Raw genomic sequence first — 64,929 nt, forward strand, 5'->3', positions numbered from 1 at the left:
TAAACCTCAACCTCATCCACCTCATGTAAGTCCTCTTCAACTTCAGCATCAGCCTCTTACACATCGTCGTTATCTATCTCTTTTTCTCCATTTACTTCACCATCACCCAACTCCTTTTCAATTCAGCATCAGTCTCCTTCACATCATGGTTATCTATCTCTTCTTCTCCATTTACTTCACCATCATCCAAGTCCTTTTCAATTTCACCATCACACTCCACTTCTTTATGCACTTCCTTATCAACCACAACCCCTTCGATCATGTTAATAACCTCAGGTTCAGTCATCCTGTGCACCACATAAAGATGAACAACACCATTTATCATAGATATGGTGGCCATATGCATAACCCCTTTGTCATCAACCAGCAACACCAACCTATCTTCCAACACTGACTCACCTCCAACAGAGTACCACAACTCTTTCGGATTAACATGTCCCAACTCTCTTAGTCCATGAAGAAGAATCTTGAAATAGCTGCACGTATCAGGATCACAAAACCATGATACCCTTTCCCCATCGTCAGTGTGGAGAAGTCGTCGTCGTTGACAATGGAGAACGGAGGATTCACATGCCGCTTGAAGGGGTTCAAAATACACTCTTTGCATGAAAAAAATCAATGAAAATAAAAAAGAATCACGTTCAAGGCGACCAAGCAACGTGCATTTGCGTTAAATGAACCACAACATACCTTAGGTGGTGGTCGCACAAGTCATCGCAGCAGTGGTAATAGGAATCCAATTTGGTGGATCCATTATGGGATCATATCAAGTGGGGTCTGGAAGAGAAAACGCAGAGAAACAATGTAAGGAATTGGTATTCGCGTTGTGTTATGGTTATATTTTAAAGCAATTTGACGTCGAATATGTGGGGAGCTAATGTCCTTTAATGGCGGATCTAAAGGACTTTGACGTCCTTTGATGACAGTTGTTAGGGGTTCGACATCCTTTGACGGCGAAGGCTGAGGGCATCAATGTCAAACCACAATTAGACGTCTGTCTCGTGAGGGGTCAACGTTAACTTTAACATTTTAATTATAAAAGTTTCACCTGACATTTTTTATGTTGGTTGTTTTGTAGACTAACATTAAAATGGTGACGTTAAAAACCTATTTTACAATGGTGTTTTATTGATTTTATTTTTTTTAGCATCACAATTTTTCATATGTATGAAAAAATTTCTTCACTAAATTAGATTGAAAATGATGTCACTATCGTAGCTCACACATAATCATCGGAAAAATGTATGCCCACACACCATCCAAAAGGTTCATATCAATACCATTTATTATTAGAGATCATACATTCCTTTTGTCAACACAAATAAATATATTATAAGAGATCATATCTATTGTTTTAATAAACTTTATTTATAGAAAAATTGTTATTCTATATATTAATAATACTAAAACACCAGCTTGCAGTATGCATATGCATAAACATATATTACAATACCCTCCTTAAATCTTACATTTTAAATTACTATCATTTTCATCTACTTGCATATCTTTATTATAAAGATAGTATCTGGTTCATAAATTTAAAACCTAAACTTCATGAAACCTTCTTATTTAAATATGATATTGATATCCATAAAATTTAAAACTCTGCATCTAAATAAAAACTTAAGATCCAGTAATAAAAAGAGTATTTTTTTTCACATACCAATAATCAAACAACATATAATTATGAAGAACTTTCATTAAAGTAAAAATAACAAAGTTTTTAAGAGTGATGTGATACATTTGATTCGGCAACAAAAAATTAAAGTAAAATCTCATAATATATTTCTTCAAATGGGATCCTCTTACACACTATAAAAATAAAGATCTTGCTATTACTTTATAACTGAAGATCTTGTTTTAATTTTAAAAAAATTGATATACTATTTTATTTTGATGAAAACTTCACTTTTTATTATTTTTCAGGTGAAACTTAGATAGATAAAAAGGATAGAGTGAAGTTGTTCAATAAATATTTTCATAAATTTCATCCAATAATAATTATACAAAAAAAAAATATTAAGAGCACTTATTTTACTTAGCGGAAATGATTCAAGTTAGTTGAATGTAAGAGCAAGACTGTTTGCCATGGCATTCTATTCAACGTCGTCGTTACGTTGCAGTTTCGCGCTCCGCAATCCGAAGCTGCAACCTCTCTTTTCAATGTCACTCTCTTCGAGGCTGCCGTTGCACTTTTCCGGCAACGCTCGATTCAATCGCAACCATGTCCACCACCACCCAACCGCTCTCAGAATTCGTGCTTCAAACGCAAATTCATCGGGAAGTGGGACCAGCGTCGTCTTATTGAGCTCCGCTGTCACCGTTACAACAGCGGTAGCCAATCGCGTGCTTTACAAATTGGCCCTTGTTCCAATGAAAGAATACCCTTTTTTTCTCGCTCAGTTCATAACTTTTGGGTAAACCTCATTGTTGCTGCTTGTAATTGCATTTGTTTGCTGTCTTAACTCTAGGAGAATTGTTTGTTTCATTTTGGGGATTTCTTAGTGCGTTGAACAATTGTGGTTTTGTGTGACGTAGGTACGTTGTTATATATTTCTCCATCTTGTATATTCGATACCGGGCAAGAATAGTAACCGATGAGATGATGGCAATTCCGAAATCGCGCTTTGTCGCCATTGGATTTCTGGAAGCTTTGGGATTGGTTGCCGGAATGTCTGCTGGAGGTACTCACTGACTTTGCTTGTGTTTTAGTCTTTAACCGTGTTTTATTTCCATGCTACAAAGATTTTTATACTTTCAATCAAGCAGAGATCATCTTAGAATAGTTATTATAAAGCTCAACAAATTTTCTATACTTGACTGTAGATGACAACGTAAATATTTTTATATGTCACTTTGTGAATGAAATTAAACTCCTTCTAGCGGTTTTTTAAGTGATTAAAAACATTTAATGGTGTCTACTGAGTGTTCAGTGTCCTTAAGGCACTCCTATTTGTAAGACCTTTTTTTTATAATGCTGAGGGTGTGCGTGTAGACAACTACTGTACTCCTTCCTTTCCAATATAACTGCAGTTTTATCCACATAAAAAGAAGTTATAAATTAACTTATGTTCTCACATTTCAATGAACTATTAATTCTTTTCTTCGTGATATGTCCTCAAATTAATCGAGTTCTATTTCTTAATAAAAGTAATATACTTACGGATAGAGCGAAACTATTCCAGTAAAATTGTTTCAAAAAGTGATATAGCTATTGTTGCTCTTAATACTTGTGTAATATCTTAAACTGTAGCCAATGTGGAACAGAGGGAGTACCATGGTTGCACATCCCATTGGAGTTGTTGAATTGCGTATCTAAATAAATAATATGTGAGGTTTTATAGTGTTAATAGTAATAGAGGAGTGTGAAATGAAAAAAGTGACTGTGACGTTTGAAATGTTTCTAGAGGAAAGAACGAAAGCAGAGGTTGCAATTTTTTTTTAAGAGTACTTTGAAAATGAGTTTCCACCTTCTGCCAAGCTACAATGAATTAAAATCAAGATCTTCCTGTTTTAACTCTGCTCTCAATTTTCTACCGAACATACCCTTCTTGTATGCTTTCAATGTTTCTGAAATGAATGTTGATTACCCTCTGCAGCCTTACTTCCTGGACCAGTCATACCCATATTGAATCAGGTATCTGAAATATTTTGAGCAGCCCTTTCCATCAAAGGATGAGAGGGGGTGACAAACAAAAATATGTTTTTCTTTCTTTAAAACAGTATACATTTGCCGTTTATTTTATATAGCTGTGGAGTTTACTTTCTTCTTTGATTTGCTTTTGGCATATATTCGGTAAGGTCTTATTTGAGAAAATTTGCTTTCGTTTTACATGACGAGATGTCAGGCTACACAGCAGCAGTTGAGATTTGAGAATTTGATTGAAATGCTGTGGCATTGATTCAGTGTAGTCAACGGTTTCTGAGAAGCATGGTGTATTTTTGTAATATATTCAGAATAGGGGACCTTATAGCACTGATTAATGATTTAAACCGGCAAATTTATTGGTAATAACGATAAATCATAGGGTTTTGACTTTTATTAACTTGTAGCATCATAGAAACTAAGACTGTATTTTCTTCTCACTACTGACCTAAGGTGTTCTAAGACTCATCATTCTCATCTTCTGTCTTTCAAAATTATTTTGATACAACCAGCATCATCCATTTTACTTTTTCAAGGACAGTGTAGTCCATTCTTGTTCATGGATTGAGCTGCCTTGTCTCTCACACTGATGGCATCGCAAGTAGGGCATTTCATTGTCATATTTATTGTATCATGTAGCAATCACTTCTAAAGTGTTGGGGGCTTGTCATTTTAAAACTTATTCAGTATGTTCTGATGGCACGGCTACATTTGTGGTTTGTGCTCTGGGCCTGTCCTTTTATTCCAACTAAGAAGGAAGAGAATGATAGCATTGCTGTAAAATCTGTAGTATCTTCTCCCATTCATCAGTGATGGCTATTCATGACTTATGCATTGGCTGAGATTTTATTATTACTTATGTTGTTTTAATGCATCATTATGTGTAATATTGATTTCTCAAAGTACTGTTTATGAATTCTTCTTTTGCAGACATTTTTGGTTTGGCAGCTAATGTTTACCGCCCTTCTCTTGAAAAGAAAGTACACAATCAATCAATTGGTTGGGTGCTTACTTGTAGCTTCCGGTGTCATAGTGGCTATTACAAGGTAATTTGACTTTATAATATGGAGAAATTCAACATTTCCTATCTGTACTCTCCAATATTCAGTTTCTCATGTCAAGATCATTAATCAGGTCAGATTCCCGTGTGAATCAAGTATTCCCGAAAATGTGCGGTGATGAACTTTGATAAAAGATATTGACTTGAAAATATCGGACTTAACTTATAATCTTCCTTTCCAATTGAAAAAGAAAAAATGAGGGAACCGTCATTGTATTCCCTAGATATATGTGTGACATCAATTTGGTCCTCTGCAAGCACTGTAGCGTCATTTTAGCTCTGCAATCATAAAATGTGACATCAGCGTTGTCCTTTGGTAAATGGATGACATTAACATTGTTAATGAACTTTACAATTTGATGATCATCTTGACGTCACTTTTTTATTGTTCAAAGACCGGGAACGGATTCAGTGACTTTTTGGAGGAAAAAGTTACATAAATTTAGTTCATTTTCATCTATTTTTTATTATTATTTCTTTTTTGAGAAATGAAAATTGAAAAGTCAGGTAACTTTTCCCTCCAAAAAGTCACCGAATCTGCTCCCTTCAAGGACTATATTGATGATAGCTTTCTTTGAATGACCAATTGATGTCTCATTTTTTGTTGAGCTAAAATCGTTTACTTTTTAAAAGATACACTAATTACTTGTGATCAGTTAATAATTGTTGTAAACAGAAAAGATTTTACTATGTACATGATCCCCTTTGGTGTAAAATATTGTACTTTTATTCTCCTTTTTTTGGTCTGAAGGGGTACATAATTTTGGGAAAGTTACCATAAAAAATTTCTTAGCAAAATATTTCCATTTTAGGAATGATTAACCACTCGTTGAATTGATTAACCACCAAAATAATTTATTTAAATTCGAAATATTTATATCAAAGCTTCATTGCTTCTAACCTTCTGAGTAATATTGTTGTACGTAAAAGTTTAAGCATGCTTTCATTAAAATGTTAAGCAGCCCACGGCAGTAGCTGCTTGTAATAGTCTGTAGAAGCTCAAAATGTGATATTTGTCATACGTTTTTTGTTGTGCTTGTTGGGGTAAAGTTCTCAGGCTAGATTGATAGGAAATTTCTTTTTTCACTTCAAATGGTGTGGGTCTCATCTAATAATTTGTTTCCCATCATTGCAGTGGCTCAAATGCTGGTCAGATGCTCTCTGAAGTTCAGTTCTTTTGGCCAGCGTTGATGATAATTTCATGTTCTTTTCAAGCTTGGGCTTCTGTAATCAAGGTTAGCCAATAACAGATGTTGACTTTTAGTTAATCCTTCGTGTGAAACATTATAATCAATGTTTTCTTGTATGTCAGGAGCATATTTTCATTGACTCGGCTACTCGATTAAAGGTATGCTTTCTTTTACTCTTTTTTTGGGGGGGTGGGGGGAAGGTGGTATACAAGGTCACTGGACTACATATTCCATTGACATTTCATTCATGGGCATGATTTGGAGTCCCTTACATGTTCCTTTGCAGCACAAGTCTCTGGACATATTTGTGGTCAATTCGTTTGGATCTGGGTTTCAGGTAGATCTTGCAACATAAATTGCAATGAATTAAGTTTCAAATTCTGTAAATAGCGTTTATTTCCAGTGTTTTGTTAGTTTTTGCTTTCTTTATCGGTGATTTCTTATTGGTTGTTTTGCTTCATCTCGTAATTGAAGAATGACTGTGAAATGACTTACGCGAGTTCAAATTATTTACTTGCTTTCTATCTTTTTATATGATTTCAAAATGTGTTACTCTTTTTTGTCCCCTAACAAACGGCAAACGGTAAGTGTTAGAATACTTGGTTTGTTGTAGAGTTATGAATCTTATTATATTAGAGTATTGTAAGGCTATTTTTGTACTGGTTGTAGTACATGTGAACTTGCCCTAAAATGTTAGTATCAGTTTATATTTTATATTATAACATCACAAGAATTTTCAGGGCCCTGTTACTTAAATATTCTTTTTCCTTCTTCATCCAAAACAAAACATATAATGGTAAAAGAACATGAAGGAAAGGTTATCTAAAATTTGTCTTATAGGTAAGAATTATATTGCTAATTCTAGAGATTTGAATTCAAAAACATTGAATATCTTTCATACAAAAGATATAGTATACAATAATCCCAAAGTTCCATTCTTCAGTTCCCAATACTACTAACAATGCACCATTAGTTACATTAAAGCATAAGTTGCTGCTATTTGCTTCTATCCGTGATGAAATAGACATGAATGAATAAGTATGCTTATTCATTTATTTTAAAGTTCTGGGACTCTGCTTGACCTGCCTTTTTTTCATCTATTTTCTGTACATTAGTCATATACATTTTCACCGAGGGTTTATGCGGATTGTATTAAATCAGAACAAAAGTCATTTGATTCTATCCAAAGTTTGCTTCGTTTTAGTTAAAGTGGTTTGGATCAGATTGGGATCAAGCTTTGGTATTATTAGGAGGCAGTAAATAAATCCGCAGAATACCCAGTAGATTTTGTAAAAATAATTCAATGTGTTAGTCACATTCGTCATATTATATAAATTTTTAGATTCAGATTATAAATCATTAGTCAAATCAATATTAAAATTTCTATATATGGTAATTTAACGATTAAATAAATAAACGTAAATAGATGCACAAGTTAAAATTGGAACAGAATACCTGTCCAATCTAAATGAAAAAGCTCAATTTTTTATTCATTTTACTGTTTGTATTCAGTTGGATTGGTATATGAACATCTCTACTCTAACCTTAATCAAAATAGAGACTTTATCTAATCCGAAGGAAAAGTTGGCTTTCTTTCTTTTAGTTCAATTTTTACTGTGTGTGATTGGATTGGTATATATGCACACCTCTAACTTCAATAAAGAAAAAAAAAAAAAGAGTTTATCCAATCCAATGGAAAAGTTGGTTTTCTTTTTTGAGTTCAATTTTTTCTGTTTGAATTCATTTGGATTAGTTTGTGCACGTCTCCAATTTTGATCAAAACGGAGATGTATATTCTGTCAGTTTTCGATGCTAGGCAGTGTGTTTTTCGTGTGAAGAAGTTTTCATAAGCAATCCTCCTTCATTTTAGGGTGGAAGAGCTAATATGAAACTTTTTTGGGTATATCATTTATATAGGTGTTAGTGATATGTTCATAAGCTGTTTTTCAACTTATGACAACAAATTTTCTAGAATAGCTCCTGAAAACGGGTTATTCCTATTTCTTCTTCAATTGTAAGTACAACTTATACCTGAATATTTACGTTATAAATACTTATTTATTAGGTCCTTAATTAAGTTGTTTACTCAATTATTGGCAAGGCATTTTTTCTAATGGTTGCAGTATATTGCCGCAAGTTCCAGACAGTCTCTTGTTTATGTTTATTAGTTGATTAATTGTTGAAAGGTACACTTATGATTTACGTGATATTTGTTGTAGGCTCTTTTCGTATTTTTGTCTCTGCCTTTACTTTCAAACTTGAGAGGCATACCGTTTGCTGAACTTCCTTCATATTTTAAAAGCGGTGCCGGTTGTTTCCTAAACCTTGGAGCTGGTAAACCAGGTAAGCTCTAATAAATTGGTAGCAATGCAATTATATATATCCTCACGTGGTTTTCTAGCTCTTGTCTGCGTTTCTTTTTACACCTTTTGCTGTTAAAACACTATCAAGATTAGTTACTATGTATATGATTATTTTCCTGGGTTTATGACCTTGAATTTTCAAACCACAAGGGCAAGTTTTAAATAATAGTATGGAATTTGAAGTGGGTCTATATGTCCTTGGGGTTTCTTATCTCGATGGGTAGATCTTTTGGCTATCACAAGGTTCATGTCATATTCGATACCTTACCCTTTATGTACTAGGATTATAGATGCTTTTAGTTCTTCTGGTAAAAGGCCGAATAGTATATAAGCAATGATTTATGACTAGATAACTTGGACTTTAGTTATTTCTATCCTTTTTGAATAAAACAATTAAAACTCATATTTATATATAGGTTTTGTCTTGTACCCATTAGATGATTTTGAACCATGGTTTAAATTTGTGTCCAACTTTTAATATAATAGGTATTCGTCTTCAATTTCTGTCTCAGGTTGTGATGGCGCTCCCCTACTTCCACTGCTTTACATAATTACCAATTTGGCATTCAACATATCCCTCCTTAATGTAGTAAAAACTTCTTCTGCAGTTGTAGCTTCTCTTCTAGTAATGTTGTCAGGTACTCGTTATCATTGCATCTCACTTGAATTTTTTTGTTGCATTCTAATTCTAGCGAAACTATGAATCGTAAGGTCTTTTGTACAGGTTTTCTTATTAGTTTTTTAGCTCACGTGTGCTTATGATTTTTGCAGTGCCCATATCTGTTTATATTCTTTCTCTTCCATTACCATATCTTCCCGAGGGAACAAGCTTGAGCCCATTTTTTTTGCTTGGCTGTGGAATTCTTCTTTGTGGTCTCTTACTGTACAACACATCCCGACCTGTGAGGAACAGCTCTGAAGTGGACTGAAACGGTGAAATATATTTTCTCTGACGTGCTTGAATTATACATACTATCATTGTGATTATTCTTTTGAGCGGAAAATTTGTTCGGTTTCCACTTTTGAGTGTCACTTAGTTTCTTTATGATGCCTCACTTCCTCGTTCTTCCACTGGATCATAGTATAACTTAAGATTGTGCATATATCTCTGATCACTTGTTCTGGTATATTTCCATGTACATTAATAAATATCAGAACAATGAGAAATGCAAGGTGCGAACATTTTTAAGTGATCTTTTAAATTCGCTTTTTAACACAATATTTAGAGTTGAGGCATGTTTAGATAAATTTCTCTACAATCTTCTTCTTGGAGAGAAATATAAAAAGAAAAGTTGAAATTAGTTTTTTTATAAATTAAAATTAGCTTGTAGTAAGTTAAATTATAAATTTTATAACTTTTTCCATATAGTTTTTCTAATTCTTTTACTTGTAACTTGTGTATAAGTTAATTTTAGTTGAAGAGAAATTAAATTTATTTTTATTTTTCTTATTTTTCCATTAAGAAATGTATAGAAAAACTTGTCCGAACAGGTATTTCAATGAAAAGCCACCCTGTTAATCATATATGCATTCCAAGCAAAAGTTTTGTTAGCTGCCATGGTAAACAATGCAATATTTTAGGTCCAGATAGAATATGATAGGATAATAATCACCTTATCCAATTAATTGTCTTGTTATTTATTTTGCACGGTAGTTTGTCATTTCATGTATAATCTTAACTATCACTGTTACCATGTTCCCTCTGTCACTATACCATGGCCACAAGCATATCACTAATATGATCATAAGAACCATCACATCTATCAATATTACTATACTCATTCTCACCCCTTTTTTCTCATTATCTCCACAATTATTCTTACCCTCGTCATTATCATTAGTATTTTCACTATTTTTTGTAGCATCTCATTATTATATTAATTTCACATAAATAGGAGAATTTTCAATTTAAGTCCGATTTATTATTTGATCAAATTTTTGTATATATTTTTAAATTGAATGTTAAGTTTTTAGTTAATTAGGTAACGGGGTTGTTATATTGTTTCGTTTTTTTTCTTACTCATATCCACGTGTTAAGAAATATAAGTTATTATAATTAATTATCGTAATTAATTTAAAATAGTATTATAATTAATATAAAATACAAATAACTTACATTTTCATTAAAATATGATAAATAACGAAGTTATCATATTCTCTAATGATTTTCATCTTATCACCTACAAGGAACTGTAATCAAACAAGATGAAAAAATTAAATAACAATCAAGTCACCCATTTGGAAAAATAAAAGTAGAAATTAAAAATTTAATCGAAAAATATAAAAGTTTAAATACTCAAAAACTTTTTTTTTTAATAAACAGTTAAAAGTATTCAAATTAAAAGAAAAATTTGAAACTTAATTAAACTTTATATTTATCATTATAACCATTATTATTATTGCCACCCATCCTGCAACATATTTTTGTCTCAATTATAATATACAATAAATATTAAATGTTTATGAAAATCTTATTATATCGTGTTATCTTCTCATGAGTGTCAAACCAACTCTTAAGATTTGATTATCATCTAGCACAGTACGAGAAACTCCTGGTCATGTAAAACAACCAACAAACCCGTGAAATAACAATATATATATATAACAATATATATATATATATATATATATATATATATATATATATATATATTATCCATGCATTTTTCCACTCGGACATAAAGTGAACCAAAAAAGACGTACAAAAAACCTATCATTTTCGTGGAAAATGATAGTTTTTTTAACAAATTTTGCAAGTTACTTACTCGGAACAAAAATTCTACTTTACTATTTCCTTTTATTAAAAAATAAAAATTAATCTATTTTAATTCTATTTATGAAAATTTTGTCAAATTTATCCAAAAAAATATTCCGTAATAATAAACCAAAAAACACTTTCATCTCTTCCAAAATCTCCGATCCACGTTCCTCATTGGGACCAGCCGATTAGGATGGCAATAAAGTACAAAAATAAATCTACAAACACGAAGGAATTCCCCAATACCCAACACTAGCTTTTACATTTCCTTTGCATTCAACCTAATATTACTACTTCCTCCAACACCATGTGGTGGTCAGCCTCCCAGAACCTTTAGGTCAAACCCCTAAATCTCCTCTTTTCAGTGTTTCCTCTGCAAAGAAGCTAAAATTGTTAGTTCCCTGTAACAGTACAATGCAACCATGTCGGTTGATAATGCATACACTAAAAAGTCCTTTTTCAAATTAAAAGACAAGCATAAGGGAAGGGAAAATGTGTATCTGTTGAAGGATAAAACTCAAATTTTCAATTACATGCAAAATTTGTGTTGGTGAGCAAATTACCTCAAGGGGCATTTTAACTTTATTTCGTGTTGTGCGGATATCATAGTATCATTTTTATTACTGTGTTCAGCACACAACTCAGAACTATCAGTAAACAACTGTACATATAGTATAAACTCTCCATGACCAGAAATTGGTTCGAAAATTACAAAACTATTCGACAAACAACCAACTCTACACGCTTACTCCAGAGGAATAAGACATTAGTTTATTTAAATAACTTTTTATTACACAAAATGGACAAAAGAGCAATCAAATAATTTGGTTAGTCATATGCAATGCAGATGCAACAGTACATAAACCCCATCCACATAATTCGACTTAAACAAAATTTCGTATATGAAGTTCGAAAAAGAAGTCTACAATTTCCACATAATAATTTCAAAGAATAAAAGAATAAAATGTCATACCTTTCGCTTATGTACTCGGCTCTTTCTGCTGCTACCATTACCAGATCCCATTACTTGCTCTTCGGTTCTATCTTCAAAGGGTAATGTTTTGATTTCATCATAGAAACTTTCTGTTAGACCTTGCAACCTGAAATAGAAAAAAGCACAAAAGCTGAGAGAGAAAAAGGTATTTAAACAAAAATGTTATCACACATTTAATTCGTTTTACTTGTTACGAATGGAGAATAAAAGGAAAATATTCCAAACACTTCCCATACCCATTTCTTGATTTCTTCAAGTATTTTTCTCGCTTCCTCTCCTGTTTCGTAAGAGGAACACGAGTGAACATCTCCTCCTCTTGCTGAGCACGTTTCTCCATCTTGGAGACAAATCTATCAACTTCTTTGCTAGCTCCCTCAAAATCCCTCACCTGAGTAGAGTAGTGAGCAGCCAAAACAAACCATTACGTAAAATCATTAAATGCAAGTTCAGATAATTGTTTAAAAAATATTTTACTCTCTTGATTCTGAAAATACTTTTGAAAGGAGTTTAACTGAAACCCAAGCATACTATAAGTCATAATGATTCAACACTAAAAATAACTTTACCTCTTCAGGTCTTTCCTCCATATCATTCATCAATGTCCTGATATAATCACTCTGCTTAGCTTGTTTCAGAATTTCTTTTTCTCTTCGCAAGGCATTTCTTTCATGCTTAGAAGGTTTTTCTATATCCATAGAAGTTGGGGCAAACTTTACAGGTTGATATGTATCATGTCCATCCTGCATCATATAATAAAAGTTAGATAAGACGAGGAAAACACCTTTTTCAAGATATTACCACCATGCAATACACAAAATTTTACACTATTTATAATATCACATATATACACACTGACTGACCTGCGAAGTTAAGTCTACTTTGCTAATAAGCATATCAGGATTGGGACGATACTTTGATGCATCCTCACTCTTATTGGACGCAACTGGGTCCTTACTTTGAATATCACTTTTGGCTGCATTTTCGCTGGCCTGCACTAGTTTCTGGATTTGGTATTGTTGTTTTTTGTCAATTGGCCGAATCTGCAATGGAAACCAGGAAGTCAAATGTTTAACACATAACACAATGTAAATATACACGTGAAGCCCTTGAAGATCAACACACAGAAGGATAAAACTATACCTTTTCCAAAAATAATCTTATCTCTACAACACTTCGAACAACAGGGTGATCTTCTATTGATAACCCTTTAGCCTTCCGCAATAAATAATAAACGAGGGATTGACAATAATTCAAAAGCAGCAAATTCTTAGCTTCAAGGTAGCTAAATCCATCTGCTGTAGGATACTCACCTTCTTTCACCTGATATAAGAAACATAGACAGACACAATGATAATAATAATAATAATAATCATATCATTCATTGATATAAGGGTATATTTACTTAGAACAGAAAACTTAATAGAATCCCCAGAATGGCCCAAATAGCGAAACTTCATATTCAAACAACAGAAAAACTTTTCTTAAAATTGTAACGAATTTGAAATTACGTTAACGGAGTCATTCAAAAAAATTGCTTGAATTGAAAAAAGGGACACTCACTTTGGCAGTTAAAGATTGAACTTTACGCCTCACAGTATCGAGTCCTTCCTTCATTTCTTTCAACAACGCCGCAAGCTGAGGTGATTCTCTGCGAAAAACGACAAAATTTTGAACGAAGATAAAGGCTCCAATTTATTATTTGCGTATCAGAAAATTTGAAGCAAACACAAATTGATGCCTGTTGAAGGAAGAGGAATAAATAAAGAAACCTACTCTTTCTTGCTAACGTCCTCGTCTAAATGATTCGCACTGTTTTCCATGACTTGGGACGATTTTCAATAATCTCCAATCCTGAACCTTCTGTTTTGTATGAATGTAAGTGATTAATATTTGATAGCAACAGATGTTGAATGATGATGAAGAAAGGTTAAGGGAAAAAAAAGGCGCAGAGAGAGTGAGAAAGATGCAACAACCAAAGACAGAGAGCAGGTGAGTGGCGGCTTCTTGGCGGTGGATGGTGTTGAGAGTGAGATACTGCGGCGGAGGAAGGGATTTGCGAAACTGAGAACGGAGCAAGAATGAAGCCCAAAGAAACCTTTTTTTATTAAAAGAAAAACTAAATCAGTATGTTACTATTTGCACCCCCGTTCTATTTAGTAATATTTCCATTTTACTTTATTTTTCCTAGTAAATGACCAAAATAGGTTTGGTTTAATAAAGCTCCTTACATAGTCTACGAAATAGAAAAACTGATTTTAAGACAATAGTAACTTATACTCTGACTCAATTCTTTTCAAATCTTATTAAAAAATAAATGAAATATTTTGACCAATTCTTTTAACATATCATTCTAATTATCTTATTTATTTCTTTTAGTGGTATGTTTAAATGAATAAAAAAATTAGATTAAAATATCATTATTTAAATAATAATTATGTTTTTTTTAAATTACAAAAATACTGTTATTTTATTATATACATATTTATGCTCTACATTTCAACTTGTTATACCTGCAAAGTAAGTAATATTAAATTATTTATGTGACTTAAGTTTTCAAATATTTTTTTAAAAATATTAAATATTTATGTATTTATTTACTTGTTTTTTTATTTGAAGGTTTTATTGAATCTTACTTACTGTTATTTATATTGTTTTGGAGATATGTTTTCATATATATATATATATATATATATATATATATATATATATATATATATATATATATATATATATATTATTTGTATAGGATAAATATATTATTCTTTATTCACTATAATTGTTTTTTTAATTAGTTTTAAGCGATAAGATATAATTTAAGAGAGTTTAAAACATTATCCATCTCATTTTTCTTTGAGGTAGGTCCAATTCTACCTATCATATATTTTTGGGTTAAATATGTTTTTGGTCCCTCAAGTTTCAATAAATTTTGGAATTAGTCCATCATCAAAACTTTAACTAATTTAGTCCTTCATCTTTCAAAATGCGTGAATTTAGTATTTTTAACCAAATTTTGTTAAGTTTATCTGACATTTCAAACACATCTCATGATAGTATTTAAATTAACATTGAAGCAAAAATGTGTCAAACAGTGTAAATAATTTAAATATTATCATGAAATGCGCTTGAAACGTCAGATAAACTTAACAAAATTTGGTTAAAATGACTAAATTCATGCATTTTAAAAGATGAATGACTAAATTGGTCAAAATTTTTGTTGAGGAATTGATTCCAAATTTCGTTGAAACTCGAGGGACCAAAAACATATTTAACCCTATATTTTTTCAAGATAGGTTGGAGTCTTACCTAGTATTACACTAGTCTCAAGCAATAAGACATATATTTCTTCAAAGATAGGTTGGAGTTTTACCTAGTATTACACTAGTCTCAAGCGATAAGACATATATTTCTTCAAAGATAGGTTGGAGTCTTACCTAGTATTACACAAGTCTCAAGCAATAAGACATATATTTCTTTAAGATAGGTTGGAGTCTTACCTAATATTACACAGTCTCTAGTGATAAGACATTTAGGCTCTGATTGCTTCAAAAAATGGATTTCATGGATATTTAATGAATGAGATTTTCGAGTAAAGAAACAAAAATAATGTTGTTTGTTTTTAGGGACGAAAAGATTTGAAGAAAAAATATCATCAAATTTTGTAAATGATTTTATAAACATGATAGATAAAATAAATATTTTAATAGATTAAAATGTAATATGATGTTTTTGCCCTTATAGTTAAAATTAATAAAAAAATGTATTTAGTTTGAATAAAAATTTAATAGGTATACAATTTTCAGACAAATTATATGACCATAAGTAGAGAGACCTAATATAATATAAATATATATATATATATATATATATATATATATATATATATATATATATATATATATATATATATACCAAAAAGTTAATATGAAACTTTTCAGAGTTTTAATGATTTAAGAATGAGATAATATCATATTTTTTTAAAAAATAATATTTTATTTTATTTTTTCATCCATATATATTTTTAAAAGTTTAAAAATAAACAATAATTTATCAAATCTAATCAAAGATTAAGAAATGTATACACTAAACACAACCAAATAATAATCAAATCACAATCGAAGAAAATTATGAGAAAACATATAGTATTAACTTATTCTTCTATATTCATAAAATAAATAAATATACATAAATTTGCACCTAAAACACATAGTTTGTTTCTCCCAAGCATTTTGTGTAGAGTATTTTTAACAAATTGTGCCTTCAGCTATTGAATTCGAGCTTGATAATATAATCATTATTATCTAACATATTCTAGTGTAGGTACATAGGTCTAAACTAATTTTGCTATAACATAGATTAATAATGAAGAAATTAAATATATTGTACCAACACTTGGACATATACTTTAGACTATAGAAAGATTTGTCCGATATACACTAATGCAGAATTCTCATTTTACCTCGCCTTATATGTCTTGATTGGCCAGGAACCAAAACATATAATGACGAGGTGACATTTTTGCAATTAGAATCAAGTTTTAGGCCTCGGTTCTCCAAATACCCGAAGCCAAAGAGGGGTATAGGTCCCGGTTCGCTCAAAACCGGTGCCAAAAGGGGGTCAATGGCTTCGGTTCCTCAAACAACCGAAGCCATAGGGTTTATTTAGGGTTTGAAATTCGTGAATCCTTCTTTCTTAGTTGGTGTTGTTGTTGTTGGTGTAGGTGTTAGTATTCAGATGATGCGTCTCAGAGGTAACAGTGATGCAACGTCCTGCACTCAAGGTCTCAATCTTGATGCCGAAAGCAAGTTTCTGGAGATAATCGATGGTGAAGAGGCCGAGAACGATGTGTTCGCGGAGGAGGTTCGGGACGGAGCAAGAAATGCAGGTGCGGAGAGAGGCATCGGAGGGAGCAAAGATTGTGGAAGGAACATTCCAGGCCGAGGAAGCGGTGGTTGCTGCGTCAGACAGCGACGGTGCCGCCGTTGCCAGCTCGTGGAAGCCAAGGTGAGATAAGATCGGAGGGAGAAGCGCGGTGTGAGAAAAGAACGAGTGTTCTTGGATATTGTGTGGAGTTTGTGGAGGATTGGATGGCGGGAAGGGAGCTTCGAATCCTTGGTTGGTGGCAATTGTGGCCGTGGCCTTGGTGCCGTAGAGTATGGCAGCAGTGGCTAAATTTTGAACCATTAGTCCCAGGGCATCACCGACAAGGGCACGCACTAGCAGAACGTTGTGTATATGACACCGGTTTCAAAACAACCGAGACATAAAACTGGGTCTATGGCTTCGAGTGATAACCGAGGCCAAAAGGTGTACCTTTTGGCCTCGCCCCAATATGCCTCGGTTTCAGACCCGAGGCAAAATGTGAAAAATAATCGTGGCAGAAAGCCCTTACTGCACTGGTGATACAAACCAAATTGTCTTATTTTATATACTATTATGGTTTTGAGATATATATTTCACATTTAAGTTTTTCATGAAGAAAATAATTTGTACATCTAATTGCTCAAATGTTTTTTTGGTAAAACTACGTTTTTCTCCATAACAACTTGTGGGTATATTTATTTAGATATTGGATTCAACCTTTTTGTAGAAGTTGAACATCATGTACAAAATAATTAAATACACGTAAAAACAACCAAAATCATCTACACACTTAGTTTTTTCTCGAGAGTTGTACACCATATACATATGACAAAATGAGCATGTCTGTAATGTCACACCATCATTTATTTTTGATTTTTTTTTTCAATTGTTGAATATATTTCTTATGACTCGTTTGCAATGTCAAGACACATGTTTGTAATAGATTCTAAACATATAATATTATAATTAAATACAATAAATAATTTTTGTTTGTATTTTTTATTTTAAATATGAGATTTAAATCAAACGGCTTGTTTTAAGAAAAAAAGTAGATAAGTCTTCGAAAAATAAGTTTTATCTATTTATATTTGGTCCACTAATTTGTTGGTTTGATTCATTTTGGTTTCCTTATTTTTTTGGTTCAATTTAGTCCTTTAAATTTTTTAAAAGGCTAAATTTGATCTCTGTAGTTAAGTTAATATTAACATCGTTTTCATACATGTCACGTGTCATTTTGTGAAATTTTCAATTTTTTCTTATTTTTTTTTCAATTTTTTTTTATAAAAAAATTAAACATGTGTCACTTTATGGTGATAACATGTGTCAATTTGAGAATTTTTTATTTAAAAAAAAATATTGCCACATGGCATGTTACAATTGTGTCACGTGTCAAGCTAATATTGGTTGTTTTCAATTTAATCCCTCTATTTATAATTTTGATTGAATTTAGTCCCCTAACTTTTAAAAATAATTCAATTTTGACTTCTCTAATTTGAGACCAAATTAGTAATTAACCTTAATTACAACTTATATAATTTTTTTAATATATTTATAGATCAAATCACTCCACTTAACTATTCAAATTATTATTTTTTTACATGTGTATAAAATTTCAAGTGTAAAAAAATACAAGAAATAAAATAACATGTATATATAAGTTGTAATTAAGCTTAATTACTAATTTGATCTCAAATCAGAACAAAATTGAACAATTTAAAAAATTGAAAACTAAATTAAATCAAAATTGTAATTAAAGAAACTAAATTGAAAACAACTAAGGTTAGCTTGACATGTGTGACACTTTTCTTCAATTAAAAAAAATACTCAAGTTTGACACGTAGCACAACTGACATGTGACAGTTTAATTTTTTTAAAAAATTAAAAATTAAGAAAAAATTAAAAATTAAAAATTCTAAAAAATAATACTACCGAAACAATGTTAACATCAACTTAACGACAATGACCAAATTAAACATTTAAAAAAATTTAAAAAAATAATAAGAGAAATAAAATAATAATTAAACCTTTTACTTTTTTTTTTCGATCAACTCTTTAATATTTTTTTTTTGACATGTTTAATCTTGAACATGTTTAATCAATACATGACCACTCCTATTTTTTATATATAATTATCGGAAGATGTGATCGAGAGTTAAAAAGTTTTTCCAGCATCTATTGATTACCAAGAAAATGTCAATGTGAAAACGCGTTGTCAAAAGCTAATCTTTTTCCCGGTAAACAACGGAATATGTTAATTTTTTAAAAGATCTATATGGAGTATTTTTTTTTTTTGAAAAAAATAAGAGAAAATTTTCTGTTACACTTATCCTAATTCTATTTGAAATTTTGTTGTGTCTTTTTCCTAAGTAAAATAAAAAGAATCTCAAAACATATATAAATTAATACCATGTCATTCCCAATTTTAACGTAAAAGATATTAACATTATTCATTGTTAAATTGTAAAATAAAAGAAATATAAAATTTAACTTAAAACATAAAACATATTTAACCTTGTATCTTAAAACAAATAACATTATATGATAAAATATTACTCATTAAATATTTTGATCATATCATAGACTCATTAAATAAATATATTTAAGAAAACGAAATACTAAATCAGATCCAAATAATTTAAGGTGTAACGTCACCCAACAACTCATTGAATTTATTTTCAAATTCCAAACATCTTTTGATTAAACCATGAGTAAATTGAACAAGGATGTATCTTGGGCGGCCAAAAAAAGAAATTTATATTAATAATAATTTTTTTTACAGTATAACAAACATAAAATATTTTTTATTCGATGCAATAAAGAATTTAGATTTTACATAAACATGTAATAAGCTAAAAAGAAAAAAAAATTGTTAAGAAGCATCGCATCGTGCTCAGTAAGTGGCCAATCAAATGAAAATCCAAACTATTATTTTTATTTGGTGAATTATTGTTTTTGTAAGACGCATCGCATCATGCTCAGTAAGTGGCCCAATGAAATGAAATCAGAAGTATAAAAAATAGAATTTGATAAAATTATAATTGAGGTGATTAAAGATAGAAATAAAAAATGAAGTCTGAAATGGTACTTGTTTGTTGTGGTAGAGCACGAAGCACTTAAAAAATGTGGTAGCGTGGCCCTGGTCCTAAAATTGAACCATAATTATTAGTGGAAGGAAAAAAAAAATTAATAGAAAAGTAAAATACTGACATGGTAGTACTAAGTAGTAGGAAGTCCAAGAAGTGACATAAAGATACCTTGAAGCACTCAACTACAGCAGAGATGATGAGGAAAGTGCGCGGGCAAAGAAAGAAGCTTAGCGTAGCCTCGCAGCGAGTAACCGCCATCACCACGCAACGGAGCGTTGCAAAAAAAGTGACCCTTTGCTTTGGTTTAGTTTTACCAGCGAGCCACGTCATAGTTTCGCTGTTATAAATCGTTGCAGCTTCTCCTGCACCGCGTCGCACCCGATCACTCCCCCCACTTTCTCACAGACCCAACCCAACCCAACTCGCCCTGGATCACCGAGCATCTCACGGATCGGATCTGAGCAATCAACTATAAAGCATCACTCAGCAACGCTTCCGATCACGACGCTCTCAACCACCAAACCAAACCCTTCGTCACTCTCTTTTCTTCCTCTAGGGTTCTTCACTTGTCGCTTCCTTTTCTCTCTGATTCTTCTTCTTCTTCTTCTTGTCGTCTTCTCTTTGATGGAATCTCGCGACAGAACCGCTTACGTGTTTCTGCTCGCGGAATTCTTAGAGTTCGATTGAAATTGACTCGTTTTCCTCGAACCACTCGTTTCTCCCTTCTTAAATGGCGGCTTCTCCGGTCAATTTCCTCTTCGGATTCTTGCTACTCTCGATTACATTGTGGCTCGTCTTCATGTAAGTTCTTCAGTTATTTTTGTACTTTTTTTTTCTCTGCAGTCGGTAACTTGAGTTTCGTAAGTCGCTTACTGATATATTGTTAGTTGGAATAGAGAGAAGTGTGTTTTGAACTACTTGTCTGATGACACTTGAAATGGTTGCTGATGATTTAGTAGGCCTGTTTGCCTGTTGAAAGTGTTGTTGAACTATTGTTAGGAGTGTTTACTGAAGACAGTTGGTGTAGTAAGAGGCAACGCAACTGGTTAGGTGTGTAGTCAAAATGGGAGAGTGCTCTAGTACTAGTGCCGCATCATTCTTTTTCGATGGTTATGAAGGAGTTAAGTGGTCTTGTAAGCAGTATTTTGGAGAAATGTAGTGGACCTAGTGTTTTCTATGTCTAAGGGGAGGAAGTTACTACTGCCTTTGGAACTGTTGAACAATTACATGGACACGGTGAAAGTGGAATATTTAATCTGACATTGAAATTTTGAGATTTTTGTTATCAATATTTCTCATTGGGTTCATTGAAGTGCAAGGCGTTGGACTAAAAGACGATTACTTTTGGAAACTAGGATGCTTGGGAAATAATGGAAAATCTACTCAGTTTATCTTTAGAGTATCAAGAAACGACTCTTCTGGTCCTTTAATTGATCTGGATCTCTCACCTGATTGCATGTTTACACCACTGTTTGGAACCTATATAGTAAAATTGTTGTTCTAAATGTAGCCTTGTCTTCAAAGGTCAAAGTTCCCTCCAAAGTAAAAATTTAATTTGCACTTGTAGTTTTGAATCGACTTCAAAAAACCTCGGAAGCTGGTTTGCTGGACAGACTTTGCATCCCATTTGAATGGTCAACACCACGAATAGAGATGATTAGCATTAAAAAATGGTTACCTACTAATCTTAGAATTATAAAAAACATATAGCTCAGACATTAGGAGAAAGTGCTTTTAATGAGCTGTGAAATCACTCTTAATAGCTTAGCAAGTTTGGACAACTTAATGAAAAAGGGGAAATGCGGTGCTCAAGGTTTTTACTTTTGTGGAATTTGGAGAGAATTATGTCTTTAACATAACTTTGTAAGCGGATAGGATGTTTCTGTAGCTCGATGGATCACACAACGTCTTCGTCTTTGTTGAAGACCAAAGTTTTAGCGATATTATTTACCATGAGATCTCTCCTGACCAATTCCTCCAATGTCCTTCTTGATCACTCTCTTCTCTTAACCAGATTAAAAATCATTTAATTTACTCTTCTCATTGGTGTACTTTCTGGGGGCCTTCTTTGTACATGTCTGAACCACCTTAATTGGTTTTCTATCATCTTTTGCTCAAACAGCATACTGATTTCTTCTTGTATACAATCATGTTTTATCATGTCTATTTTTGTATGACCACACATCCATTTTTACATCTTTATTTTGCCACTTTGACCTTTTTTTCTTGTTGTTCCTTCAAAACCCAGCATTCACTACCAATGAGTACAACCAGACAAATGACACAGCGGTAAAACTTGCTGTTAAGTTTGATAGGTATTTTTCACAAATAACTTCCAATGGCTTTCTTCATTTTAGCCACCCCTTATAATCCCATTTTTGACATTCTCATTAATTTCCCTCATCAATTTGTAGTGTTGTGCCCTTATCTTTTAACTTAGAAACCTGTGGTATAACATCTCCTCCCCCATTTTAACTTCCACATCAGATTTTTCTTGTCTCTTGCTTTAAACTACATTGCGTATATTTTCCTTATTCTCAAGAATAAACCCGTTATTTCCGAAGTGTATTTCAAAAGTCCAAAGTCTATTTTCAAAGTTAAGTGCTTGATTCCTCAACCAAAATTATATCATTCACAAAAAAGCAATCAATTATACGTAAAATTGAAGTTAAAGAACCAAAAGCCTTAGTTTTAATTATGCTTTCATTGTGTAGTTTATGTTTTAAAAAACATCTTATTCTTGATAACTTTAGAAATAAATAATGATGCTTTATTTGAATGTAAATGTGTCTATTGCCATTAGTTTTGATCTAAAATATTATTGTTCCTCTTTGTCAGTCGTACACATAGTTTAGATAAATTATGAGTTAACTGAATAGGAGTGGCGGTAGGCTCTCATATTGTTATTTGATGAGGATCTAGAGCAATTGAAATTTGATTACATGTTTCTAATTTTTGGTGTGTGGTGGTGTTGACAATCCTGCTGTCGAGGGAAGACAACTCAATAGGGGTGATGATCCTTGTGGAGATGCCATGGAGGAATACACAAACTTTTATGATCAAATTATGTAACATTGATGTTTTTTGGCCAAGTTGCCGTAAATTTTCTGTTTTATCCCTAGTGCAATTGACAAGTACATAGTATTTTGTGTTTTAAGATTGAGTATTATGTTCCGATACTTTTGTTTTTTGTTCTGCAAAAAATTCTTTGGAGACTTTGAACCACCATGTTCATTAATTTTTATTACAGATTCGCTTCTGGGCTGGTGGCTTGGATTTTAAGCCGGATTTTGGGAGCATCTGTTGGATTTCGTGTTGGTGGTTGGAAATGTTTAAGGGACGTGGTAGTGAAGTTTAAAAAGGTTTGTCTTTGCCTATACTCACATGCCTTATTTCGATTTTGGAAATTTGAAGGGCATTGAGGGACTGGGGTGAATATTAGACTACAGACTAGAGAGTAGAGAGACTAAAATGTACTTTGTGCTTGGAATTTGTTGTAATAAATGATGTAAATATTGAATAGTTAAATTGTTACATCCCGTACCTTTTGAGTAAGTTTCCTCTTCAACAATTTTTCCCTAAGTTTTTTCTTAGCTTCTGAATCTGCTATCAATTTTCTTCAGCTGATTGCCATACTCTGTATTTATTCCATTAAGAGTTTTGATGATTATTTCTGTTATCAGACCCCTATCTATGGTGATATAATCTATTGATTTATAATATGCACAGGGTGCTGTTGAATCTGTTTCTGTTGGTGAAATTAAACTCAGCTTACGCCAGTCCCTGGTTAAACTTGGTGTGGGTTTCATGTCTCGGGATCCCAAGCTACAAGTGTTAATATGTGACCTAGAAGTTGTTTTGAGGCCTCCAGATAAAACCCCAGGGAAGAAGAAAACTAGGAAATCCCGTGCTTCAGGCAGGGGGAAGTGGATGATTGTGGGCAATATTGCAAGATATTTGTCAGTTTGTGTGACTGATCTGGTTCTGAAGGTGTTCATCTCCATAAAGTTGTATTGTTCTGCTTGTATGGTCAAACACATACTGACTTTTAATTTCATAACCTTTGGAGTGCATGCAAAGCACATAATACATTTAAAAATAGACCATCAAATGTAATGATTATTATATTATTATTATTATATTTATAAATAAAATAAGTTTCACACTGTCTACTTTTAAGTTTAAACTTGATTCTTTTATTGTTTCCATTTGAATCTTATTATAACTTTTTTGTTCACTGGGAATCTCTATTGAACATTGCAGACTCCAAAGTCTACGGTTGAGATCAAGGAATTGAATCTAGATATATCTAAAGATGGTGGATCCAAGTCAAATTTATTAGTTAGACTGCATATATTTCCTATTTTTGTTCACATTGGTGAGCCACGGGTCAGCTGTGACCTAATATCTAATTTAAGTGGTGAAGGATGTAGTTCTTCTGGCCAGGCATCCATTACTGCTATAGAAAGGTCTTCAGCTCCTTTTTTCTGCGAAATGTTCTCTGTCTCGTGTGAATTTGATCATGATAGGTATATCTTTTCTCTATGTTCATTTTTTTTTAAATTAATGTTGCACTTGTCTGGATGCTGGTTGGGTAAGATGTAGGTGTTTGTTAGATGATCTGTAAGCTGTCTGGCATGTAATCCGTACAGTTGGAACACAATGGGTCTTTTCAAGCCATAAGCGAGCTTTTAATATACAATGGTAGAACACTCAGTTATGATCTAAAATAACAGAACTAGACATTTAGGAAGTGTTTCGGCCCTTATTTTAAAATATATTTGAAAATTAAAGCTCTAAACAAGAATTTTTAAAGTGAAGTAGAAGCTGGGCATGGGGAGGCTACCAACCTAGTGCTTCTGAAAATGCAAGATATCCAAAATAACATGCCTATCTGATTGTGCAAGGTTAGGCACCAAGACCCAGCTGAAAAGCAAGTCAACCATGTGATGGAAAGGAGGTGAAAGCCCTCAGGAACTAAAGTGATATCATAGTAATAATGACCAGATGCCTATGCAACAAACATAAGGTGGGTGAAGGGAGGACATGGTGGTGGGGGTGGGTGGCAGTGAGGTGAGGCAAGGGGTTGTTTTTGGAATCATCCTTGGGGAGAGCTGCAGAAAGAAATGCAGCAAGTTGCTGATGTTAGTGTTGGTCTCGTATAACCGCATTTCATTGCTCACTGTATAACCATTCCCCAAAGAGTAATGAGAAGCTTTGTAGCTTTATTCTAAAAGTCCTTTTATCTCATTTTTTTTAAACTGTTTTCACCTTTTCTTCTCTATAAATTAAGCTGCCTAAGCTTTTAGGGATTTCCAGAAAAAGTTGTGGCCCAATTTCTCCTTTTAAGGAGAACAGAAGCCCAGAAAAAGATGGGCCAAATACAACCTTAATTTGACAAATATAGCAGGGTAGAAATCATATTTCAAAATGTCAAATCATCTGTCAAGTTTTTTTTGGTTTGTTTCAAAGGTTTGGTGGCGTGCCATGTGTATAAATTTCTCTAATATTGATTTTATCAAATGGAACTTCCTTCTTTATATATATATATATATATATATATATATATATATATATATATATATATGTTTGTCTCTGTTCATCTATTGTTTTGCTCTGTTGAGGGAACTCTTAAACTAACGCTTGGTTTGCTGTGTCAATTTATTCACTAAACTTGTTTTTGTATCTTGTACTGTTGTTGCAGGCTAAGATTAACTTGGATTCTGTCCTTATTTTATTTTATTTTTATTTGTTGTTTCTGTGGTCATACAAATTCTACAATTAGTTTTGTCTTTTTTTTTGGCCACAGGGAAGTGGGTATAGTTATTAAGAGTATGGACATTTCTAGTGGAGAGGTCAATGTAAATTTGAATGAGGAGTTGCTTTTGAAGAGAAAGAGTTCATCAGAGTTTTCTTTGGGGCCTGGCAGCAAAGTAGGGCATCATGCTGATTCTGTGGGTGCAAAAGGGCCATCAAAGAAGATGCAAACACTTGTCGCTTTCTCCAAGTACAGCTCTATGTTTCCTGAAAAGGTTGTGAATTTAACCTACTTCCTGTCTGTTTCTAACCCTCACTTTTATTTTATTGACGGAGCAATAGAAGGCAAATGCAAGGGATAAGTAATCGGCACAAACAATCATTTTAAAAACTGCAAAGCATATAAAAAACACTGGGAGTACACCAATACAATAACCAGTTTAAAAAATTCTCTTCATTTTCATTCATTTCATTTTCTAAGAGAAACCATTTGTTTTGGCTGGATATCAAAAGTTTGCATATTACTATCTTTAGGACATGTATCACTTGGTGAATATTACTTGAATCTATTTCTTGCATCTCTTTCTTTTTGTTGGAGATCTCACATCTACCAGTAATGTATGGCCTAATTAAAGTATCTAATGTAAGTTGATTTTGTATGGTTAAGTAAGGTCCAAACCCAAATTTTAATATGGTATCGGAGACCTTCTTAGTGATACTCACGCTTTTACCAGATGATAAACAAACTAGTCACAAAATCTGTACACATATGACATAGTTTTTGACATGAGGGGTGTGTATTTGAGATTTCACATCAACTATAAACATGACCAAATTAAAGTATGTAAGTTTGCAATCCTTGTCTTATAGCTAGTTTGTAAGGTTGAGTTAGATCTAAATTTTAATATGTTCAAATTTGTCTTTCAGTTTCTCTTGATGTTCCCTATAAACAAACAATCTCTTAGTTGATGTTCCCTTGACAGTATTTTAATATTTTGCTATTAACTGAAAAATATTTGCAGAACCTCTTTTCTCTTTGAGAACAAGTTGGGGCCAGAATAAATAAAAATAATGTAGTTCTGATCTGATAATATTGAAACAATTGGCTGCCTTTATCAAATCTGTAGGTTTATCCTATAGGCTTTCCAATCTTATTCTTGATTTATTTTGGGAGCATATTCATCTACAATATTTTGCCTAGACAGTCTGGCGTCTAGACATTTTGTTTTTCTCTAATATGGTCCACTGACATACAATCCTGGAAGCTAGTGTAGCACTTTTAGGTCTAGTATCTGCTCTCTTTTTGATAAATAATGAGCAATACAACAGATAAAGTTTTGTACTTTTGTCTTTCTGTTCTCTAAATGTTTCCTTCTCTTGTGAACTAAAATGATGTGTTGGTGGCAACTTTATTTTGTATGAACTTTTAGTGCATCGATTTTGCTTAGTTCAATGTAGTTGAATTTCCCCACCCCCATCAAACTATGATTGTGTAATGGTTTCCTATCTATCCTAGTTATTTCTGTTACGAGTTAGTGTCTTGCTAATTTTGAATGTTGTATATTTTTCTTGTGTCGTGTAGAATATTGATCTACCTAATCAGAAAGATTTATTATATCATCAGTTTATCTTTTTAGTTGATTGTGTGGTGTAATGATGCGTCTTTGTGCCACTTTCCCCAACTTTATGTTCTTAATGTGGTGCTTTGGTTATGGGTTTCCTTGTTGTGGATAGCTCTAGTTTTTCAAGCAACTTTCATTTTTTTTCAGAAATATGAAGGGTAGAGAAACTGCGTAAGTTATGATCTTGTTGCTTCAAAGTCTTGATTCTGTTACTGTTTATGGCTTGCTGGACCCTAGAATTTGGCTTTTGGGCAAAATGTGGTTCCTTCACTTGTAAGTCTCTCTGCGTATGTGTTCCAGTGTTTGTGTTCTTGGTGAATTTTGGCTTCCTTTGAGTACATTTTATTCAGAAATCTGGGTCTCATTGAAATTGAAAGTGTTTATACACATATAATGTTTAAATTGATGATCAACTTTGGTTATATTTGTTGGTTTGATCTGTTAAAAGTAGTTATGAAAATGGTTTTAAAGTTTTTTAATTGTTTTAATGTCAACTGTGTAAGTAAATTTTTATTGATAGGTCAGCTTCAATCTTCCAAAGCTGGATGTGAGTTTTGTGCATCGTGAACATAATCTTTTCCTTGAAAACAACATCATGGGCATCCAATTGAAAAGCACCAAATTACGATCCACAGAGGATCTTGGGGAAAGTACACGCCTTGATTTCCAACTGGAGTTTAGTGAAATACATGTATGGAGTTTGTTGATTTTGGCAGATCTTGTGATATGGTTCTTATTTTTCACTGTTTTGTTTCTTGCTGACAAGTTTTGTTTTTGTTTAATTATAAAGCTTCTGAGAGAAGCAGGTTCTTCCATCCTGGAGATATTGAAGGTGGATTTGGCCTCTTTTGTATATATCCCAGTACAGGTAAGTGGTTTGCAGTCCATTACTGTAGCTTTTGCATCTTTGTGAAACTGTACTCCTTTTGGTTTGCTCCACTGGGCAAAATATACTCAAATTGAAGAATGAAAAAATAAAATTGTAAACTTACACATGCTTACACACACACGCACATGTATATATGTGTGTGTGCACGCCTGTTGCAAAGCTAACTGGCCCCTGGGAAGTCTTGTCATTTTTACTTCAAGAGCTCTCATGATGCAACAATCGGTTTTATGTGTGAGATTATTGTGCAAACAAAATACATTTTGTTATACAAAAATTTGCTTATGTATAAGTGGCCAGATGTAAATGTCTGGTAATAAGATGGAAAAAATGTTGATATATACTTGGACTCTTAGAAATTTGCCTATATGCATTGCAGAAACTGTTAACTTCTTTTTTCTATATGAAAGGCAAGTATCACTATACTTGAGATATATGAATTATGATTTCAGAATGACATACTGTGTTGTACTTGTACTAATAATTAGGTTAAGTACTGGTGTCATTAGTTGGTGCATAAATCCACAAACAATTGTCCCTAACATTGTTCTAGAAGAACTTGAAAAATAAATATATAAATCTATCCTGTTTAGAAGTGAAAACAAGAATGGAAATAAATCTTTCAAGAAAATAGGTAAGTGTTTTTCTCAGGGTAGATTAAGCTGTAACTTTATATGTGCTAATTGGTTGTCACATGCTCCACTCAATCCCTCCCCACCTTCCCCCGACCACCCCCACCCCTTTGTTTTTAACCTCAGATTTGTTTATCCTTTTGTTTTTATTTGTTCATGGAGTTTGAATATTTCTTTCTTTATTTGCTGCGGTAACTTATTGCTATTATTATTGGGGATGCTTCCTCTGCATCAGCCAATATCACCTGTTAGAGCTGAAACTGATATCAAGTTAGGAGGTACTCAGTGCAACATCATAATGAGCAGGTTAAAGCCTTGGTTGTTTCTCCACTCGTCTAAGAAGAAAAGGATGGTACTTCGAGAAGAAGCATCTGTTGATGCAAAGCCTCAATCAACTGATGGCAAGACAATCATGTGGACATGCAATGTCTCAGCTCCTGAGATGACAATAGTGCTTTTCAATATGGCTGGTTCTCCTGTTTATCATGTAAGTAGCATGATTATATCTACTTCTCATTATTCTAAAAAAATATCAATTGTTAAAATGTTGAAGCATTTCTAGAAATTGTTTCATGTAGATGTAGTTGTTAGATGTAAAGAGTCAAAGTGTCTGGTAGCACAATGCTAACCAGGCTGAGGTCAGGTATAGTTATGAAGCCTTGCTTTCACTATTTGTTGTGACTGTTTTTGTTGAATGGTGTCTAGGTTATGATTTATACTGTTATGGAAGAGAAAACAAAGACATTAGACTGAAACCGTGTGTTTGAACACACAATGGTTTGTTTTTGTAGGCTTATTTTCAATTATACATAAATGGAGATATTATATGTACTCTATATCACATGGCTATATAGTTAGAATGGATAAAGAATATATTATTTTGATTTTCAGCATGCACATTGGAAATATATTGGGTTGGTTTTCTTTTTTGCAATTTATATTCCTTTCTACTAAGTCTATTGATTTTTTTTTTTCGGAAGTTATTATGCTTATGCCCTCCAAGTTTACTCATACAAGTTGTATAATTAAGTTAACGTTTGTTTTAATGCTTCCAAATTTAGGGTTGCTCTCAATCATCGCATTTGTTCGCAAACAACATTTCAAATATGGGGACTACAGTACACACTGAACTTGGAGAGTTAAATCTTCACCTAGCTGATGAATATCAAGAATGCTTGAAAGAAAGTGTTTTTGGTGTGGAATCAAATTGTGGCTCCGTTATGCACATTGCGAAGGTTAATTTGGATTGGGGGAAAAAGGATGTGGAATCATCTGAAGGAGATGGTCCTAAGTGTAGACTAGGTTTGTTAGTTGATGTGACTGGTATGACACTATGTCTAACTTTCAAGCGTATAGAATCACTTGTGTCAACAGCCGTATCTTTTCAAGCTCTTTTGAAAAGCTTATCTGCTTCAAAGAAAAAGTTGACTCATAGTCAAGGTCGTTTAACAAAATCTTCTGGTAAAGGAACTCAGTTTTTGAAATTCAATCTTGAGAGGTGTTCAGTACATGTATGGGGTGAGACAGGTTTGGAAACTACATTTGTTCCAGATCCCAAGCGAGTTAATTATGGCTCACAAGGGGGTAGAGTTTTGATAAATGTGTCAGCAGATGGTACCCCACGCAATGCAAATATATTCTCCACTATTTCTAATGAAAACCAGAAGCTGAAGTACTCTGTCTCTCTTGAAATATTTCGATTTAGTTTGTGTGTGAACAAAGAGAAACAGTCCACACAGATGGAACTTGAGAGAGCCAAATCTGCCTATCAGGAATACAGGGAGGAAAATAGGGAAGTAACAAATGTGGCGTTGTTTGATATGCAAAATGCTAAATTTGTACAGCGTTCAGGTGGTCTCAAAGACATTGCTGTCTGTTCTCTTTTTAGTGCTACCGATATCACTGTAAGGTGGGAGCCTGATGTACATCTATCACTAATTGAACTTGTTTTTCAGCTGAAGCTACTTGTACACAATAGTAAGCTTCAGGAGCATGGCAATGAACACATGGAAGATTTGTCTCATGTTCAAGATGCTAATTGGAAAAAAGAATCTGCCATTGGATCAGGGTACCTTGAAAAGCAGAAAAAGAAAGAATCTATTTTTGCTGTCGATGTAGAAACATTAAGTATTTCGGCTGGGCTAGGAGATGGAGTTGAGGCCATGGTTCAGGTGCAATCAATTTTCTCTGAGAATGCTCGTATAGGAGTACTCCTTGAAGGACTTATGCTTAGTTTGAATGGAGCTAGAGTCTTCAAGAGTAGTAGAATGCAAATTTCCCGGATTCCTAGTGTTTCTGCAAATGCATCTGATGTAAAAGGACATGTGACAACATGGGATTTTGTAGTCCAAGGTCTTGATTTTCACATTATCATGCCATACAGATTGCAATTGCGTGCCATTGATGATGTCATCGAAGATATGTTGCGAGGTTTGAAGCTCATAATTGCTGCCAAGAAAAAAATGATTTTTCCCGTAAAGAAAGAGATCTCTAAAGTTAAGAAACCTAGCTCCGTACAATTTGGATGCATAAAATTTTGCATACGTAAGCTAACTGCTGATATTGAAGAGGAACCAATCCAGGGATGGTTTGATGAGCACTATCAGCTTCTGAAGAAGGAGGCTGCTGAGTTAGCCATTCGGTTGAACTTTCTAGATGAATTTATATCGAAGGCAAAACAAGGTTCCAAATCAACTGACACCGTTAGTTCTTCTCAAGAAAGAAAAGTTTCTTTTAATAATGTGGAGGCTAATGTAAAAGATTCTTCTACTATTGAATCCATGAGGGAAGAAATTTATAAACGATCATTTCGATCATATTACCAGGCGTGCCAGAATCTTGTGTTGTCGGAAGGGTCTGGTGCTTGTGTGGATGATTTTCAATCTGGTTTCAGACCTAGTACATCAAGGACATCTCTTCTTTCAATATCTGCCTCAGATTTAGATGTAAGCTTGAAAAAAATTGATGGTGGAGAGGTTGGTATAATTGAGGTTCTGAAGAAGCTTGATCCTGTCTGTCTTGAGAAAGATATACCATTTTCCCGACTTTATGGGACAAATATTCTCTTAAATACAGGTTCTCTTGTAGTTAAGCTTCGGAATTACACATTTCCTCTTTTCTCTGGAAGTTCCGGTAAATGTGAAGGCCATCTTGTATTGGCTCAGCAGGTAAGTTTAAGAAATCTCATTGTCTACCATCCTTCTAAATACACAATTTTTTTTTTCATGTTTATGTTGATTGCATGTTCTGATTATTCTTTCGTTAATAAGGTCCTGTTATTGTACAGAAGGGGCGTATAAATAGTTGATACAGACCCACTCCTTAAAAGTTTAGAAAAAATAAACAAGGAAGGAAAAAACACACTGATGTATTTATTATACTGTAAATTGAAAACGTGAAATAGAAGGATAACAAATCCCACCCAGAACTACGCTCCTCTCTAGAGCAACACCAATGGTTCCTCTCCTCTCTCAGCCAGAAAACACCTCTGTCCCCACACTTTGCAAAACTGAATATCAAATAGAATCTTCCTTATTCCCCTCCTGATTTCTCTCTCCTCTATCTACCTGCCACCTCAACCCTTGGATCCTTCTTTCTCACATATACTTCTCCCCACTGTGCCTTGGTACCATCGTGGGCTTGAGGTTGAGGGAGCCCACTCATTCTTTGGGCCTTATCAATAGTTCAGTGAATGTGGGATACATGTTTTCTGTTACTCAAGCATGGCAGAACATTTTGTTTCCTGTACCTTAATAGGACCTTATTATAGTTGTTTTTTTCAAACCTGTGGGCATACATGTATTATTTGGTTATTCTTTGCTTACATGTATTTCAATAATAGTTTTTAAGGGTTCTGTTAATTTATTTTTGCTGTTACTCAAACTAAATTCTTTTACCCTTCTTTGGGGGATCATTCTCATGCTATAATAAACATGATAGTATTTCCATTTCGTTTTCATTTATTTATTCATTTGTTTCAACTAGGCAACTAGCTTTCAGCCTCAAATATATCAAGATGTCTATGTTGGGAGATGGAGAAAAGTTCGTATGCTACGATCAGCTAGTGGTACTACTCCACCATTGAAGACATACTCTGATTTGCCCATACATTTCCAGAAAGGTGAGGTATCATTTGGGGTGGGTTATGAACCAGCTTTTGCTGATGTTAGTTATGCTTTCACCGTAGCACTTCGGAGGGCTAATCTAAGTTTAATGAATCCTGGTCCACTTATCCTGCCACCAAAAAAGGAGCGAAGTTTGCCATGGTGGGATGACATGAGAAATTACATCCATGGAAGAATATCCTTAATGTTTTCTGAATCAAAATGGAATGTTTTAGCAAGTACAGATCCTTATGAAAAGGTTGACAAACTTCAAATTGTGACCAACTCTATGGAGATGCACCAGTCTGATGGTCGTGTTTTTGTTTCTGCCAAAGATTTTAAGATTTTGTTGAGTAGTTTGGAGAGTTTGGCGAACAAACGAGGCATTAAAATTCCAGCAGGTGTCTCAGGTGCATTTCTGGAAGCGCCTGTCTTTACTCTTGAAGTTACAATGGACTGGGATTGTGAATCCGGAGATCCCATGAATCATTATTTATTTGCACTTCCAGCTGAGGGCAAACCTCGTGATAAAGTATTTGATCCCTTCAGATCCACTTCACTTTCCCTTCGATGGAACTTCTCTCTTAGACCCTTTCCTCCTCCATCACAAAAGGAATCCTCATCTTCCATTACTAGGGATATTGAGGGTGATGCTACTGCATTTGATAATTTTCAAACGTCCCAGAATGTTTCACCTCTGTCCCCAACATTTAACTTTGGAGCTCATGATCTAGCATGGATTCTAAAGTTCTGGAGTTTGAACTACATTCCTCCACATAAGCTGCGCAGCTTTTCTCGGTGGCCTCGTTTTGGTATTCCAAGAATTGCCAGATCTGGCAATCTTTCATTAGATAAAGTGATGACTGAATTTATGCTCCGTCTAGATGCCACACCAGCCTGTATAAAGAACATGCCTCTAGATGATGATGATCCGGCGAGAGGACTGACTTTTGCAATGACGAAACTGAAATATGAACTGTGTTACAGTAGGGGCAAGCAAAAGTATACTTTTGAAAGCAAGCGTGATATTCTTGATCTTGTTTACCAAGGTCTTGATCTTCATATGCTAAAGGCTTTCATAAACAAAGAAGAATGTGCCAGTGTTGCCAAAGTAGTTAACATGATACTGAAAAGTTCTCAATCTGCATCCATTGACAAAGTTCCCAGTGAAAAGGGTTACATGACAGAAAAAAATCGTGATGATGGATTTCTTTTATCCTCTGATTACTTCACCATCAGAAGACAATCTCCGAAGGCTGATCCTGCTAGGTTATTAGCATGGCAAGAAGCAGGAAGAAGAAGTGTCGAGATGACGCATATACGGTCTGGGTATGAAAATGGGAGTGAAACAGATGATCATATGCGATCGGACCTAAGTGATGATGATGGTAACAATGTAGTAGTAGCTGATGATTGTCAGAGTGTGTTTGTGTATGGTCTGAAGCTTTTGTGGACTATTGGAAACAGAGATGCTGTTTGGGCTTGGGTTGGTGGTCTGTCCAAAGCCTTTGAACCAGCCAAGCCTTCTCCTTCCCAGCAGTATGCACAGAGAAAATTACTTGAGGAAAACAAACAGCGTTGTGGTTCTGATTTCCATCAGGACGATGTTTCTAAGGGCCTTCCAACTGGTAAAATTTCCAAGTCTTTTTTGCAGAATGTGAGTACTCCTGGATCACTCACATCTTCACCAAATTCAGTTAAAGTGGACAACTTGCCATCTGGTATGCCCATTTTCTTTTTGAGAATTTTTGTTAACTGCCGTCAACTTGGACATTCAAAATAGATCAGAGGCTAGATAAACATACATGATAAAATATATAGTTAAAAACGGCTTCTGCTACAACAGACAACATTGTTTCTTGCATGATTATTGTTGAACACTAAGTACTTTTTTACGGAGTTTAATTATTTTACTCATTTTGTTGTGTTGGCAGTCAAAAAAGAGAACTCGGATGATTTAGATGGGACTAGACATTTCATGGTGAATGTTATTGAGCCACAGTTTAATCTTCACTCAGAGGATGCAAATGTGAGTATAAAACAACAGATTTTTCTCTTTTGGTTTTCTGTTGTTTCACGTTCAGTTTTTTTTTTTTTATTAAATTCCTTTTTTTGGTCCCTTTTCATTTTATGTTCTTGTAAGTCAATATAAACAAGTTTTAGAGGAAAATGATAAACAGTATGAGGTAAGGAAGAAGGAAATATATGAGCTTTGCCAATACAACATGCCTTACAAAATGAAGGTGCTTCCTTATTAAAAGGTGAAGATTACATTACTGAAAAACGAGTTTAATGACATTGGCATTAGGATACCCTAGCCTAGCCTAGTTGCAGAATTAATGGAAATGGAAAATTTGGCATGTGACTTGGAGCTGGAAGGAGAAGTTTTAATCCAAAGACTAGGAAAAGCATATAGTGACCATCAGGCCCAACACGTCCTTGAACCAACGTGATACTTAACAAAACAGATTAGCATGGGATTCAAAGTAAACTGAATTGTCCTTAGCAAATTTGACCGATATGATTTTTAGTGATAGTAGGATCATGAAGTAAATGATGAAGTACTGAAGAAATGTTAGGATTATCACCAGGAGCAGAAAAATAGGATGATCTGGAGGATTGACTTGGCAAACCTTGATCATTACCAATGTAAATTTGTTCAAGACCTTCATAAGGAACATTTTGATGAATATCTTGACTATATCTAGTAACATGGATGGACGCACCAAAATCAGGGAACTAATTGGAATTGGAATTCTGAACGTTGGGAGTAGGTAGCAAATTTGCTCTGGTGTTGGTTAGCATAGTAGTAGGTGGATGCTCTAATTTTTGTGAAGGAAGACAATAGTTAGCTGGCTGGAGGGTATAGAGGAGCTGGAGCCAAGTGTTGGTGTTGAGGGAAGAGATGAAAATTTCCCTGAAAATGCTGATATGAATTTCCTTGAGAATTCAAGTAAAAATTGTCTTGAGTGGGAGGCTGATAATTATAATCATACCAATGATAGCACAGGAAAGTGGCCTCCTCAGCTACGATCATGAACTCTAACTGGAGCTGTGACCACCACAAAATGAAGAGGAACCACAAAAACTAGTGACATGAGCCCCTGCATCTTGATATTGCACATTTTGAGTCATTGCGGCAGCAGTTTCTTTATCATGATGAGAAACTGAGTTCAACATTGGTGCTTGAGTCAGATTAAATGAAGCAGAAACAAAAAGAACTTTCTTGTGATACTTGTTTGAGATATGGTTTGGCTTAATTGTTTGTCTTTTCTATATTTCTTTGCATTTTTATGATGGAGAATATTTCTTATTTGTCTTTGCTACATTTTTATAATAAAAAAGGATATTTATCAATAAGGTGTATGTCAGTATTTTGGGGTACAATGTTCACTGTAGTCTTTTTAGTAGGTGACTTCCTACACTGACTGAATTTCAGTTTTTAGGATGTTCTGCACGACAGTCATCTTCCTCAACACTCTTCTCAATCTTGACTGTAGATTTTATTCTTCTCTTATTCTCATGAAGAATGGAATCTTTTACCCTTTCTTCATTTTCTCTGAATATGCCAAATCTATTACTAACCGAGAGTTAGTGACATTACAACTAAACTCCAATAGATTGTTACTTGTTTTATGTCATTGGTACTTCTTTATTTTGATTCCTTTTTATACTTTTACTGATACTGTGGACATCACTCATTCTTTTTAAAATATCAATTTTTTTTGTCAAGCAGGGTAGATTTTTGCTCGCTGCCGTAAGGGGCCAAGTTTTAGCTCGGTCATTTCATTCAGTCTTTCATGTTGGTTATGAGATAATTGAGCAAGCACTTGTATCTAAAGATGTTCCTATTAACGAGTACCAACCTGAAATGACATGGAAAAGAATGGAATTCTCTGTCATGTTGGAGCACGTGCAGGCTCATGTTGCACCAACAGATGTTGATCCAGGTGCTGGATTGCAGTGGCTTCCCAAAATTCTTAGAAGCTCTCCAAAGGTAATGCGTACGGGGGCTCTTCTTGAAAGAGTTTTTATGCCTTGTAGTATGTATTTTCGGTATACAAGGCACAAAGGGGGAACTCCAGAATTGAAGGTGAGTTGTTCTAGACTTCATTTCTGTAAACATGTACATGTGTAACGTTTTCCCCTTAATAAATATACACTTTTTAAACTACTGCAGGTGAAGCCTTTGAAGGAGCTCACATTTAATTCTCATGATATAGAGGCAACAATGACATCACGCCAGTTTCAAGTCATGCTGGATGTATTGACCAATCTTCTATTTGCTCGCCTGCCAAAGTATGGACAAATTTACTGTGCTTGCACTCATTCTGTTACATTTTTGTCAATTTACCTACTTCAAACACTCATTCATTTTGTGATTCATTCCTTATTGATGTACTATTTATCTCACTTTGTTTAATATCTATTGTTGCATTGATTAGACATGGTTAGATGTTTATAGATGCCACCATGGTTATCTTTTTAAATTCACTCTTCATTAAGATGTTTAAATCAATCTTCTTCTTTTAATTCATAGGTACGATTTCAATTTAGGTATTATAGTTAGTTGACTTATGTGATATTTATTCAAGATGTCATCTCCTTTTTCATGTTAAGAACTTCAACAAAGTCCTCGATGTTGTGATTGATGAACTGTTTAAACTAAATCAGTGTACTATACAATGCAGGCCTCGAAAAAGTAGCTTATCCTTTCCTGCCGAAGATTATGAGGATGTTGAAGAGGAAGCAGATGAGGTGGTTCCTGACGGTGTTGAAGAGGTGGAACTTGCAAAAATAAACCTTGAAAAAACAGAGAGGGAACAAAGGTTGCTTCTTGATGATATTCGAAAATTGTCTCTTTGGGGTGATCCTTATGGGGAACCACATCAAGAAAAGGAAAGCGAGTTATGGATGATATCTGGTGGAAGATCTTTGCTGGTACGAAATGAATGTTTTTAACAATCTCCTAATTGATGTGACTAGATAATTCTATTTATATCATATAATCTTGTTCCTGAATATTCTAATTTTTAGCTGTTAATAAATTAAATATTGTTGGGAGGAGAGCTAGTTGACGTTCTTTCCATATATATATATATATATATATATATATATGTTTGTATGTATGCATGTATGTATATATGTGTGTATATATACATGTGTATGACAATAAGAGGAACAAATCTTCAGTAGATGTGACATGAAAGATAACTCGTAAATTTTTTTAAGTTGCATACTTTTTGAAGGTGACTATGCTTTTCTAGTCTAGTTTGTTCATGTATGGCTATATAGTCTGGGTTTTCCCATCAATGTTGATGTTTCTACTCATTGGGGCTTTGCTTCCAATCCCCGTCTGAAGGAGTGGAAATATTGGTATTGAAAGAAGAACAGAGAAATTGTATTGCATTCTGAAAAGGAATTCACAGATATAATGGAGGATGAGTTCAGCTATTTTGTAGCTGCGTTGTTAGAGAAACTGAAACCTAACTATCTGTAGCTAACTGAGTTAGTCACAATAGTATTCCAACTTTCAAATACATGATTACACAATTCACACGAGTAAAAACTATAACAGAACGATTGATGTTTCGTTTTTTATTGACATATGTGGAATGCTAGGTTTTCACAGGTAAATTCATTCTACTATTATTTGTGATATAGTTTTGACATGTATAGATTATTACTTTATATGCATATTTCAGTATATGACTAACCACAGATGTGTGTACCTAATCAACAATAGTCAACACTGGCAGGTCCAGGGACTGAAGAGAGAACTTGTAATTGCTCAAAAATCTAGAAAGGCAGCATCCGCCTCATTAAGGATGGCTTTTCAAAAAGCTGCCCAACTACGACTAACAGAGAAGGAGAAGAATAAAAGTCCTTCCTATGCTATGCGCATATCTTTGCAAATTAATAAAGTTGTTTGGAGCATGCTTGTTGATGGTAAATCCTTTGCTGAGGCTGAGATTAATGACATGGTAACAGTTATTTTCTGAACCCTGTGCTCTCTTCTCTATATGTTTCCTTGCAAAATTTAGTGAATCCACGCTAAATTTGCTTATCACAAGTACCCAATGCTTTCTCAATATCACTTCTTCTATGTATCATGTTTTTCTAAGTTAATATTTATATCAATTAAATACATTCTAAATCTAAAATTTATTGCTTTGGCATGTGTTTGATTTAGGTAATTTTAGAGAAATAATTACGTTTTGTCAGCTTCCTGAGAGAGCTTTTATAAAAGGTGTTTGTTTCTAGTGAAAAGATTTTCTGAACACTGGACTGAGACAAAATTTTCCCTAGACTACATAATGTAGAAGGCATTCGTACATGATTAACGCTTTCCTTATACCTTTGTAAGCCATTGAATGTTTTATCCATAATTGCTATCTTGGACAATGGAAAAAACACATAAGTCTTTTTTAGTTTAGTTGTTGTTTCTTGTCCTTGCTCCTTTGCTTGAGAATGGTGGGTTGATGCTAGCAATTTTGTTTTGTATCTATTTTTGTTCAGTTCTTTTTGGTCACTATTTGCTTGATTAAACTGATTATGTTTCATGTTGCCACATACTTAGATATATGACTTTGACCGGGATTACAAGGATGTCGGCATTGCTCGGTTTACAACAAAATATTTTGTTGTCAGAAATTGCCTGCCTAATGTCAAGTCTGATATGCTTTTGTCAGCATGGAATCCTCCATCTGAATGGGGAAAGTATGTAATTTTCACTGGAGTTTCTCTTAATTCCTTGGTGCTTGTTGATATTGTGCTATTTGTTGCCATGTTGTTCTAACTTTTTTTAATTTTATATAATATGTCAACCAATATAGTAATATATTGTAAAAAATTAAGTCAGGTAGATTTTTAAATTTTCTTGAGGTTCATAGTATAAGTTCAATATATTCATTATAAATAATGAAACTGAAAGTGGTTTAAACTGGTTTTCTACATCAGTTCTTACTCAATTTGGGCTGGTTCTCACGGATTATTTGCTCCACCAATTATCTGGAAGTCTGAACCAGTGATCTTACAAATTCTAATGCAATGTCCGGTGTTAATAGCCGTTAAGAAATGAATTTTAAGCCTAAGTTAATCTCACAAAACCACTTGTAAGGTCAGGTTTGCACTCACTTATATACTATGCAATCGTTTTATCTATAGCCAATGAGATTTCTAACACATTCCCTTACGTCGAGGTATATACATCTCATGCGTGAGACTAGACATTAACTAATAGCTATCGTTCATTTTATTAGAGTTTTAGGTATGAGAGAAAATAGAAAAAAGATTAATAGAAGAAAATTGGTTATTATTGCACTGAATGAGAAAGAAGATACAAGCTGAACATATATAGGCTCAAGAAGAGGTTACAATAGTAACAAACTAAGCATAGCAGAAAAACAGATAACTAACTAATATCCAGTTGAATAACTGAATGTTTACATTTATTCTCTAATATCACCCTCAAACTGAAGGGGAAGGATTCTTACTGGAAAAATCCTACACATCAAGTTTGTGCCTAAGAAGTTCAAAACGGTTAGAAGAACAAGGCTTGGTTAGAATATCTGCCCATTTATCCAAGCTAGGAATATGATAAACTTCAAGTTGTTTGGATAACACTTGATCACGAACACAAAAAACATCAATCTCCATGTACTTCGTTTTAGATTGAAAAACAGGGTTGTTTACTATAACAACAACACTTTGATTGCCGCTGACCATGACAGGAGTGGATGAAGAAATATACAATTCTTTCAAAAGAGCTTGAATCCAGATGATATCTGCTAAAGATTGCGCTAAGCTGCGATATTCAGCTTTGGTGCTTGATCTGGTAATGACATGCTGCTTGTAGGACCACCAAGAAATGAGATTAGGTCTCAAAAATATTGCAGATCTAGTAGTAGACTTTCTATCAGCATCACACAGGACTGTGATAGAAAAGGGTTGAGTTACATAGGCTGATTGCATGTGAAGACCACGGGAAAGAGTCCCTTAAGGTATCTTAGGATTCTTTTAACTGTTGTGCAATGAGTGTCCAAAGGATATCATATGAATTGACTGACTTTGGGGACAACATAATTGATATTAGGTCTTGTAAGAGTAGCATATTGCAAAGCTCCAACTACTGATGTATACAGAGTAGGATCAGAAAATAAATCTGATCTTGTTGTAGAGAGTTTGCAGGATAAGACTATAGGAGATGATATAGGTTGAGCTTCAGTTATCTTTGTTTTATGCAAAAGGTATCTATTATATTTACTTTTGAGTCATCACAAGAGTCTTGTCAGAAAGATAGCTGATTCAAGAAATTAAATTGCAATGTTGCGGTGGGCAATCTATTGATTAAGTAGAAAACAATTTTAAAGTCAAAGTCCCAAAATTTTAGAGGAATAGAGGCATGATGTAGTAATGTTAATACTAATGCAGCAGTTAGTAATGTTAATATTGGAGGTGTTTCAAATTTACTTTTAATGTCAGAAATTACTGGAGCACGCTACTGTGCGAGACCTTTAGGAGTAGTTCAACGTATTTATCAACAGAACTTCCAATGGCAGCAAGTTCATCAGCAATGGATTTATTTTTTCCCAACAACTTACTCATAGTTTTGTGGTCAAGAGAAATGGCATGTAGGTTGTGTGAATGCCTTGATTTGGGTGAAGAAGTGGTCATAAATTTGTCCCCACACCTTATACAAGTGGACAGATGCGGGAACACGAGACAAGATTGACTTTGAAAGCGTAGATTGAAGCGAAGTAATCAAGATTTGATCTTGGACTTCCCATTCTTCATAAGTTGGGTTTATTTCTCCAAAAGCATGGTCGTCATTTGGAATGAAGTCAGGAGGAATCACTGGGTTTACAACTAATCAATGAAAGTCTATTCGACTTTATGACAGTTTCAACTTCTTGTTTTCACTAAAAATAATTGAAATCGTCAAGTTTTTCAGCTATAGAATTGTGAAAATGGGAGACAGAAGGGAAGGAGTTTGAATTGGCCATTGCAGAACAATTCCTAGCTCACATCACTATATCGGAGTTTTAGGTATGAGAAAACAGAGAAAATATTAACAGAAAAACAACGGATTATTGTTGCACTGAATGAGAAAAAAGATACAAGCTGAGCATATATAGGCTCAAGAAGAGAGTGACAAACTAATCATAGCAGAAAAACTGATAACTAACTGACATCCAGTAGAATAACTAAATCTTTACATTTATATCTCTAATATGTTTGAATAACTGAGATAGGTCATGTTTCTATTTTTATTGAGATTCTGATTCAACTCCGTTCTTGTCTCTCTCTTTCTTCACCGATTCGTTGTGCTTGTGGTCATGATATAGTTTTATATGTCTGCAAATACAACAGGTCAGGAGTGTTCCTCTTCATTTGGCTAGGGTGGATCTGCCTAAAGTAGGGAAAAATGTCCTGTACTTTTGGACAATTTGTTTAGGTGCAGTTACTCTATTGCAGTTTTCAAAATGTTAGGTGCAGTATAGTGTTATATAATAAGATAAGTGATACCAATTCAGGATGGCTTTCAAAGTTGTGACTATCTAGTCCATTGAATATGAATACATGTGATAGTTATTTTGTGTTATTTAGTGATGTTTGGCGTGGGATTTCCTACCAGTCACGTAGAGCGTATACAAGAACTTTATTTTTGGATTCAATTACATTTGCTGTATGTTTGACTCTGAAGTTGTTCATTTTGGGTGTAGCTTTTTGATGTGTTTATGCTAAAAAAAAATTATATGTATTTTTAAAGGTTAGGAAAAGCATATTAGATCTTGCTGTATTTGTTGCAAGTACTGTATTGCATGACCATCTCCTTGAACTTCTTTTTCAGAAAAGTGATGCTACGTGTGGATGCACGGCAGGGAGCTCCAAAGGATGGAAATTCTCCCCTTGAACTTTTTGAGGTAATAATTTCTATATATTTTTGGCAACTGTAAACTCGGAAAACCAAGCAGAGAAATGAAAATCCATTCTTGTCCAAATTTGGCTTTTTTCTTCTTGCTATTTCTTTGGTGGTCTCATTGGTTAAAATTGAAGTCGTGTGTGTCATACATATCTCAAGTAGATCCGAAGATAATATAATACTTCCTAGTCAGTATCAGAATATTTTTACACTCTGGTGGGGCACTAATATGAGAAGGAATATTTAATATGTTGCACATAAGTGGCCTGGTTAGTTCATATCAATGAAGGTCTTTCTATAAACATGCCTGTGATGCACCTTTCTTTGAATAAACTATTGCAATGTGAACTTCATATTGAACAGAAATTGCAGTGAGAGTAATGTAAATATGAAGAACCCAGAAAATTTTAAATCTGCATTGTGTTTTAAGAATCTGAAACTAAACTTGCTATTACCGTTCAAAGGTTTGCTTGAAATGTCTGAATTGGTTCATCGTTTCTTACTTGAACTTACTTTTCAATATAGGTGGAGATTTATCCCCTTAAGATTCATTTAACAGAGACAATGTACAGAATGATGTGGGAATATTTCTTCCCAGAAGAAGAACAAGATTCACAACGTCGACAGGTTTGTTTAGGATAATATATCTCCGAAAACCAAGGCTAATTTAGCTGGAAAATTGTAATGTTAAAATAGTAGTTATTTTTACAGGAGGTTTGGAAGGTTTCAACCACTGCTGGTGCAAGGCGTGTAAAGAAAGGTTCACTTCTTGAAGCTTCTGCTTCAAGCAGTCATTCAATAAAAGAGTATGAGGCCCCATCCAAGTCTGGCATATCTGCAATGCTATTTCCCACAAGTCAACCTTCGGTCCATGTTGACTCGGCTCAAGTGAGTATTTGATTGATGGTCTATGACATGGTTCTCAGGTCAGATTATTAATAATATCTGCAGATGCTAACATTGGTCTCCATTGTGGAGAGCTAAGGAAGAAAATAGTTTATTCTTTTCCTGTGTGTTCCCAATTTATTTATTTTAGATGATATATTTTTCTCAAGGAATTTATGGAACCTGCTTGTAGGCATCAAAAACACAAAATGCCAAAGCAAACTCTGGTACTGTTACTGGTTCAAACCCCGAGTTGAGAAGGACATCATCTTTTGACAGAACTTGGGAAGAGACTGTGGCAGAATCTGTAGCTAACGAGCTTGTGTTACAAAGCTTCTCTTCCTCAAAAAATGGCCAATATAGTTCTGCCAAGCAACAAGATGAATCAGCTAAGAATAAATCAAAAGATTCCAAAGGTGTGAAAGGTGGCCGTTCATCTCATGAAGAGAAAAAGGTGGCCAAGTCTCATGAAGAGAAGAGATCTAGGCCACGAAAGATGATGGAGTTTCACAACATAAAAATTAGCCAGGTTGATCATTTTGGCCCACTTTGTTAAATTGTTGTCTATCATCACTTCTGGTGCTGAAATTCAAATTGAAGCTAAATGTCATGGATTATTTCTTGCAGGTTGAGTTATTGGTTACATATGAAGGGCAGCGATTTGTTGTAAATGATCTTAAATTACTGATGGATCAATTTCATAGAACTGAGTTTACTGGAACTTGGCGAAGACTCTTCTCACGAGTTAAGAAGCACATAATCTGGGGAGTCCTAAAGTCTGTAACTGGAATGCAGGTAATGAATGACTCAAATTCCTCTCTCCTTTCTTTTCGTTGATACTCATATACAACCCTGTTGTTTCGTTTTCACTCCCGTGTGCTGTTTTTACCAACCACTTCAAATTTATGTGGTCGCAGTAACTTGACAGAATGGAGTGAAATTGTTATTTTTCTGATTTCCGTTAAAATGGTCTTTTGCCACATTTTATTAATAACAAAGGCCTATTTTGGGAAAATTTAGCTGTTCGACTAAATCTTTTCAATGTGTTTCTTTTAAATGATTATGTAGGGTAGGAAATTTAAAGACAAAGGCCAGAGTCAGCATACTGGTGCTGGTGTTCCTGAAATTGATCTTAACTTTAGTGACAATGAAGGGCAGACAGGAAAATCTGATCAATATCCACCATCGTGGCCTAAGCGTCCAAGTGATGGTGCGGGTGATGGATTTGTAACATCCATTAGAGGATTGTTCAATACTCAACGCCGCAAGGCAAAGGCATTTGTGCTCAGAACTATGAGGGGAGAAGCAGAGAATGATTTTCAAGGTGATTGGAGCGAAAGTGATATGGATTTCTCCCCTTTTGCTCGGCAGCTCACGATCACGAGAGCCAAAGAACTTATTAGGAGGCACACTAAGAAGTTCCGTTCGAGAGGACAAAAAGGTTTGTTTGTCGCTTTTATGCTGTTAATTTATGGTTTGTAAGTACTTAATATTGATTTGTTTCATGGTTGTTTTTTGGATTTCGTTTAGAATAGTATATAATTTTGAAAGAAAGGAGAGAGGAAGTACTTGTATGGACAAAAACTTAATAAGAAATCCCCCTACAAAGTGAAAAAGAAAACAAACTAAAATGGCTCAAGGAAAGGATGCAATGAAGTGGTATGTCTACATATAAATAATGTAAATTCTCTGTACAAAACTATCATTAAAGCACCAAAGAAAAGCCATAAACACAACCCAATCCCAAAACTAGCATAATTGAAAAAGACATTTGAATGTACTAGCACTCTCCAAGTAAGTTTGCTTTACAATTTAAAGAATAGCCATGACCATAATTTTGTACTCTGGTCAAAACCATTTTTTAATTGATCTTTTGTTATTTGAAGTCAATCCATAAACAATACAAGGCTTACGCCCAAAACCCAGACAGATGACAGTCTTCCAAACTTTTTTTCACAAGCGAGGAGAAACTGCTCCACTGTGAACGAAAATACCATGTGTCATCAAGAATCCCTTCACATAATAACCATTTAAATTAGCTGACTTACAGTGTAAAATAGATGGGCTACTGTTGCTGAACTTGGCCTGCCCATAACAACTTGGAAGAAAGAAATCCGAGGTCTAAAATCCATCTGTAATAATTTTGTTAGTTATAGAGAGAGTACAGGTATCTGAACAGAATACTTGTTTTGTAGTGAGGTTTAATTTTTCCAAATGCAGTTTGTTGAGAGGGAACTGTGATGATTGGGAAATCGAGTGGGTTCTGAATAGGACTTATAAGTATGCTAAAAAATTGAAGGTCCTAATTCTCCTTTCAAAAAAACTTATGTGCACTGCATGGGAAGCTTGCTAAACCTGTGATGCCTCTCTGCTGTGTGCAAAGTTTAGAGACTCTTCTTTTTTATTCTTTCTCCTCTCTCTGGATCAATTCCTATCCTTTAGGTTGTTTGCTTCATTTACTTAAAAGCATAATGGGTACTTTCTAACTTCATTCGTTTCTCTATTACTGTGCTCATCATTGCTAACTAATGGTAGTCGCTCTAGTGATAACTTTCATATGAATAATCAGAATGAAAAATAATATGAATTACACTTGTATGTATTCTAAACTACCTTCCTCCCCTATTGGGTTGATATTTGTCTTGAACAAAACTATTCTTACTAAAGGAGTTAGAATGTAGTTATGAATGCGCAAGTATTTAGTGGAGCTACTGAAAATTAAGGGTAATAGTTGACAAAAATAATGAGTTTTTTTTTGGTTTTCTAAAATTACTAATATTTTGATAAAACTGAAATATTAGATAGATTGAAGGAATACTTTAGTTGATTGAATACCGTTACTTTCAAGATTATTCTGGCCATTGAAACCTATCATTTACAATAAACTCATTATCTTTCAAGACTTGGGATGAGTCTGGGTTTGAAAATTAGGTATTAAAAGCTGTGTTGTGTATTTGACTTCCTGCATTTTTTTATCTGCTTATCGACTGCATGTCACTTTGATTACTTGAGGAATGATGTTTGAATCACTTTCAGCCTCATCTTCACAACAAAGAGAATCACTACCATCGTCACCACGAGAGACAACTCCGTTTGACAGTGATTCTTCAAGTGGATCCTCACCCTACGAAGATTTTCATGAATAGAAATTGTCATCTAAAGAATTTCTTACTTGTCAGCTGAGCACGACGCTCAGTTCTTAAGTACCGAGTATACAAGAGCGTGAGAGAGGAATCTCTCTATTAAGAAGAACTTGGGTTGAAAGCTCTAGATCTTGTCCAGAGGGGCGATTGGAATGGAAAGTGAAGTTTGGACTCGATATACTACATGGTTGGTGTTGATTCCTGTTGTGTTTTTTCTGTGGAAACCCAAGTCATCGGTGAAAAAGAGCCTTGCTTTCATCCATGCGACATCAAACGCATATCTAACATTTCTATTCTTGTCCACAACTTCAGTCACCGGTGAGTTTCTTCATCTCTTGGGTCGTTTTCCGGTTGTATATTCCTGTAGCTTCTGTTCAATGTGCAATTTTTGGCTTCTTAATTTATTAGCAAATAGGAGCTTAGAGGTTGACATCATTATGTACATACATTTGATTATATTTTGAAAAATAGAATAAAAGCAATATCTTCCTTCACACACATTTAGAATTCAAAGGCTGTGTAGAAAGCACCGAGCAGCAGGATGATATCTAACTATTTCATCAAACCGATACAAAGAAGGCATTAACTTTCTGCACTCGTTAATGTTTTTGATCACGTTCTATTCAATTAGCAAATTGCGCTTCTCCGACAATCCAGATATGTTAATCTAAATAGAACCATCTAATAAAGTATAAAATTTTATTATAGACTTCTTATTTCTAAAATTCGCTCGATTTACAACTCAAGGGAAAACCATGTACCGCAAGTTGCATTCCTTGAATTAGCGGAAATTGAAGAACACAAGGAGGAACCATGGCGTTGTCGCTTCACCCAAACACCGCCATAGCAACGAAAAAGAAAATTGGACAAAGAGTCGAAATCAATTCACCGTAAAGAAAAGGATACTCTTCGGATTGTGACTTGCAAATTGTGACCTTTGAAAGATTGTACAACTTGTATGGGATCCTCAATATAAGTCGTAAAAATTACATTTATTTTGAAATCTATGTCCTCTTTCACAAAAGACAGATCATGGGAGGAAGAGTAATAGTTTTGTAAAAGTAGTTAAGTAAATATACTAGTTCTCCTTATAAGAACTATATATACTGGTATATTATTAGACACGCAGATGACAACAGTGGCAATATTTTGGGCCTGCCCAACAGCGGTGATAAATGTGTATGGAAGAACACTGAGAAGACGATGATTAATATTTATTTTATATGTATATGTACATTTGGAACAAGTCTATCTGACCTAATTATAACATATTCAAATGGTCTCACCAAGAGTCGAGCAGCACAAGCCTAAACTTCACTGAAGGTCCTAATTTCCACACTGCTGCCTTGATGTTCCAATACCCATTCTTGAGTGGCAGACCATATCACCGAAATTTCATCTCTAAAATCAAGGTTGCAGAGCTTTGATCTCAATGAAATTATGATAGTCAGGAGCATGTAGAGAGCAATTTTATTAACACAGGCCTCACTAATGAATATTTTATGATATAAACACTGAAGGAAAATTACATTATAACATATACACAAACAATGTTTGGCACGTATACCAGCATCAATGTCACAGACTACCCAATGTTAGGTCGGAATAGCAGAGCTTCTTGACATTTGCTAATCCGTAATCATTTCAATTTCCATTTCCGAGGGCTACAATTAGTCATAACCCCGAATTTCCTAATTATTTCTGGTATGTATCACTGCTTCTAGATCTGCATCTCATTAGTACATCAACAATATACTACAGAGGGACCATTATATAAAACCCCTCAACGTAATGAATCACTTAGTACCTTCTAATCAAAGTTTTCTGGAATGTCAATATCTGTATCTGAAGGATTAGAAAGTTCAACCAGAGGTTCCTGAAGATAAAATGAACCTCATAAGAAATTGCTACTGAAATGCTTGTTATGAACATAACTCGTGTATTTACAAATGTATAATTGTCTCCATTTTAACTTTCGTTGGTAAAGTGGGGCTATTAAAACTCAGATGAAGTCGACCTTACAATTGTGTAGGGTTGTGATACCTGTTCAGTGTCATTCCTTGAAGAATGACCAAGTCCTAATGGCGGAGCATTTGTAAAGTGGTCTGCAGTTTCAGGCAATTCCTGAACAAGAAATCAACCCAATACCCATTAAGACTAGCATCATAGCAATTCATTATATGCTTTCATTTTCTCAATACACACATACACATATATATTTAAAACTACCTCATCACTGGGGTTTACTGCATGACCACTAGAACCATCACCTGTGTTGGACTTGGACGGATCTTCAGAACTACCCTGCATACCCCATGAAAAGTTTTCATGAAAAGGAAAAAAATGTGTACTGCCGAAAATGAATTTGCAATATGTAAAAGCTTCTACTTGCTCATCATGGATTCCGGGCAATTCTCCTTCTATAACAGAAGTAGGCTTGACATCAATAGGAATATCCTGAAAATTCCATTCACGTTGATGAGTAAACCACCAATTTATGTATTAAGTAGAACTGCAATGTAACTGAAAGGACCTAGATATATGCACCGCAAAGACTTTCAGGTAAGGCTGTTCAAACGAGATACTGTCATAAAACCAATCAAAACAACCCAATACTAATAAGTTGGTTTGCTTGTTTTTCACCCTTATTGGGGATTAGGTTGTTTGAAATTCTATTGAGAAAGAAAAATTGGATCCGCTTCTGGTTAGAAATAATTTTAACCCAAATATTTATAGTCAACCATGCAGTGCTGAGTAATAAATCTTTTACAAAAAAGTAGGTCGCTTTTAAAAATTTTAACGGATTTGAAATGTTTTAAATTTGAATTGTTCAACATAAAATTTTTATGTTCTTCAAATATTTTATTTAGAAAAAACAATTTAAATTTATTAAATTTAAATTTTTAATTTGGATAGCTAACTCAATTTCTAGTATGCGTAGGAAAATTAAAAATATTTAAATAACTGATATTTCAGTATCAAATATTAACTAATTTTAAACATTTAATAACAAAAGCTAATATGTAATAGTATTTATTAATTAAAAATATAAATATGACACTTTTAAATCAATATTGCGAGATATATAAAAAAGAAGAGAGAAGGGAGAGGAGAGAAGACAGAGAGAGAAGAGAGGACAAATTGGGAGAGATAGGAGAAAGGAAAAAAAGAGGAAAAGAAAGAGAATCAGAGGAGAGCGGAGGAAAGAACGTAGAAGAGAGGGGACAGAAACAGAGGAGATAAGAGAATGAAAAGACATAATGTGAGATAAAAGACAAGTGTAACATTTCCAATTCTAACTATTTTAATAGAATTTAAATTATATATTGGAATAACTAAAATTAAAATAATTTCACATTTTTAAAATGTTCTTCAAAAAAAAAATATCATCCGAACACATACTTCACTCAAAGCATTTTGAATTCTTTAAAATAATTAATTACTCCATCAAAACACAAGGGAAATTCATTATCATGTCAACTTTTTCCACTATTGCTTGGAATCAGAAATCTTTAACGGGTAAGTTTCATCAAGATACCTTATCCAATTGGGGGTTTTGACCGATGATCTTTGACTTTGTTACTAAGGGAGAGTGACTGAATCGTAATTTAGAGCATCAGTAACTTGACTTATCCTCCCCTACTTTTCTCTTTCTTTTTACCTCTAGTGAATTTAATTTTCCCATCACAATATTTACCGAGAAAAAACTTCAGATATTTCACACCCAAGAACTTATTACAGATCCATGAATGAGATATTTCATTTGGAACTGATAATTAAAAATAGAACCGATTCCCCTTTGCATTTACAATCAGGGAATAAATTGGAAGAAAATTAAGGTCTGTCTTACATACCAGATCACTTTGCTCAACAGAAAGATTTCTTCCTCCCTTGCTGAGATCTCTGAGTGTGCCCTGTCAAAGTTGAGAAGTGAATTCAGGGAAATGGAGATATTTGTAAGGTGCAAAAAGTCAATGAAATTGATGATGCATGCAGTTCATGAGAAGGAACAAAGGGAATGCAAGGAAAGAGAAAAATGAAATTCTGTCCAGCGGATGTCATGTGTCAGAAACATGCCACTGATAAGGCAAAAGGCTATCTTTACCATAAAGCTCCGGCTAGTTCTTATTCCATTGGGACCATAGTCCACAACATGAACAATGAAATGGCACCATAGGAATCCAGAACAGTTTCATATCATTATGGACAAAAATATTATAATCAGATTTTGATAATTCTACTTTAAACTTATATGGCCTTTCTGAACACAAGAAGTTTGACATAACACGATAGTATCATTTCATCCATGTAGCTAGCTGACTTCATTTGGAGGAAAACAATTTTGTCCTTGTACTTAAAATGAAATACAGATGTTCAAGTTCACACCAAGCATTTCATCACAACCAAACTTAACCTTGTTTGCCCACATAAGGCCGCATGCATTACATAAAGTCCTTGGTCCAGCTGGCCCCCGACGCATTGCAGGAGTATTATTTTCAGTGACACCACAATGGTGACATCTGCGTCTAGAAGACATAAAAAAGCAAGGAGTGGCAATAATTAATGTTTACAAAATTGGAATAAAATACAAAATGGAATAAAATACACACGCAAAGAACCACAACCCTGTGATAAAATAATATATATATATATATATATATATATATATATATATATATATATATATAGGAAATTCAAGCTTTAAAACTTACACAGATTCAGAATGAGAAGTGCCATCTTGAGCAGAACTCCGGACAGAGTCCCAATTAGATGAACCTGGGCTTTCTTTCAAGGATGCAAACTGCCCATTCTTCCTATGCATCCTAACAAGAGAAAAACACAACAAAAACAGAACACAAAAAAGTTATAAATATAAAAGAGCACCTTAAACTTCAGAAACAACTTGATGTTATTATCACATCCAAGTCAGTTTCCATTGGAAAAAAAGGTCATCGCATAATTTAGGTGAAACGGGTAAAATTGAAATTTTATTTACCTCTGTGCCACCTCCTTTCTCACAGAATACCTAATTTTCTTGTCAAAACATCTTTCCTTTCGTTTCTCACGGAATCTGACCAAGGATGCTATTCTTCGTGAAAGGTTCGAACGTTTTGGAGTATCACCCATACCCTAGAGAATTTTGTAAAGTACTCAAATGCAAGCCAAAAATTGCAATACCAGATATCAAGCTGATCTCGTTAAGTAGATATATACACTACCCTGTTACTTTGATCAAATGGTAGTTCAACAGCAGGAACACCTGCGTGCACATCACGTCCTCCCAAAAGCAGCAAGACGGCTTGAACCTGCAATGTAAAATTTGATCACCAAGCATTTCTCGGTTGCCATTCTTTCGAAGAGTTGAACAGTACATAGGTCTAATTTAAATGCCGGTTTCTATGTCCCATCAATTGTTTGAAATGATCAGAAACTTGAACGAGTATATTCTTAAGAAAATTGCAGTACTATCTCGTTTGGTTGATGCAATTAAGTCTAGGTACAATGCAATACCCAAAATGGTGAAGCCTAGGCTAGAGGTTAAATCTATATCGTCCCAATACTAAGCTCAAGCCTTTCCAAACTTCTTATTCTCCAATAGATTAATAATAACAGAGTGTAAACAATCCAACTCTGCAGCACATTTCTAATTCACCCCCATGCTTTATATAAATCTTTCCTTAATCATGACAAAAACCAAGACATAGCCCACACATCCTGCAGAGTATCATTCATTTGGGATTACTCCCTTACAACAAAATACATAACATTACAGAAAACTATTTCGTTGATGGAATTTTACTTGATTCTGTGTCTACGGAATCTTTATCTCTACTTCGAAAGAAAATTTATACGAGTATACATATTGCCAATCCGAAAGCCACTTAGCATATAATTTCATTTAACCTTTGTGCTATTTACTTTTTCTTTACAATCCTAACATTTAACAACACTCCCCGCCCATCAATTTGTTAAATTTACCAAAAAACCTACATGACCGAAGCCAGTTGCAATTTCGCAATGAATTATGTCAACAAAACGACGAACCATAGCATAATAAAAAAAACTTCGAAGTTCAAGAATATTCCAAACAATATATATATATATATATATATATATATATATATATATATTATAAATAGTTATTATATAAAATAATTACCTTCTGAGGAGTGACTGCGGGAAAGACATAAACCTCACCCTCGAAAGAAAGAGTGAGCTCGCTAGTTCTGGAAGGCATAGCAGGCAGCGGTTCATGATTCGCACTCGCAGCATTAGCAACCACGTTCACTGAACTAACATGCGCATCCTCCAACTCATCCATAGCATCATCATCAGCGCCGTCACTGTCATCGTCGTCGTCGTCGTCGACGGGTATCGCAGGGTCCTGGTACTGCAGAGGCTGCGGATTCACTGACGCCATCGATTCCCCCACCTCTCGGACAGCAGAAACCCTAATTTGTGAGGCGGTGGAGCATGCTGTACGTGACGGAAATTGAATTACCAAGAAGGTGGTGCAAGGTTCGAGAAGGAGAGAAAAATGGAGGGAGCGAAGATCTGGAGAGAGAGAGAGAGAGAGGAGAAGAAAGGGCGTGTTTGGTGAAAGACACGCACCGAAAAGGAGAGTGAAATTTTGTTTGACGGCGTCAGCGTGTGGTGTTGTTGTTATTGTTTGTTGAAGAGAGTATATATGAAGAAAGAAAAGATGAAAGTGGTAGTTAGTTATCCCTTGTGAGAAGGTGTACGGTTGTAGGGTGTAGGTACTTCTCCTCAAGTTAACGGTTCGCAGAGCAGTGTAAATGCTTCTCACGTCACGTCTACTCATACATATATAATAGGTTAGGCACTTAATAATTGCTCAAATAATACACCAAATAAAAGTCAGTTACACATTTATTAATTGTTTTTAAAAAATATTTTTTAAGCTCTATTTTTGTACAGATGTTAAATTTTAAGAAAAAATCCAAAAGATTGGAGTATTAAATTTACAGTTCGTGACTCCTTGTAAAAAATGTTTGTGTTTGAGATTCCAAAAGAAGGCATGAAAACAGTGTAGAATGTTGTGATTTTTTTAGCAGTGAATATGATATGAGTGATGATGTAACGTGAGATGGTGTGGTCTGAGCATTATTGGAAGTGGGAAACAACCATTTATAGATAGTTCGTGGAATGAATATTATGATGTTGGATCGGAATCTGTTTTGTGGTTCGTTGGTCTCTTCGATTCTGTTCGTGCCATTTTCTTCATTCAAAAACACTTACTATTTTAGATGTTTATTACTAAGAAAATGTTTCTTTTTTTAGATTAAATGTATTATAATTTGAGAATATACTTTTATAGGTATTTTGATTATTAAAAAGTTAGTTTTTATATTTGTTAAAAAAAATATCAAAAAAATAAAAAAGTGAACGTAAAATTATAATAAAAAATAGAAATGATATTTTGACCTACTTTTTTTAACTTATTTTTAATCCATCACTTCTATCATTCTTAAATCATCACATCATATCACTAAAAAAATCAAAAACAAATAATTGAATGATGATTAGAGTGATAGGTTAAAAGTGGATTAAAAAAAATAGGTAAAAAAATTGTTGATGTCAAAATAAATAGATATGATTTTTGTATTTATGAAACACACCACACCCTACCACCTCCAGACATCTTAGGATATTTTTGGTACATCCGAAGATGTAATGATATAGAATGTAGAAACATTAGAACATGCTAATAAGAAGATTAAGAAGGAACAGTGTACCCATAAATGAACATTTTCCCAACAAAAAATAGTGTATTTTATTGTATTGATAGTGTGCATCACTTTACCAAGCATTTTGTCGGTATTGTGTAGAAAGTAAAGCATTTTTTGTTTGGACTTTGGACAATCCAGCAGAGAAAGTGCAAACTCTCTTTACAAAATCTGTCTATTAGTTTGAAAAAGACGCTACATTTAAGTCTCATGTTGTGAATACATCTATGTATAAAAGTTTCCTAATAAAAATAGTTTCAAATAAATCATAAATATTACTAATTTAAGTTTTTTTTTTTTCTGGACGTGAGTTTACAGCAGAAAATAGTTCAAAGTTTATCTTAAAAGCCTTTTAAGTGTTTATACTGAAGAGTGTGCTAATGTTTTTGGGTCCTTTTTGTGTATGAGTCAGACTTACTTTTGTTTTGTATATCGTTAAATTGCCGATTTAAATGCATGATTTAAACCAAAAAGGGCATCAATAGATTAGATACTATCATAGACTATTTATAAAATTTCATACTAAACTATAATTATTTAATTTATTGGTATATATGAAAGATAATATGATATATACCTTTGAAATACTAGTTCTTCGATTATATTTTTATTATTGTTATTATTTTATTCAAAATGACACAGATAATTAAAATAATATATGGTAATTCAACAATTGATATATAGTAATTATTTCATACTAAGGTTTAGAGAAATCATTACATTAAAGCTTTATACAAATAGTAATGCATATTATCTATTGGTCATGGAATGGAAAAACTGATGCTAAAGGTACGGATGTGAAATTCTTTTTCATGTAATGTATCTACAAAAAAAAAAAAAGAGGATAAAATATAGTAAAGAAATTGTAAAATAAAATTAATTATTTTCACTTTATGAGTCGATTTAAATTTTACTCGTTTACTTTTAATTTTATTTTAAACGGATTTTGTTTAAACATACTTTCCTTTTGTTACTTTTTAATTGTCGTAAATTTTAAAAATGGGAGTAATAATAGAAAACTCAATGACTGTTTTATTAGAATTAATAAAATTTATTGTATTGTTTAGTCTCTACAAAACAACGCTAAAAATGGAAAGAACATCTTTTTATGAAAACTTATGTGAGAAAACTATAAGTAGTTAAAATGCAGTTTTTTTTTTCTGTAAGTTAAAAGCAACTCGTAGATTTTGGAGAAATTAAATGAAAAAGGCTTTTATAAAATTTATGCAAGTAAATTTATTTATCACGTGATAAAAGTTTCTTTTAACTTTTATATTTTTATGTGAAGCATTAATGAAGATTTTGATCTATATATAGTCAAAGACGTGGCTAAGTTTTTAATTGTGTAAGTATTTTAAAAATTTATTTTATTTATTTTGTTAGGTTTGAATCACTATTATGTTAAGAAAGTTTTAATTTTTAATTCATAAACACTTTCATAAATTAAAGTTAAGTTATACATAAATATATGACCATAAGAAAATTTGAACCCTTTATGAAAATTTCAGGCTTGACGTATTTAACTGATTTGAGCCTAAAAAATGAAAAAGAAAAAGAATATAAATTTTTCACTAAGTTTTTCAATAAGGAAGGAATATGAACTATATTACACCTTCCCCTGTTATTCACTGACACACACCAACATCATAATAAATGACTGCAAAATAGAGCAGCGACGACTTGAATTTTGATAAGTCAACGTTAACAAAAGTATTCAAAAGTGAAGGCGTAATCATTTACTTTTAGAAGCAATTAGATTAAAAAATTAAGGATTGACACCAAAATTTGATATATTTACAAGGTTAAAAGTATACTTAATAATTATGATAGGTATATGACGATGTGAGTTGGATCACTAATAGTCTTACTAGTACAGCTCAAAAGTATTTGAATAAATAATACATTCAATGATAGTTTTTTCCACGTTGTTATTAATCATAATTTAATACTTTTAAATTTATAAATATAATTCTTGATTGATAAGAATATAATATATCTTCACTTAATAAATCCATATTTAATCAAGTTCGATCAGATACGATCATTTCAAAAAAATTCATCAATGTCACTATTAAGCTTAAGTTTTTGTTTCAGACTAATTTCACTGATTTTTAAAGAAATGGTACACATATACCTTTATTTTATATACACCCATGAAAAAAAAATCTTGTCTCTTTCTCTTTTATCACATTATATATTTTATAAACCTATAACTTTTGTTCTCATTAGATGTATTTTAAGTGTTGATCATTAAAATGTTCATGAATTATTTTTATCTTAAAAGTCCCTATAATTTTAGTCTTAAATGTTGGTAACATTGAATCTTATCTGATTAATCCAACCATTTGTAAGATTACACTATGAATGTATGTAAACAATTACATAAGTTAACCTTCATTATGAATGTATGTAAAACAATTACATAAGTTAACTTCCATGTATTCTATATTGTGATTATGTAATACACTAATGAAAACTGATTATAATGTTTTAAAATATATTAAAAAAATTTTTAAAATATCAGCTTATTGTTAATGGTTATCAAACGACAGTACCATAAAAATAATAAACATTTCACTTATTTCAAGACAAATAACTTGTCTATATTAGCTTTCTCCCCAACATCATAGGTCTTGTTTCTTATTGAAGGTGAGTATATTGTTTGGTTTCTACTTCCAGTAATCTCAACATTTCGTCGAACTACGAAAACCATATGTAGTTTGATGATTCTTTGTTACATCTTCAACTAGTCAAACGACTCGAACCATAAACTCGAGTCTTTTTAGTGTTCAAAAACCATCCACCAGAACAATTGCATGCTATTGCGCACATTTTTTTTCACGAGGTTAAACTAAAACCACGATCACTGAACGAGATCAAGGTCATTTAAAATCCCAGTTTTATACATTCATAAATAAACAGTTAATGCAACTGATATGAGAGTATAAAAATAGACCTCTTGTACGAGATAAAATAATTTCCGAGTCCAGTTTGTACATTCATACATAAACAGTAGATGCAACCGATCCGAGTGTAGGAATAGACCTCTTGTATTGATGAGAGCTTTTCTATATACTGTACATTCTATAGGTCAAACTGAATGGGACTACTATAAACCTGCGAATGTCACAGTAAAAGACTTGCATTTACTTGTGAGTGAAAAACTCAACGATCAGATACCAAAGCTTTGTTATCATTAACATGATTCTCATGTTGTGCAGGGATATTGCTCCGACAGTCCAAGCCATTCTTATTACCCACATCAACCTGTCATCGAGTGCAGAAGAGAAAAAAATGATGCAATATTGGCACACGGAGTAAAGATAACCTGATATAATAAAAGAAAACTTACATACCTGCTCAAGTGGCACAATAGAGAGTTCATGGTTTCTCTTAGAAAGATCCCTCAAAGTGCCCTGCAGAATTGCGGCGTCAGAATGTTGGATTAAATAACAATCAGATTCAAATTACTGAACTTAGAAAATTTTAGATTCATAGTTGAGCAAATTTGAATTTAATGCTCGAAAGAATTTAGTTGCACCTTCCTTGACATGCTTTGAAATGGGAGGGAAAGGAAATCAAATTAACATCGGATGCCTCTATGGAAATAGTAAGACACTATGGTAGCAAACTGAAATGCGATGATAACCAGAACATCCCGAGAATTTTATAACCAGAAACAGTACTAGAAAATATCACATAAAATAATTTACTGGAAGAAACATAAGAAAACTGAATATAAGAATAATGTATAGGTCTTCAATGTCTTTGCAAAATAAAACAACCAACTTAGATAATTCCCAAATCTGTCAAGCATTTTCAACACAGAGGAATATGGAGAATTCTGTGTACTTGAATATGACTTGATCCAGAGTCCATTCTGATGTCATAACAGTCTGATGAGCGAGAGCCTCTGCTCTAAATGAGTTGTCTCATAGCATTCAGGTAATAGATGAAAGAATGGGAAGGAGATCTAAAGAGAGCCAAATGATACTTTTTTTGTCTTACTATGGGTTTCTTCCAGTTAATTAGACTAGATGAATGTACATATACATACTAAAAAATAGAAAACAAGATAAGCCAGGTATCCCCACCCCCCCAAAAAAAAAATACAAATCATATCGAGAAATGCTTACCCTGTTTGCCCAAAAAAGCCCGCAAGCATTGCAAAGTGACCTTGGACCAGAGGGCCCCCTTCGCATCATTGGAGTGGATTTTGAACTTGTTCCACAATGTGTACAACTATACATTGATAATCATGAAATACAAGAGATAGTAAAACATCAAAAGGCATGTCTCAAGACTCAACTTTAATCACCAGAAACCAGTCAATCACAGAATTAAATCAGGATGAAAAAAATATTCATGTTTAAACATTGCATAAGTAACATTAAGAAACTTACGAGGTTTCAGATTGAACAGCCTCCTGTCCTGACTCTTGGTCTGAACCCCAACTATTAGCTCCATCTTGTTTCTTAGATGAAGTAAATTGACCCTTGTTACGATGCATCCTACACATTAAAAAATAAGGTAAGATATAGGCACCGAAGCAAATAAAGTCAAACAGCTAAAATGGTAAGCAATAAGAATAAAATGTGAACAATGATGATGTTCAATAGTCCTTCAAAATATGAGAGCTTCAGAATTTGATAGCACTAATTACATAGGAAACAATGCCCACAATGTTTCTTGCTAATGAAAACAACAATATCAAGAGACGTTAAATAAAGAAAACAACTATGTACATTCCAATACACACTATAGAAACAAAAATCTCAATCAACATTTAGCTATTCACTTGAGCATATATAAAATATTGGGTGTAATAAGCATCCAACTTACTGACAGGATGCTGTGGAGGCATAAATTCTACTTGAAATCTTTTTGTACTGATTTTGTCATGTGGGAAGCAGAAGCAAAAATCATAGAAGCACTAATGTCAATTTCATCTTAGTCGTACTACGGTCAAATTGTCTCAACACAAACAAATATGGTCAATGTAGAACATGGTTCAGCACGACTACCACCGAAAAGGCCATGGCGTCATTATTGATTAGAATAACTATTACACAGAAAACATGGCAGCTGCAAACAACTTCTAAAACATAACTAAAAATATTAATTTCAAACCTTTATAACAAATAAACAGTAAACAAATTTTCAAATAGTAAACTTTAAGATTAATCTATCAATCATCTTAGTGAATAAGTTATAACAAACTTAAAAAGAAATAATGAAAGTCTAACGAGCATAATCAAATAAAAATAAATACAATTATCGTCCCCTAAAAAAGGGGACAGTGTTGTCAACTACAATTACGTAATGTAAATAACACATATTTTCCTTAGACTGCTGTCCACTTGGAATGCAGAAAATGGAAAGAAAAGGTTCAGAAGACTTTGTGGTGCAAACAAACAAAGATATTTGCAAATCAGAGGAAGGAGTGCCATGTGTTCCAGTTACCAAGAGCTATTGTGTAGCACTCTGCACCGTAACAGCAAAACACTCCAATACCAGCATTTGGGAGCAAAGAAGCTCCACTCTGTGGTAGGGATATTGCAGTCATATCTGGCCACTATTAACTACTTTGGAAACCTATTATGCACAGATACTCCAAAATTAGTGATGTATCTCTACAGTTTAACTATCCAATACCAATACTCACACAATATAACAGAATTCATATATTTCAGTATGACATATCCCCTATGTTTTGCGTGAATGGTTTTGTATAATAAAAAATGTAATTTCTTACTAAAAATTTATTGTACTTGCATGTCGTATTGGATGCTTCTACCAGTAGACATGTGACATAACTGGAAACAAAAAGACTTTCAATCCTAATACTTTAGAATACCTTCATATAAACCATGCATTTAAAGAGGAATAATAGAATTGATTTGGCATATATCTCAACACATGTACACTTGCTTCGACTTTGAAGAACAGATTTATGATGACATATCTTCTCTTCAAAACTTTTTTGAGAAGCTCCTACTTTTAACTCGTGAGCAAAGCACTAAAACACCTTGTTTTAGGTAAAACTTATCCAATTATTATAACTTTTAAAATCCCTTTTATCAATAAATTGTTTTCTTAAAAAGAAAAATAGGCCCTAAATAAGAAAATTCAGGTTCCTGACAGGAGTGATGTACAAGAATCCAAAACACTTATATTTATACAGAAAGAAGCAAAATGAGAGTGTGAAAAACAATGCTTGTCATAAAACCCGTCAAATATTGAACAACTTCTTTGGGCAATTGAAGTTCACCTGGAATAAATTTTTATTGTTGCGGCATAGCATAACAATGTAAATATAAATCAGGAACCAGTCCTTCCAGCACTAAAAAGTGCTGGTTCAGCTGGCCGTTTTATAGTGCAGTTTTGACATTAGCCCACATCAATCTAATAAAAAAGTATCTCTCAGAATATGTCATCACAAACTAAAACTACAAAACCTATACATTCATGATGAAATGATACTTTTTTCAAAGCAAGCATTCTTGACTATATGCCATACAAATCACTAATTTAATATACTCAACAATACACGTATAAGCAAAATGGTTTAAGAAATGAAAGGCAAATAGTTTGGTAATGAAGCTCAAGATTCTAACTGCAAGTAGAAAGCTTACTATCAGATTCAGACCTGAGTGCAACTTCTTGTCGTACACTATATCTAACTTTCTTATCGAAGCACCGCTCTTTCCTCTTCTGACGGAATCTATTCAACGATGCCACTCGCTGTGGTAGACTGCACCTTGCAGGAAATTCTGCTACACCCTAAACCCATCATCAACAAACGTATAACCAGAAAATACCCTCAGAAAGACTTTGATCGGATAAATTTCACCTAAAAAAGCTTTATCGTCTAAGTTCTCCAAAAATTAAAGTGATTAGTTGATTTCATGCCATAAGAGAGGTTCAATTTTACACATAAAAGTGGTTTTCAAGAAGTTTATCCAGAAAGACTTAAAATTCTTTGAGCTTCCAGTTCTACCGTCGAAACGTACCGCATGATTTTGAGGGGATAGTTCCTCCGCACATTGCGAGCCCGAAGTTAGTTCACTGCCTCCCAAGAGCAACAATACTGCTTGGACCTGAAACGGCGTCGTAACAGTGAAAAGAAATACAATTCAGTTCATTTTCAGAAGAAACAGTGATTTAAAGAAAAAAAAAAACAGTGCAAACAGAAGAAACAAGAAACTGCCTTATCAGGTGTGACGGCATCGAAGACATAGACTTGGCCCCGAAACGAGAGCGTGAGCTGGCTAGAATCCTGGATAGAGATTTCAGGGGGTGGAACGTAGAGGGAGTCGGCGGAAACGTGTTCGACGACGGCACCAACGTCTTCTATGGTGTGGGAGCTGTAATGGATGTGTTGGTCGGAGGCGTCGCCGTCGTTGTCTTCGGCGGGGACGATCTGGTTCAAGGGATCATACATTGTGTTGGTGGGAGGATAGAATTTGGGGTTTTGGAAGTGTCACATTACGCCGGAGAGGAAACCTAACCCTAACCCTAATTCTAATTCTAATTCTAATAACTAACCCTAACCCAGTTGGATGGGGAAGAGAGCGGGTGGAGTAAGAAAGATGGCGACCACAGTGGGGATAACTATAAATACGTCTGAGAATATGATGTTGGATTGTTGATGAAGAGAGATTCAGAAGAAAAGAAAAATACTGAAAATTTGACCATGAACTTATCCATATTTACGAGGTTGCCCATCTTTTAATTTAAATTACATTAATCACCTCAGTAAATTTATACATAAGTTTTCACTTCTGACTATGCACAAATGAATCTTAACTACATTATCCGTCAAAATGGGTTTGTACTTACAATTGACTTAATCAAGGCCTTAACTTTGCCATTGATCAAAGAGTTTATACTATAAAAATATAAAAACATTTTTTTATTATTATAAAATTATAAAAACAAAGAAAATTTGTGTAATTTCATCAATTTTTAAGTTTACTCTTTGGTTAAAGATGAAATTTCTCTCCGATGTCAATAATCTTCTATAACATTTTTTATTCTTTATCAGATTAAATTTGCTTTCATTTGACATGAATTCTTCAAATGGAAGTTATTTTTAATTTGTTATTTGGATTGATTAGGATTTTGCTTTTAATATTTATGAGATTAATTTAATGTAATTTTTTTATTTGTTTTTGTCTATAATTTAGTTCTAAAGGGATTCACTTCAATGTATCCATCAATTTAATATCACTACGAAAGTAATCAAATGTAAATTTTTGTTTCTTTTTTCTTCTCCTTCTACCTTTTCCTTAATCTACTATCCTTTTCTTCTTTCTCCCTCTCTTCTCCACCATCATTATCTCTTTTCTCCCTCTTTTAAGGTATATTTACTTTTCACATTTTAAACCCCACTCTCTATCTTTTCCTGTTCCATTCTTTTATCTCAAGCCCCATCCGCTCTTTCTTTTACTTTTCAAACCGTCTTGTATTTATAAATAATTTTTTAGCTTATGTTCTTATTATATTTTTTGAGGTTGATGTGCTTATTGAATTTAAATTTTTAGGATGAAATGGGAGTCTAAAATAACCTCTTGAAAGAAATTGCAGAGGGTAGTGACATCATTGTCATATCATTGTCATATATGTTCAGTATATGTTCAGGTCTGGTGGTGGTATGGCAATAGAAAAGAGAGAAAGAAAAAAATTCAAAAAACAAAAAAATATGAAAATATGAATGAGAGTGTCATGTTGCTATTTTCCAAATTGTGTTAATATTAATTTAATAAAAAATTATCACATTGAATTCTATTAAATAAAATAAAAAATTAATTGAGGAGAAAAAGAAATTGAGGAATCACATTAAATAAATTCTACAAATATTAAGTCTAAAATACTAATTAAACATTGTTTTTTCTTTCTCGTTTCATGATGTAAATTGTAATATTATCTAGTATCATTATTATGTGTATAGTGATAAACCAAAAGTTCATATGTTGAAGAACCCAAATGCCGATTGAGTTATTATTGGGAAAGATCCTTTAGTCTTATGCCTTTTTCAAGCTAAGACTATAAAGAAATTGTGTAGTGATAGGCCAAAGGCCGATTTGTTGAAGAGTTCAAATGTTGATTATTTCTAGAATGATCATTGATAAAGACGTTACACTAGTATAATAAAATAATAATTTAGAGATTTAAAGGGAATTATTCAAGCAATTGTTCAGGACATATTAAGGGGTACGAGTTGAAGGATAAAATAGACCATTGGAGATAGGAAAAAGTATAGAACACAACTTTGAATGCTCTGACTGATCGATCTCTTACTTTTTGGCTAGAACAATGGGTTTGACTCTTGTATTAAGAATGACATTATTAAATGCCTCACTCGTTTGTAAGTGTGTCACATATAATCTTAAAGGTAAACCAAGATCTTGACCAATACATAATTCACGAACAAGGAAACATGACAAATACAATAATAATGAAATAAAGTTGTTTATTTTGCAAAACATGTTTGTCGGGTCTCGTGCTTGTGGATATATGTCAGTTGTTGCCTTCTATATCATACTCTTCAACTTTTTCCTTGAAAATTTCTTTATAAAATTTGAATAGAGATGACGAAAGTAAAATCATTGATAGGTAAAATTTCTTATAATGTTGGCAACAAACCCTTTGAAATTGAAAACAAAACAAAAACACGTTAAAATGCAAGATATATAGTGTATCTGATGAGTCTATATAAAATATAAAAAAAAAAAATGCAATACATACATTTTGTTAATCAAACATAAATGTGTATAAGACACACATTCATACCTCCCAAATCTTCAATTAATAGTTCTAAGAACAATGACCATGATTCCTTTTTCTCTCCCTCAACTAAAACATAAGTCCGTGACAACTTTTAGTTATTAAGATCTTTTCCCACTTCAATTAAAATTTCATCACCATAGTACCCTTTGGAGAAACGGTCATCCAAACTAATGATGAGCCAACATGACAAAAACTATCATTGTAAGTTTTCAAACATAAGTAAAACATGTTGAATATTAACAAATCATCTCTTTCTTTAACTTTTACTTTCATTATTGACATGATCTCAATAACTCATGTATAGGCATAAATTCTTTTGTATTGTTTTGAAATGAACCTTACCTATGTTTTTTATGTCATTTACATTGCCCTCTAGTCTTAAACTTTGTAATACTGTGTTCCATTTTCACAACTTTATTAGGTATATCAACAATCTTTGACATTTGGATTTTCTTTTATATAAGACTCCAACTTACCAC

At 33.5% G+C, this 64,929-nt stretch overlaps 5 protein-coding genes across 11 annotated transcripts; 2 read left to right on the forward strand and 3 right to left on the reverse strand.

The window, feature by feature from the left end:
- The first annotated feature begins 2,054 nt into the window (after positions 1 to 2,054).
- Positions 2,055 to 9,448, forward strand: LOC114196223 (protein CLT2, chloroplastic). The gene is made up of 10 exons (XM_028086789.1): positions 2,055 to 2,417; positions 2,539 to 2,684; positions 3,600 to 3,637; positions 4,577 to 4,692; positions 5,842 to 5,941; positions 6,019 to 6,054; positions 6,183 to 6,233; positions 8,116 to 8,239; positions 8,772 to 8,897; positions 9,031 to 9,448. The coding sequence occupies exons 1-10, from the start codon at positions 2,089 to 2,091 to the stop codon at positions 9,186 to 9,188; spliced, it is 1,224 nt and encodes a 407-aa protein (XP_027942590.1). The 5' UTR covers positions 2,055 to 2,088; the 3' UTR covers positions 9,189 to 9,448.
- Positions 9,449 to 11,112: 1,664 nt separating this feature from the next.
- LOC114162240 (neuroguidin) lies at positions 11,113 to 14,113 on the reverse strand. 2 transcript variants are annotated; one of them, XM_028046067.1, is made up of 9 exons: positions 13,985 to 14,113; positions 13,785 to 13,871; positions 13,572 to 13,659; positions 13,152 to 13,331; positions 12,872 to 13,051; positions 12,578 to 12,751; positions 12,248 to 12,399; positions 11,991 to 12,117; positions 11,113 to 11,390 (listed from the first exon to the last, which is right to left on the reverse strand). In XM_028046067.1, exons 2-9 carry the CDS (start codon positions 13,829 to 13,831, stop codon positions 11,379 to 11,381), a joined length of 960 nt encoding a protein of 319 aa, XP_027901868.1. In that variant the 5' UTR covers positions 13,832 to 13,871; positions 13,985 to 14,113; the 3' UTR covers positions 11,113 to 11,378. The 2 variants fall into 2 exon arrangements, with proteins under 2 accessions (XP_027901868.1, XP_027901869.1); XM_028046068.1 differs by having other exon boundaries at positions 13,785 to 13,868; positions 13,985 to 14,094.
- Positions 14,114 to 20,132: 6,019 nt separating this feature from the next.
- On the forward strand, positions 20,133 to 47,408 carry LOC114164156 (protein SABRE). Of its 5 annotated transcripts, XM_028048700.1 has the most exons (23): positions 20,133 to 20,758; positions 23,208 to 23,319; positions 23,687 to 23,947; positions 24,221 to 24,486; positions 25,767 to 25,989; positions 27,857 to 28,027; positions 28,127 to 28,204; positions 29,090 to 29,341; positions 29,916 to 32,021; positions 32,839 to 34,678; positions 34,892 to 34,986; positions 36,694 to 37,050; positions 37,138 to 37,256; positions 37,649 to 37,898; positions 38,717 to 38,941; positions 39,538 to 39,677; positions 42,811 to 42,883; positions 43,408 to 43,509; positions 43,594 to 43,770; positions 43,961 to 44,296; positions 44,395 to 44,562; positions 44,836 to 45,208; positions 46,804 to 47,408. In XM_028048700.1, the coding sequence occupies exons 1-23, from the start codon at positions 20,688 to 20,690 to the stop codon at positions 46,911 to 46,913; spliced, it is 7,905 nt and encodes a 2,634-aa protein (XP_027904501.1). In that variant the 5' UTR covers positions 20,133 to 20,687; the 3' UTR covers positions 46,914 to 47,408. The 5 variants fall into 5 exon arrangements, with proteins under 5 accessions (XP_027904501.1, XP_027904503.1, XP_027904502.1 ...); XM_028048702.1 differs by lacking the exons at positions 20,133 to 20,758; positions 23,208 to 23,319; positions 23,687 to 23,947 and having other exon boundaries at positions 24,238 to 24,486; positions 27,862 to 28,027; XM_028048701.1 differs by lacking the exons at positions 20,133 to 20,758; positions 23,208 to 23,319; positions 23,687 to 23,947; positions 24,221 to 24,486 and adding an exon at positions 27,484 to 27,609 and having other exon boundaries at positions 25,772 to 25,989; positions 27,862 to 28,027.
- Positions 47,409 to 48,090: 682 nt separating this feature from the next.
- Positions 48,091 to 53,601, reverse strand: LOC114164157 (GATA transcription factor 24-like). Of its 2 annotated transcripts, XM_028048706.1 has the most exons (10): positions 53,071 to 53,591; positions 52,130 to 52,216; positions 51,907 to 52,040; positions 51,623 to 51,733; positions 51,325 to 51,436; positions 50,765 to 50,824; positions 49,299 to 49,367; positions 49,140 to 49,214; positions 48,954 to 49,034; positions 48,091 to 48,786 (listed from the first exon to the last, which is right to left on the reverse strand). In XM_028048706.1, exons 1-10 carry the CDS (start codon positions 53,329 to 53,331, stop codon positions 48,721 to 48,723), a joined length of 1,056 nt encoding a protein of 351 aa, XP_027904507.1. In that variant the 5' UTR covers positions 53,332 to 53,591; the 3' UTR covers positions 48,091 to 48,720. The 2 variants fall into 2 exon arrangements, with proteins under 2 accessions (XP_027904507.1, XP_027904506.1); XM_028048705.1 differs by having other exon boundaries at positions 49,140 to 49,367; positions 53,071 to 53,601.
- A 3,939-nt stretch (positions 53,602 to 57,540) lies between these two features.
- Positions 57,541 to 62,305, reverse strand: LOC114195894 (GATA transcription factor 25-like). Its single transcript, XM_028086324.1, has 7 exons — positions 61,869 to 62,305; positions 61,672 to 61,758; positions 61,308 to 61,441; positions 59,062 to 59,169; positions 58,795 to 58,900; positions 58,015 to 58,074; positions 57,541 to 57,925 (listed from the first exon to the last, which is right to left on the reverse strand). Exons 1-7 carry the CDS (start codon positions 62,100 to 62,102, stop codon positions 57,824 to 57,826), a joined length of 831 nt encoding a protein of 276 aa, XP_027942125.1. The 5' UTR covers positions 62,103 to 62,305; the 3' UTR covers positions 57,541 to 57,823.
- Positions 62,306 to 64,929: the final 2,624 nt, after the last annotated feature.

The sequence above is a fragment of the Vigna unguiculata genome, chromosome 9, assembly GCF_004118075.2.
Source record: "Vigna unguiculata cultivar IT97K-499-35 chromosome 9, ASM411807v1, whole genome shotgun sequence".
In the NCBI taxonomy this organism is placed as follows: domain Eukaryota; kingdom Viridiplantae; phylum Streptophyta; class Magnoliopsida; order Fabales; family Fabaceae; genus Vigna; species Vigna unguiculata.

Excerpts from the sequence above, each read along its gene's own strand:
- LOC114164157 (XM_028048705.1), bottom strand. The coding sequence starts at position 53,331 with ATGGCGTCAGTGAATCCGCAGCCTCTGCAGTACCAGGACCCTGCGATA. Across the intron at positions 49,035-49,139 it reads CAGTAAACCCCAGTGATGAG|GAATTGCCTGAAACTGCAGA; the intron begins GTAGTTTTAAAT and ends TTTCTTGTTCAG. Across the intron at positions 48,787-48,953 it reads CAAGGAATGACACTGAACAG|GAACCTCTGGTTGAACTTTC; the intron begins GTATCACAACCC and ends TTTTATCTTCAG.
- LOC114195894 (XM_028086324.1), bottom strand. The coding sequence starts at position 62,102 with ATGTATGATCCCTTGAACCAGATCGTCCCCGCCGAAGACAACGACGGC. Across the intron at positions 59,170-61,307 it reads CGACAAGAAGTTGCACTCAG|GATGCATCGTAACAAGGGTC; the intron begins GTCTGAATCTGA and ends TTTAATGTGTAG. Across the intron at positions 57,926-58,014 it reads CTATTGTGCCACTTGAGCAG|GTTGATGTGGGTAATAAGAA; the intron begins GTATGTAAGTTT and ends ACTCGATGACAG.
- LOC114164156 (XM_028048700.1), top strand. The coding sequence starts at position 20,688 with ATGGCGGCTTCTCCGGTCAATTTCCTCTTCGGATTCTTGCTACTCTCG. Across the intron at positions 29,342-29,915 it reads CTGGTTCTCCTGTTTATCAT|GGTTGCTCTCAATCATCGCA; the intron begins GTAAGTAGCATG and ends TTCCAAATTTAG. Across the intron at positions 43,771-43,960 it reads TCCATGTTGACTCGGCTCAA|GCATCAAAAACACAAAATGC; the intron begins GTGAGTATTTGA and ends ACCTGCTTGTAG.
- LOC114196223 (XM_028086789.1), top strand. The coding sequence starts at position 2,089 with ATGGCATTCTATTCAACGTCGTCGTTACGTTGCAGTTTCGCGCTCCGC. Across the intron at positions 2,418-2,538 it reads GCTCAGTTCATAACTTTTGG|GTACGTTGTTATATATTTCT; the intron begins GTAAACCTCATT and ends TGTGTGACGTAG. Across the intron at positions 6,055-6,182 it reads ACTCGGCTACTCGATTAAAG|CACAAGTCTCTGGACATATT; the intron begins GTATGCTTTCTT and ends GTTCCTTTGCAG.
- LOC114162240 (XM_028046067.1), bottom strand. The coding sequence starts at position 13,831 with ATGGAAAACAGTGCGAATCATTTAGACGAGGACGTTAGCAAGAAAGA. Across the intron at positions 13,660-13,784 it reads GAGGACGTTAGCAAGAAAGA|AGAATCACCTCAGCTTGCGG; the intron begins GTAGGTTTCTTT and ends CGTTTTTCGCAG. Across the intron at positions 12,118-12,247 it reads TTGAAGAAATCAAGAAATGG|GTTGCAAGGTCTAACAGAAA; the intron begins GTATGGGAAGTG and ends TTTCTATTTCAG.